At 38.2% G+C, this 72,089-nt stretch overlaps 1 protein-coding gene across 2 annotated transcripts; it reads left to right on the top strand.

The window, feature by feature from the left end:
• The first annotated feature begins 33,827 nt into the window (after nucleotides 1–33,827).
• sec14l1 (SEC14-like lipid binding 1) lies at nucleotides 33,828–55,307 on the top strand. 2 transcript variants are annotated; one of them, XM_083565839.1, is made up of 16 exons: nucleotides 33,828–33,989; nucleotides 39,787–39,936; nucleotides 40,312–40,443; nucleotides 40,836–40,964; nucleotides 41,190–41,394; nucleotides 41,624–41,733; nucleotides 47,945–48,134; nucleotides 48,327–48,415; nucleotides 48,504–48,574; nucleotides 48,653–48,824; nucleotides 50,270–50,404; nucleotides 50,846–50,980; nucleotides 51,215–51,460; nucleotides 51,570–51,715; nucleotides 55,060–55,186; nucleotides 55,221–55,296. In XM_083565839.1, the coding sequence occupies exons 1-15, from the start codon at nucleotides 33,927–33,929 to the stop codon at nucleotides 55,163–55,165; spliced, it is 2,079 nt and encodes a 692-aa protein (XP_083421965.1). In that variant the 5' UTR covers nucleotides 33,828–33,926; the 3' UTR covers nucleotides 55,166–55,186; nucleotides 55,221–55,296. The 2 variants fall into 2 exon arrangements, with proteins under 2 accessions (XP_083421965.1, XP_083421964.1); XM_083565838.1 differs by having other exon boundaries at nucleotides 33,829–33,989; nucleotides 55,060–55,307.
• The last annotated feature ends 16,782 nt before the right edge of the window (nucleotides 55,308–72,089 follow it).

Here is a 72,089-nt window from a genome sequence, read left to right as displayed (position 1 = left end):
GTGAGTGCTATACTGCCTTGATTCAGTAATTTAACACTGTAAAATAGGAAACTATTTACAGTCACTGGTTTAGGGGTTAGAAGAAGACATTGTTCATTTCGTTTTTATTGGGCTAGAATCCTCAAGGGTTCAACTTTTGTGCCCTTAATATAGTATGTCTTTATATGCAGTAGCCCTGGATACAATACATCTTCACATGTCTGTTTCCAAATGGTCATCTATTTCTGTCACTATGGGGTGTGTGTGTGTGTGTGTTTGTGTGTGCGTGCGTGTGTGCGTGCGTGCGTGTATGTATTTATTTATTTTATTTAAAAAAAAAAACATCAAACATAGCGGAGAAGTGAAATACTGTGAATCTAGCACAATATTGCCTATACTGCATGGCTCAAGCTTCAATATGCTTTCGAATCAACCTGTCTGCTGTTGCTGCAGTGACATGAAACACAGTGCTCAGTTACCTGAGACTCCTCCTGTTGAATTTTCACCTTGTAATGCAGAAAGCTTATTTGATCTTATTCACTCACTCACTCTCACTCACACACACACACACACACACACACACACACACACACACACACACACACACACACACACACACCCTTAGGTGTATGAGTTTTAGTAATTACAGTATGATAGGCCTGAAACCCATTAAATTAAGTACAATATTATTTTATAATGATAATTAGCAAAGCGTATGCTTGGACTATGACATATTGAATGTGTGTGTGTGTTTGGATGTGTGTTTGGGTGTGTGTGTGTGTTTGCAAGTCGTTAGGGTTAGGGTTAGGTGCAAGTTCCTAGAATGGAATCAAGTTCCCAGAATAATTTCATGTACCACATACTACTTGTAGCACAATCTGCCTGTGTTTATTGACCACTGAAGCATTTATATGTGTATTAAACATTTGCTCGGGACACATCATCAGCACTACTGTGAAACCATAAAGAGCCTTATAAGTAAAATACCAAAACCCAAAAGGTGCCATACAAACAAAATGTACTTTTTTTTGTAATTATCATTTTAATGGCTTTGCTACATACCTGTTTAGAAATCCGGATAGTGTGAAAATCTTAAGCAGTTGGTAAAATGTGTTTTAGTAAATGTGAAAAATGTGGTGTTATTATGTGGATAACTTTTTTCAACTGACACAGCCATAATACTGTCTAGTACACTACAGTAGGGGTCCCAAGTCAAGTCAAGTTTATTTCTATAGCGGTTTTCACAACAGACATTGTCTCAAAGCAGCTTTACAGAAATCAACAGTCAAGGTGAATGGTGTGCATTTATGCCTGATGAGCAGCCGTGGTGACTGTGGCAAGGAAAAACTCACTTAGATGTTATGAGGAAGAAACCTTGAGAGGAACCAGACTCAAAAGGGGAACCCATCCTCATTTGGGTAACATCAAGAGTTTAATCATAAATCATTCAATAATACAGAACACTGGAGAGTGAGAACTAACATGAGCACTGGAGTGTGTGATTATAAACAATGTTCTTTCTACAGCCTTATACAGTCATTATGGTTATAAAACTAGGAGCTACTTAGCAACTTATAAAATAGCTCAACATTTGTGATCATCACAGATCCAACACCAGCTTCTTCATGCCAGAGCCTTTAAACACTCCAGGAGGTCCAATGTCAAAACTCCACACATGTAGTGGGATCCAATTGGCACTGGTACGTCTCTAGATGGTTCGGGATGTTTGCTTCTTTAAAGTCTACTTTTTTAAAGTCCCAGTCCTTGGCGTATATATTTTGATACCACTGACTTACCACTTCTAATGATAAGTTAATAATTAAGTTCTTATTGAGTATGCCAGGTGTGTTAAAGATAGGAACTTCAGTTGGGAGTCATTTGCAATCCAATGGACAGTCAACTTTCTTGCCCTTTATCAGAGAGCACTTGAATGCCAAATCCACAGACACATCTGCAAAACTCTTACAGGCTACCAGCTATCAGGCTAATTACCTGCCATCTGAGCTACCATGTTCATCTCAACAGTGTCTGAGGATGTGTTTGGCTTGGTCTCTGCTATCTTACAGGCACCACTGACAAACTCTATCTGTGGCAGCCAGTCTAAAGATGACCTAAGTTGTAGGCTTGGTTGGATGAATTCAAGATTAAAAAAAATCTGAGGAGGCAAGAACTAATGACAGCAGGTTCAACAGTAAACCCTCTATGTTCACAGGAAACTGGGGCTTTAAGGATGTATCTGGTAAGTGTTCTTGTATTAGTGAGACTACAGTTGCAGTCTTAACTAGCATTGTTGTGAGACACCAGCTCAGTAACAAGTACAGTATTAGTGAAAAATTATGATGAAAAGCCTGCTTTCTTAATTATGTACAATTAAACCAAGAAACTTTGAGATTTGTCCAACAAATGTTCCTTGGTTCTGGTACAATTGTAATAGAATTTAATATAATTATTTATACATAGCAACTTATAAGAAATAGAATTTAATTAAAGCTCTATAGTATAACAAATTTTCCCCTAACTAACCAGATACAAGTGCTTAAATAATTTAGCAGTCTCTAAAGCTTTAAGTTAAACAATCTTTTAATGCAAGATTAAATAACTAAGATAAAGTTAATGATATTTGGTGACTGTGAACAATGAGTGTATTTTCTCAGGCTCTTAAAAAGGCTGCCTGTCTATTAGGTGAATATTTATGAGAATTAGCTTCCATAGCTACTGTCAATGAAAAGGCTAAATGCTTTGATTGCTCTTTCAGGACCTGTCAGAGTGTGTATTAATATTTTAATAAAAAAAAAAAAAAAAAAAAAAAATTTTTGATTGGTGTGGCTGTCACGTAACGACAAAAACTATAGACCAGCTACAAATGTAATCCAATACATGTGAGAGATTTATTGAATTATTTTTGGCACAAAAGCAAAATAACACCACATTTAGTTTAAAACCTTCTCCTACCGAGACTTTATGGCAAAAATGAGGCAGGGTTTGATGGTTTCATTTTTCTTGCTGATGCTGTGGAGAAATGAAAATGTTAAATATTTGGACAGAATTACAGAAAAACAAAGATGCTCATATTTTTCTTTTATGATCTCATTGTTCTAAAAAAAAAAAAATGTGCAAACAAAACCAAGAAATCATTCCTCACATTTGCATGTTTTGTTTTTTTTCATGTCTTTTTGTGCCCACGAATCATATGCTTCTTTCATACAGAATTTCTGAGGAAAGAATATATTTAGTCTAGAAACTCTTTTGCATGGCTGATACATATAGATAAATGGTTCACAATGATAAACAGCCCATGAACACATGTCCTAATTATGTCTTCCGTGCAAATATACAAGGGTCTTTTATAGGTATTTTTACACAATCACCCACACTCAATCCTCTACAAATTCTCACTCTCAGTTAAGTGCAGTTGCATCCAACATATCCTTCTCACACCTCATTAATACAATGCTTTCTTCCTTTTCTCCTCTGAGAGGGCATACTGTTCCATAGTGAGTTATTTTGTGAATGAATTTGTAGTCTCAAGTTTCATAACAAATAAATTAAAGAACTGTTTTCAGGCAAATCAATTCTCAAGATTTGACAATTTTAAATTTGATTCCCCATGACAGTTAATTCCAGGTTTAGTAGGTGTGCTAGAACAGGGAAATAATCAGCACACAATCTTGAACCCCATAATCCCAAGACTGTAGTGTGTCAAACTAATTTGCAAAATAAAACAGACTCAGTATTACAAAGTAAAAATACAGGTGTATGTTTACAAATTATATATTCCTATTTATTTTACAGAACCATAGGAAAATGCTTTACAGTGGGGGTGCACAAATTTTAAGCAGTACACATTTGGTTTAACAAGGTTCCTGGTAAAAACTGTTTCTCTTTTTTCTGATGTGATGGTTTTTATTTGCTCTTTCATTATTTACAGTAATGTAAAAATAAAAGGACACACTCTTTGAGTTCTATGGTTTCACATAATAGGATATAATAAAAATCCTGGTTCTTATCAGGTCTTAGAATTAGGTAAATACAACCTCAGATTAACACGAGCACATGGTATATACCATTTTTGGCTTGACTTTTGTAGAAATAAATAGTGACAGTGTATACAAAAGTCAAGCCAAAAATGAGGAACCCATGTGTTGAATAACAGCAGAGCTCATGGTCAGCTCAATGACTGCACCCCTAATCCACTGTGCTTAATAGTTGCTATGAGATGTTTGTGCTGATATCCTGCTTTTTCCCAAATGGGGCTATGCATTATGGCTGAAAATTCTCCACTTGTCTGTCTTATCTGTCTGTTTGTCCAAAAGAAATGGTTTCAGAAGTTTTGTTGTTTGTTTAGATGCAACATTGCAAACCTAGGCCTTGTCCTTTTGTCTATTTTAAAGAGAAGAGGCTTATCTTATGGCAACCCTTCTAAACAAAAAACATTTGTTTAGTTTTTTCATAATTGTACCACCATGATATTTTAGCTATAACATGCTAACTGAGGCCTGTATCTTTATCTAAGTGTTCTGACCTTGTGGTGAATTTGCTGGGAGGTGCACTACAGGGTAGAAAATTTAAATAACCTTATAAGCCTTTATTAGATTTAGATTAATGATCAGCAACAATTGCTGTTCTAAAAATAATTTCTAATTTCCTCCTTGGTGTTGTGTTACCACACACCTGAATGCTCAGGGCCAGCAAACTACATAAACTTAGGCTTTTTATATAGAGGTGGTCACACATCCTGATGATAATTAATCAATGTAATTTAATTAGCAGCACATGGCCACCACAATAGTTTTTAATTCCTATGCAGCTAGTAAAGGTGTGCATTTTTTCACATGGCTTTTCCATTTTGGCTTTATATTTCATAAAAAAAATAAATAAATAAATAAATAAATGCATGTTGTAATATGTAATGTGGTGTTCATCTGAGGTTCTAGCTTCCAAATTTCCAAATAGATGATAAGGTCCAGATTATTTTTATTTTATACTTATAAGAAAAAAACCTAATATTTAAAGAGAATGTACTTTCTTTTTTCACATGACTGTTTTTGATTTTAGATTTGCATAACTGACACACGACAAACAGAAATGGCAACCGCAAATGTGGTGGGTTAATGATTGGAAAAATATTAACATTTTGTAGTTGAATAAGACTGGGAAAAAGCCAGGTCATTTTCCCCTTATCCTAACTGTTTGGGTGAATCCGTGCATATAATAGTTTTTAATCCTTTTTTGGCATGAATGGAACCCAATGTGGTTTTCTGTTGTTGAAGCCCAACGTCTCTAGGTTACATATGAAACCCTAGTTCCCTGGGGGAACGAGACGCTGTGTCAGAACGCTTTGGGAACGTGACTGTGTTGTCCATGCTCTGAGTAATGAGTTTAATCAGTCAAAATTGAAGACAAGCTGCCACCGGTGGGGTGATGTCACGACCATGGAGTGCACCTGGAGAGAAAACTGCTTCAGCTTCTGTAACCGTGAAGGAAGTGCTGAAGGGCTGCTGGAGATGTGGCTAGAGACACAGCGTCTCGTTTCCTACATATGTAACCTAGAGACATTCCCTTTCAGGAACTCAAGCTGCATCGGATCACTTTGGAAACAAGAGTCCAATAACACCACACCGACCAGTCCCTGACTAGTGTGAATGGGTAGAGAGGTGCCAGGATTGGCACAGAGGTCACGGTTGTAAAACCTGGTAAAGGTGAGCAGGGTGGACCAGTGTCACAGAGGTCTTGGAGGGACACTCCTGGAGACCAAGCCTTAGAGGCTGCCACACTCCGGGTTGAGTGAGCTTTGAACCCGACTGGAGCGGGGAGACCAGAGGACCCGTAAGAAGACGCGATAGCGTCAATAAACCACCTGCTGAGCATCTGCTTATGAGTAGGAAGGCCTCTCCTCGGAGGGCCGTAGCAAATAAAAAGTTGTTCCGACTTTCTTCATGGACTCGTTTAGTGTACATTACAGTCCAGCGCTTGGACTGGGCATAGACGGTTCAACCTCTCCTAGAATGGAGGAGGGTTGAATGCCTGGAGCCTGACAGGTTGTGGGACGACTGAGGGCAACCTGGGGGACGTAACTTGCTCTAGGGTGCAGGAAGGCACTGGTCATGCCTGGAGTAAACTCCAGGAAAGAGGGGGCCACAGAGAGGGCCTGTAAATCACCTACTCTCCTCAGAGGGCAGATGGCCAGCAAGAAAATGGTCTTGATGGACAAGTGCCTCCACAAAGTCTTGGCCAAAGGCCCGAAGGGGGGGGCTCAGATAAAGCCTCCAACACTACGGCCAGGTCCCAACCAGGCACTCTGGAATGCCTCTGAGAAAACGCGTCAGGAATGGGTCTTTGCCCAGTGAATGCCTGGACACAGGGGCATGATACGCCAAAACAGTGGACGCATAGACTTTAATGGTGGACGGATCCAACCCTTTAACGAACTGCTCCTGCAGAAACCCCAGCACTGAACCAAGCAGTGGACTGGATCCAATCGGTGCTGAGAGCACCATGTAGTCAACAGATGCCATTTCACAGCATAGGACCTCCTCATGGAGGGAGCTCTCTGGATTAGAGAAAGGTCTCTACAACATCGGTGGAAAGACCCCTGCAGGGCTACCAGGAGAAGACGGACTCTGCCCCGACGAATACTTTTCAAAACACCCGGAAGCAGCACAATGGGGAAAAGGTGTCAAGACGCAGCCATTGTTGTGTCACAGCATCCAGTCCCAACGGGGCTGGTGGATATAGGGGAATCCCAAGGGATTGTCCAGATCCAGCTTCTCCAGCAGGTTGGCTTGGTATGCCTGCAGTACCTACATGGTGTGCAAACCTCCAGAGGCCTGACCTGCTAAGGCTTAAGCCTTACCCACCAGCACCAAGGTAGTGCACAGGGGCTTGATGGGTAATGTCGGGGGGAGGTTGCCACACCCAGGGAGAGATAGCGTGTTAGCGTCTCTTCAACCTGTGGCATGACACTATAGCCATAATAACACGTTGGAATAAACCACGGTCTTGGGGCTGAAGGGGCAAAACGAGAAAGGCCGCACCCAGGACCTGGACACCACGTATTGCAAGCCAGACGTGGAGGCTGTGATGCCGGGGGCAAAAAACACTCATCGAACTTGCCCGAGGGGGGGCTTTATGCTCACTGGACGGCCAGGCTATATCGAGCTTCTAAACGGCGCGTGTCACAACCTCCAGGAGCTCCTCACTATTGGGTGTGTAAGCGTGAGCCTTCATTCTTTTAACAAAACAAACAATCATTAAATTTCACACAGAGCACTTCATGAACAAACAGAAGCTGAAGCAGTCTTCTCTCCAGGTGCACTTTATACTCCCTGGTCGTGACGTCACCCCACCGGTGACAGCCTGTCTTCAATTTTGAATAATTAAACTTATCACTCAGAGCATGAACAACGCAGTCACGTTCCCATAGCGTTCCGACGCAGTTCGAGTTCCTAAAAGGGAACTATCCTTTACAGTTGTAAAGAGTGATTATTTGATTTGCTAGATGCTTCCTGACAGCTTATTGCAATGTGGCCATTTTTCTCTGACCTCTCCTATCAAAATGATGTTTCCACACACAGAGTTGTTCTTCACAGGAAGTTTTCTGCACTATTTTGTGTAAAGTCTAAACACCAGTGATTGTAAAAATTTCAGGAGATCAGCAGTGGCTGCAATAGTTAAAGTAAAAAAGATCACACTTTTCCACTATGCTGATGTTTGATGTATCCGGTATGTACATATGTACATGTATTCAAGCATTCCTGTTCAAGTTAATGGTAAAATCCCTTTGTCATTTTTTCACTTATGTTAAAGATGCAAAAATGATATCAGTGTTAACATAACTCTAAATGACAGCTGTGCACAAATCTTGGGGGTGTAATGAGCCAGGGCATTTTTGTTACAGGAAAGGTTTGAATTTTCAACTGATTAAAACATTCAGCATTATAAAATGTACAATAATCAAAACTCAAAAATGAAAATCTTTTACTGATTCAATTATTTCATTCACTCAGCTGCATATGTTGAAACAAGTTATGAGTTTTACAACAGAACAAAGTTAAACAAGTTTAGCATTCAATGCTCTTACTCACATGTTGGCTATTGTGAAGCATAGAGCAATTCTTATCCTACTGTTAGCTTGTTGTGTTGTCAGTTACATTGCTCTCTGCAGCCCTAAGTGGGTTTTGGAATCCTGCGTTCTGCACTACCAGATATGAATTTCCTAAACGGCAAGCTTATTTCTTGAGCCCAGATTGAATCAGCCAGAAAAGGCTACCTGAATGCAGCAGAGAGTTTTCTGTGTGTGCTCACAAATGCCTGAAAATGTGTGTGAGGGCGGCATATTAGCTGAATTTATTGTAAACATATTTGGCAGATTTGGCACACAGTAATGATTCTGGAGGCCAAAATGTTCCCATACAACTAGAATTTTTTTCTAGTTCCTGCTTACTGCTGAGCTAAAGTGTACACTAGGGTACACTGTCCTTTCCAACAACTTCCTTTTATGAGAAAAGATTTTATAACCTTATTTTTTGTAAAGTTTACTCTTCTTCTTCTTTCGGCTGCTTCTGTAAGGGGTTCGCCACAGCGGATAATCCTTCTGCATACTACTCTGTCCTCTACATCTGCCTCTTTCAAAACAACTGCCCGCATGTCTTCCCTCACCATATCCATTAACCTCCTCCTTGGCCTTCCTCTTTTCCTCCTTCCTGATGGCTCCATCCTCAGCATTCTCCTACCGATATACCCTATGTCCCTCCTCTGCAAATGTCCAAACCATCTCAGTCAGGCCTTCCTCACTTTGTCACCTAAACGTCCTACATGCGCTGTCCTTCTAATAAACTTGTTTCTAATCCAGTCCATCCTCATCACTCCATTGAAAATCTCAGCATTTTCAACTCTGCCCCCTCCAGCTCCACCTCCTGTCTTTTAGTCAGTTGTAAAATATACCAAAAGCCGATGATAATGAAAGCGAATACATTTTAATAGTAAGATTATTCTTCCGATTAATTACTTATATTTTGTACTATAAACATTCCAAATACTATTATTTCAGCATGTGCAAAATCTTTCATTTAAGGCTATGAAGATTTTAAATGCTAATTTGAGATAAAAATTTTACTTTTTTTTAAGCAGAAGTGTGTACAGTACTTGTAATGGTTTATTTTATCTCATATCTTATAAGGGATGTTTTATGATAATTATTCTGCTTTGAATATACTCTTTAATATTCAGTGACACCAAATCATATAAAATGAATCAATATGCTGCATCATATCATTACACTTCTAATCATGAATAAACCTTATTATGACTGTTTACTTAATTAATTCTTCTATGTTCCTTGCCGTGGTTACAGTTGTCATGACTCTGGGTTTTAGTGTTAGCCTTTTTTTTTTGCTTTTTGTTTCTTGTGTTTTGCTCTTTAGTTTATTTACGTTATAGGAGGCGGAGCTGAAGGTAGCAGAGCTGAAGATGTTGAGGGTTTTTTTATTAGAGGGACTGCACATGTACAACCCCTGGCAAAAAGTATGGAATCACCCCTCTCAGAAGATGTTCATTCAAATGTTTAATTGTAAAGAAAAAAAAACAAGCACATATATGCCACAAAACAATTTTCACTCAACAATCCAAACTTCTGGCTGTATAAAACACTTAAAAAACAAAACAAAGAAAGATAACTATAGTCAATTACAACTGTTTTTACAGATAAACAGAGGGGAAAAAATATGGAATCACACAAATCTGAGGAAAATTATATGGAATCACCATGAACTTTGCATTTCTAAAACAAACACCTGTATCTGATTACAACTGCTAATTAGTCTGCAGGTAAAAAAGAGTGCTTGCACACATTAGTGACGTGTTGAACCAAGATGATTTACATAACTCATGGCTCCAACACGAGAGATGTCAGTTGAAACAAAGGAGAGGATTATCAAACTTCTCGAAGAAGGTAAATCTTCACGGAATGTTGCAAAAGATGTTGGTTGTTCAGCTGTGTCTAAAATCTTACCCAAGTACAAATCAAATGGAAAGGTTGTAAAAGGGAAGCGTACTGGTAGACCAAGAAAGACATCAAAGCGCCAAGGCAGAAAACTTAAAGCAATATGCCTTGAAAACAGAAAATGCACAACAAAACAAATGAGGAACAAATGGGCAGAAAGTGGAGTCAATGTCTGTGACCGGACTGTAAAAATGGACTGTGGATGACTGGATGAGATTTATATTCAGTGATGAATCACGAATCTGCATTGGGCAGGGTGATGATGCTGGAACTTTTGTTTGGTGCCGTTCCAATGAAATTTATAAAGACAACTGCCTAAAGAAAACATGCAAATTTCCACAATCATTAATGATATGGGGTTGTATGTCAGGTAAAGGTATCGGAGAGATGACAGTCATTACATCTTCTATAAATGCACAAGTTTATGTTGAGATTTTGGACACTTTTCTTATTCCATCAATTGAAAGGATGTTTGGTGATGGTAGCATCATTTTTCAGGATGATAATGCATCGTGCCATAGAGCAAAATCTGTGAAAACATTCCTACAGGAAAGACATATAATGTCAATGGCATGGCCTGCAAATAGTCCGGACCTCAATCCAATTGAAAATCTGTGGTGGAAATGAAAAAAAATGGTCCACGACAAGGCTCCAACCTGCAAGGCTGATCTGGCAACTGCAATAAGACAAAGCTGGAGACAGATTGATGAAGTATACTGTTTGTCATTAGTTAAATCCATGCCTCAGAGAATTCAAGCTGTTATAATAGCCAGAGGTGGTACAACAAAGTACTAGTAGTGTTTTTATTTGGTGATTCCATATAATTTTCCTCAGATTTGTGTGATTCCATATTTTTTTCCTCTGTTTGATCTGTAAAAACAGTTGTAATTAACTATAGTTATCTTTCTTTGTTTTGTTTTTTAAGTGTTTTATACAGCCAGAAGTTTGGATTGTTGAGTGAAAATTGTTTTGTGGCATATATGTGCTTGTTTTTTTTTCTACACAATTAAACATTTGAATGAACATCTTCTGAGAGGGGTGATTCCATACTTTTTTATCAGGGGTTGTAGGATGTTTTTGGGTCAAAGTGAATGAGGCAGAGGAGGTACATGGGGTATATTGGTAGGAGAATGCTGAGGATGGAGGATGGTAGGAGAATGCTGAGGATGGAGGATGGTAGGAGAATGCTGAGGATGGAGCCACCAAGAAGAAGGAAAAGAGGAAGGCCAAGGAGGAGGTTTATGGTGAAGACATGAGGAGAGTTGGTGTAAGAGAAGCAGATGTAGAGGACAGAGTGGTATGGAGATGAATGATCCGCTGTGGTTACCCCCTAATAGGAGTGGCCGTAATAAGAAGTTTATTTACGTTATTCAGTGATACAAGTCTGGAGAGTGTGTTGAGAAGGTGGAGGGAGTATTTTGAGCAGCTGATGAATGAGGAAAACCAGAAAGAGAGAGGGTTGGATGATGTGGAGTTGGTAAAGCAGGATTTAGATAGGATTAGTAATGAGGAAGTGAGAGCAGCGATTAAGAGGATGAAGAGTGGAAAGTCGGTTGGACCAGATGACATACCTGTAGAAGCATGGAGATGTTTAGGAGAGATGGAAGTGGAGTTTTTAACCAGATTGTTCAACAAGATTCTGGAAGGTGGGAGGATGCCTGAGGAATGGAGAAGGAGTGTGCTGGTATCAATCTTTAAGGATAAGGGGGATGTGCAGACCTGCAGTAACTACAGGGGAATAAAGTTGATCAGTCACATCATGAAGTTATAGGAAAGAGTAGTGGAAACCAGGCTGAGAGAAGAGGTGACCATCTGTGAGCAACAGTATGGTTTCATGCCGAGGAAGAGCACCACATATGCCTTATTTGCTTTGAGGATGTTGATGGAGAAGTAGAAAGAAGGACAGAAGGGGTTGCATTGTGTATTTGTGGATTTAGAGAACGCGTACGACAGGGTGCTGAGAGAGGAGCTGTGGTACTGTATGAGGAAGTCAGGTGTGTCAGAGCTGTATGATGCTATTATAGAAGCTAAATCAACAACATGTCAGTTAGATCCAATTCCCACTAAACTACTGAAGGAAGTGTTATATACAGCTGGTGAGCCTCTTCTCAATATTATTAACTCCTCACTATCGTTAGGTCATGTCCCTAAATCCCTCAAGTTAGCAGTTATTAAGCCCCTCATTAAAAAACCTAATCTGGATCCAAACACGCTATCGAATTACAGACCAATTTCAAATCTCCCATTTATGTCTAAGATTTTAGAAAAGATTGTCGCTGCCCAGTTATGTAACTACTTGCAGGAGAACAATTTCTTTGAAGAGTTTCAGTCAGGTTTTAGGCCCCATCATAGCACAGAAACTGCTCTAGTTAAAATCACTAATGACCTGTTTTTAGCTTCAGACCAAGGCTACATCTCCCTATTAGTTTTACTAGATCTTAGTGCTGCGCTCGACACTATAGATCATGATCTTCTCCTCGATCGCTTACAGAATTACATGGGTATTCAGGGACAGGCATTAAGCTGGTTTAAATCCTACCTGTCCAATCGTTACCATTTCGTAGATTTAAATGGAGTGCTATCCAGGATAATGCTAGTAAATTATGGCGTGCCACAAAGGTCAGTTCTAGGACCCCTGCTTTTCACAATATACATGCTTCCGTTAGGAAATATTATTAGAAGGCATGGAATTAGCTTCCATTGTTATGCTGATGATACCCAGCTATATATTTCATCCAAACCAGGCGATACAGCTCAATTAGCTCGCATAACTGAGTGTGTTGAAGAAATAAGAGATTGGATGACCCATAACTTTCTGCTATTAAATTCTGATAAAACGGAGATTTTGCTCATCGGCCCAAAAAATAGTACACAGAAGCTCCAGCATCTCAGCCTGCATTTAGACGGTTGTTCTGTAACTACTAGTTCAACGGTAAAAGACCTGGGAGTTATTTTAGACAGCAACTTATCTTTTAAAAATCACATCAATCAAGTTACAAAAACAGCCTTCTTTCACCTTAGAAATATTTCTAAGCTAAGAAACATGTTATCTATATCTGATGCAGAGAAGCTCGTCCATGCGTTTATGACCTCTAGAATAGACTACTGTAATGCATTACTAGGTGGATGTCCTGCATCATTAATAAACAAGCTTCAGTTAGTTCAGAATGCGGCAGCAAGAGTTCTTACTAGGTCAAGAAAATACGATCATATAACCCCAATCTTATCGTCCCTACATTGGCTTCCTGTTAAGTTTTGAATAGACTACAAACTACTGCTACTCACTTATAAAGCACTAAATGGTTTGGCTCCCATGTATCTCTTCAGTCTTTTAACACGCTACAATCCGTCATGCTCCCTGAGATCTCAAAACTCGGGGCTTCTAGTAGTTCCTAGAATAGCAAATTCCACTAAAGGCAGTAGAGCATTTTCACATTTAGCTCCTAAACTTTGGAATAGTCTTCCTGACAGTGTTCGGGGTTCAGATACACTCTCCAAGTTTAAGTGTAGATTAAAAACATATCTTTTTAGCAAAGCCTACACATAACACACATCACACACATCACATCACAACCTTGTGCTCCAGAATATATGATCACATGCACATTATCAACTGGTGCTGTTAATATCATGAACAGCAGCTACGCTAATTCCTCTCCACTGCTTCTCTTTCTCTCCCCATCCCGAGGCATCCTGAGGTTTGGCCAGCTCCAGTCACGTCCCACCTCGTGAAGATTATGGACCTATGGATGATCATGGAGAAGTAGATGCCGAGTGTTTAAAGGCCCTGGCATGGAGAAGCTGATGCTGGATCTATGATGATCACAAATTGTTCTGTATTGTTGAAAGATTTATGATCAAACTCTTGATGTCACCCATATGAGGATGGGTTCCCCTTTGAGTCTGGTTCCTCTCAAGGTTTCTTCCTCATATCATCTAAGGGAGTTTTTCCTTGCCACTGTCTTGCTTGCTCATCAGGGACAAACGCACACCATTCACCTTCACTGTTGTTTTCTGTAAAGCTGCTTTAAGACAATGTCTGTTGTGAAAATCGCTATACAAATAAACTTGACTTGACTTGACTAGTATGTGAGGGTGGTGCAGGACATGTAAGAGGACAGTGTGACAGCAGTGAAGTGTGCAGTAGGAACGACAGACTGGTTCAGGGTGAGGGTTGGACTACATCAAGGATCGGCCTTCAGCCCTTTCCTGTTTGCAGTAGTGACGGACAGGTTGACGGACGAGGTCAGACAGGAGTCTCCCTGGACTATGATGTTTGCGGATGATATTGTGATTTGTGGTGAGAGTAGTGAGCAGGTTGAGAGGAGCCTGGAGAGGTGGAGATATGCGCTGGAGAGAAGGGGAATGAAAGTCAGTAGGAGTAAGACAGTACATGTGTGTGAAGAGGTGGAGAAGGTGGAGGAGTTCAGGTACCTGGGGTCAAGAGTGCAAAGTAATGGAGAGTGTGTTAGAGAAGTAAAGAAAAGAGTGCAGGTAGGGTGGAGTGGGTGGAGAAGAGTGGCAGGAGTGATTTGTGATAGTAGGGTATCTGCAAGAATGAAAGGGAAAGTTTATAGGACTGTTGTGAGACCTGCGATGTTGTATGGATTAGAGACAGTGGCATTGAGTAGAAGACAGGGGGTGGCGTTGGAGGTAGCAGAGCTAAAGATGTTAAGGTTTTTGTTGGGAGTGATGAGGATGGACAAGATTAGAAATGAGTTTATTAGAGGGACAGCGCATGTAGGATGTTTTGGTGACAAGGTGAGGAAGGCGAGATTGAGATGGTTTGGACATGTGCAGAGGAGGGACATGAATTGTACTGGTAGAAGAATGCTGAGGATATAGCCACCAGGTAGGAGGAAAAGAGGAAGGCCAAGGAGAAGGTTCATGGATGTGGTGAGGGAAGACATGCAGGTAGTTGGTGTGAAAGAGGCAGATGTAGAGGACAGGTTGTTATGGAGACGGATGATCCGCTGTGGCGACCCCTAATGGGAGCAGCCGAAAGAAGAAGAAGGAGGAGTAATACAAGTCTGCACTTGCATCCACCTTCACCTTATTACATGATACAGCCTCACCCCCAGGAATCCCATAATTACATAATTACTACCAATTTGCAATTAAGAAGTTCAACATCAAATAAAAAATTCAAGCAACTTTTACACTTTAAGACTAACACCCACTTAAATAAAACTGGAGAGTGACCAAAAGATGACTCAGTTTGACATATAAAAACTATTTAATGGTGCCATTTAAAAAAATAAATAAATCCTGAGTTACTTCATGTGTAAAGAAGTTATTAGTATATAGTGAACCGTATATATATATATATATATATATATATATATATATATATATATATATATATATATATATATATATATATATATACAGTGAGGAAAATAAGTATTTGAACACCCTGCTATTTTGCAAGTTCTCCCACTTAGAAATCATGGAGGGGTCTGAAATTGTCATCGTAGGTGCATGTCCACTGTGAGAGACATAATCTAAAAAAAAATATCCAGAAATCACAATGTATGATTTTTTAACAATTTATTTGTATGATACAGCTGCAAATAAGTATTTGAACACCTGAGAAAGTCAATGTTAATATTTGGTACAGTAGCCTTTGTTTGCAATTACAGAGGTCAAACGTTTCCTGTAGTTTTTCACCAGGTTTGCACACACTGTAGGAGGGATTTTGGCCCACTCCTCCACACAGATCTTCTCTAGATCAGTCAGGGTTCTGACCTGTCGCTGAGAAACATGGAGTTTGAGCTCCCTCCAAAGATTCTCTATTGGGTTTAGGTCTGGAGACTGGCTAGGCCATGCCCGAACCTTGATATGCTTCTTACAGAGCCACTCCTTGGTTATCCTGGCTGTGTGCTTCAGGTCATTGTCATGTTGGAAGACCCAGCCTCGACCCATCTTCAATGCTCTAACTGAGGGAAGGAGGTTGTTCCCCAAAATCTCGCAATACATGGCCCCGGTCATCCTCTTCTTAATACAGTGCAGTCGCCCTGTCCCATGTGCAGAAAAACACCCCCAAAGCATGATGCTACCACCCCCATGCTTCACAGTAGGGATGGTGTTCTTGGGATGGTACTCATCATTCTTCTTCCTCCAAACACGTTTAGTGGAATTATGACCCAAAAGTTCTATTTTGGTCTCATCTGAGCACATGACTTTCTCCCATGACTCCTCTGGATCATCTAAATGGTCATTGACAAACTTAAAACGTGCCTGGACATGTGCTGGTTTAAGCAGGGGAACCTTCCGTGCCATGCATGATTTCAAACCATGACGTCTTAGTGTATTACCAACAGTAACCTTGGAAACAGTGGTCCCAGCTCTTTTCAGGTCATTGACCAGCTCCTCCCGTGTAGTTCTGGGCTGATTTCTCACCTTCCTTAGGATCATTGAGACCCCACGAGGTGAGATCTTGCATGGAGCCCCAGTCCGAGGGAGATTGATAGTCATGTTTAGCTTCTTCCATTTTCTAATGATTGCTCCAACAGTGGACCTTTTTTCACCAAGCTGCTTGGCAATTTCCCCGTAGCCCTTTCCAGCCTTGTGGAGGTGTACAATTTTGTCTCCAGTGTCTTTGGACAGCTCTTTGGTCTTGGCCATGTTAGTAGTTGGATTCTTACTGATTGTATGGGGTGGACAGGTGTCTTTATGCAGCTAACGACCTCAAACAGGTGCATCTAATTTAGAATAATAAATGTAGTGGAGGTGGACATTTTAAAGGCAGACTAACAGGTCTTTGAGGGTCAGAATTCTAGCTGATAGACAGGTGTTCAAATACTTATTTGCAGCTGTATCATACAAATAAATAGTTTAAAAATCATATATTGTGATTTCTGGATTTTTTTTTTAGATTATGTCTCTCACAGTGGACATGCACCTACGATGACAATTTCAGACCACTCCATGATTTCTAAGTGGGAGAACTTGCAAAATAGCAGGGTGTTCAAATACTTATTTTCCTCACTGTATATATATATATATATATATTTTTTTTTATTTTTTTTTTTTTATTTTTTTTTTTTAAGTCTTCATTATCTTGCATATAAAATGGCTAATTTGCCATTTTATGTATTCAATTACGTTGTATTGCCTTTTTGCTCCTGAAGCCTTATATCCCTGGGGCATATGAGAGCTTTTGTAATGAACGTTAGTTTAGATGATAATTGTAATATGTATGGGGAGTCAGTGAGAGGAAAGTCATACCTATGCCATGCTTACTAAAAGTCATCTGTGGTAGAATAGTGTCTCTTCCTAAAGAAACTAAACATCTTTTCTCTCATTTACAAACCTATTTCTTGCATGCTATCAATCTCCACTAAGTGCCAAACACCAGGATAATATAAAACTAAGCAGCACTTTTAAATCCGCTCTATATAATCCAGATGGCTGCTAGTTATGAAATGTTTGCTTGCAGACAGTAGGTGGTGTGTTTTTATAGTCCAAGATGTGTTTGTTTTTTAAAACCATGACTACATTTGACCTTACATGCTATAAATATGGAATAATGTGTCATTTAACATTGCATTTATTATGTTCTGTTGGATCTTAGCTATTATTAACTATATACTAGACATAAGTATTATATAATATAAATATTTTAATATAGAAACATATGAAATTTGTCAATTAGTATATAATGTTTATGATATGACTTTTAAGAGAGGGAATTACTTTATCAGGAGAAAACTGTTGTTGGCATTATCACTACAGACAGATACAGTACAAATATAGAGGTATTTCTGTTTTAGGATTAATAATGCAAGTTACATTTACCTGTTAACCCTGTGTCTCTTTATGTACATCCTGTCAAAGCATGTCAAATAAATTGGTGGAATACACCCTGGATGGAACTCAGTTCATCATTTGCACAATCACACACATTTAGACACTTAGAGGCAATTTAAAGTAGCCCAGTGGGAGACTCAAGACAAAACCCAAGCTGTCACAGGGAGACGAAATGCACACAGCTTATCAACCTTGCCCAGAAAGCTACCTGTTGCACACAAATGTTGCCTGAGTGCAAAGATTGTAGTTTTCAATTTGTTAGTTGGTCATACACTTTAAAAAAAATTCTGAGAATTTAACCATTTTTTTTTTTACATTTTTACTATTATCTATTATCATTCACTATAAGAAAACATGTAAAATAATTTTTCAAATGCTATAGATATGGTTAATAAGGTAAAAAAAAAATTATTTATTTGATTTCTGTCTTAAAGGTTCTTTCTTGGCATGTTCTCCTTTCTACTATACCTTTTGCATTCTTCACCAAAACATTTCAGAGCAGCCTATCACTGCCTCCAAAGGACAATCCTGTGCTGTCACTACTCACTAGGATCTTTCTATTTGAAAAGATTCTGGAACCCAAACTGTCACTGTTATCAAGTCAACAATCACCCTCACACTCTAATGATTTGTCAACCACAGTATAGAGAGACAGGAAGAGAAAAATCACAAAGCTTCTTTTATTGATTTTCAGTCTGAGACACCTAAGGAAGCTTGCTCTTCCTCCTTAACTCACAAGCAGAGTGTAAAGAGTGATGCTGTGATTAAATGTATCTATGAGTTTAGAGAATTATATGTTAAGCAATGCAACATAAGCATATAACCAATATAATTGTGCTTCTTATGACGGATGCACACTGTGCGATTTTTAATAGTCCTTAGTGATTGTTGCTTGTCATACTCTACAAACATGATCCAAATTCTATAGGGATCTCAGATTATGTAAGATCTCACTTGTCATATGTCAGACTGTACGACAGTCAAAAACTGACACAAGAAAAAGACTCGTCGGAAGTTTCAGCAATCAGTGACACAGTACGTTTAGACCCACATTCTCTCACTAATTGTAGCTAGCAGAAAACAAAACAGTCTGTAACGTTAATTTTGTTCATGACATGCCTTAATAAGAAAAACATCATACAAACACAAGGCACTCCTACTGGTTCTTGGTTACACGGTTTCCACAGGAGTAGTCACACTGCGGGAAAGAATCTGAAATCTTCTGACACTGCTAGAATTTCATGGGAGGATTGCAAAATGATTGCAACCGGTGTACATGTCAAACTAGCTATCAAAGACTACAGATTTTAGCCTCAGATTATAGACATTCTTTAGGATTTACAAAATTGTCTCAGACGACTAAATCAGTGTAAAAATCTCCTGGCTTTAGTCACATGTTGATGAAATTTTAATACAGATATGCAGTATAGTGATTATTGCAGATTTTCTTCCAGGTAAACACTGAAAGACTAGCATGGCAGGGTTAACAGCTCAGCTTGTGCTGGGGATACATTTGCATTTTTTGTGATTCAATATAAAATAAATTAGTACACTTTAAATGCATTGTAAGTTAATAAAAATAGTATGTTATATGCTCCTTGTTGTAATTTAGTTTAGCATATTTCATTTTGTACCAGATTTATTTCTTTTTCATATTTCATAATGATGACAAATAAATATGCATTCATAACTCACATACAAAAGGAAAAATACAGACTTATTTTCACAAAGAATACGTTCTACTCCATTTTTTGGTTTCACAGATAATGTTTATTGTTGTTTAGTTATTTTTTGTTAGATTTCTTTATAATAGTATAATATAATTTTATTCCCCCGCCCATGTCTCTCTGTCTCTCTTCAACATAGAGTCACATTCTATGTTGATTGAATTTTTAGTTTGTCGGATTTTTTCGCACCTAAATTATGTATGTTGCGGAGTGCAGCAATTTATAGCAGTACTGTACATGGAAAAAAATGCACATAATATAGGACAAAAAAGTAGAGCAATATTTTGTACATGCCATTAAGTTGCTTTATATAGATTACATACTGTACACGTAGCTATCAATTCTAGAGGTTATTTGCATGCATTCCCTCATATGAGGAATTTATAAAAATGTTAGCTGCTTTGTGAGTATAGCTTTACAAAACAATTAGAAAATGTTAAATTGTCCCTAGAGCATATAAAAAGAACATGCATCTAACTATCATTTATACACATTGTGTTGGTACTTTTAAGTTGTAAGAAACAACAAATGATTAGAATGTTTTTTATTTTATAAATATCTACGCACAGAGTCCAATTAAAATGGTAAATATATAAATTATGGAAATAGAAGCATTATCTACAATGTGATGTGGTTATATATTTATTTTAGCCTGCTCTTTTTTTAACAGCTTTTGCATCCTGTTCTACTTATGTGCCTTCCACCACTTCTAGAGTCAGATCTACATAATACAGTCTGTTAGTCATATTGTGTTATCAGCCATCTAATCCAGCCATTAAGGTTCCAAGCCACTGTGTGCACTCTTAGTGCCGGTCTCAAGCCCGGATAAATGTAGAGGGTTGCGTTAGGAAGGGCATCCAGCGTAAAACATGTGCCAAATCAAAGTTGCGGATCACAAGTATCACAAGCCACAGGTATTGCTAGCCAACAAAATACTGGGTGGAAATTGGACTGCTGTTGGCCGAAGAAAGAGAAGGAGTGGGAGAATACATCTACAGAGACAACAGGGAAAGGTGAAGTGTAGGAGAGTGGAGGTTAGGGTTGGTACTTTAAATGTTGGTACTATGACACACTGGTAAAAGGAAAGAGGTGGCTATTATGATGGAGCAGAGAAAGGTAGATATGTTGTGTGTTCAGGAGACCAAGTGAAAAGGAATTAAGGCTTTAAACATTGGTGGTGGGTTTCAACTGTTCTATCACAGTGTGAATGGAAAAAGAAATGGTGTATGGTTGAGTCTAAGGGAAAAGTACAATAAGAGTGTAGTGGAGAAGGAGGAAGAGTACAATAAGTGTGTAGTAGAGCTGAAGAGAGTTTCTGATAGGGTAATCAACATGTAGCTGGAAGTTGAAGGGGTGTTGATAAATGTCATCAGTGCATATGCTCCACAAGTGGGTTGTGAGATGGAGAAGAATAACAAATTCTGAAGTGAGTTAAATGAATGGTGGAGAGTGTACCTAGGAAAGAAATTTTGGTAAATCGAGTAGATTTTGAGAGGCATGTTGGTGAAGGGAACAGAGTTGATAAGGAGGTGATGGGTAGGTATGGCCTTAAGGAGAGGAGCGTGAAAGGGCAGATGGTGGTAGATTTTGCTAAAAGGATGGAAATGGCAGTGGGAAATACATATTTTAAGAAGAAGGAGGAGCATAGGGTGACATAAAAGAGTGAAGGAAGTGCAGGAGATGCAACCTGAAGGAGATTGGAGACTGTAAGGTGTTGGCAGGGAAAGGTGTAGCAAGACAGCATCGAATGGTGGTCTGTAGGATGGCTTTGGAGCTGAAGGAGAAGAGAAGGGGAGTGAGGACTGAAAGATGAATAAGATGGTGTACACTGAAGGAGGAAAACTGTAATGTGAGGTTCAGGGAAGAGGTCAGACAGGGGCTCTGTGGTGGTGAAGAGGTGATGGATGATTGGGCAACTACTGCAGAAGTGAAAAGGGAAACTTCTAGGTAAGAACTTGTCTATACTTCTCCATCAACATTCTCAAAGCATAGATTGAATCTGTAGTGTGGACGCATCAAACCATGCAACAGTATGGTTCTCTCAGTCTGGCTTCCACTACTCTTTCCCATAACTGCATAGTTTAACTGATCAACTTTATCCCTTTATCCCTCCTCACCTGCTGCCGCATCTCCTTGTATACCTGCTTACTTTTTTTGCCAATCCCAATTTTGTTTCGCTAAACTCTTTCTCATTATGCTTTCCTGTACTTCCTCATGCCAACACCACATCTCTTTGTCTTCCTTTCTCTTACAAGATGTCACACCAAGGTCAGAAGGAGTTGCATTGTGTGTTTGTGGATCTAGAGAAAGTGTATGACAGGGTGCCAAGAGAAACTTTTCTTAGTAAAAGTTCTTAGTAACTAGCACAACACTGCAGAGAAGTATGCGATGGTGGTTCAGGACATGTATGAGGACAGTGTGACAGCAATGAATTGTGCAGTAGGAATGACAGAATGGTTCAAGGTGGAGGTGGGACTGCATCAAGAGCCCTTTCCTCTTTGCATGGTGATGGACAGGTTGACAGACGAGATCAGACAAAAGTCTCTAAGGACTATGATGTTAATGGACGATATTGTGATTTGTAGTGAGAGTGAGCAGCAGGTTGAGAAGAGGAGTGGGTGGAGAAGGGGTGATTTGTAATAGAAGGGTATCTGCAAGAGTTAAAAGGAAGGTTTATAGGACTGTGATGAAACCTGCTATGTTGTATGGTTTAGAGACAGTGGCAGTGACGAAAAGACAGGAGGTGGAGCTGAAGGTAGCAGAGCTGAAGATTCTGAGATTTTCATTGGGAGTGACGATGATGGACAGGATTAGAAACAAGTTTATTAGAGGGGCAGCTCTTGTAGGACATTTAAAAGACAAGGTGAGGGAGGCCCGATTAAGATGGTTTGAGAAAATGAGAAGATGAGAAAAAGAGGAAGGACAATTGGGAGGTTTACGGATGTGGTAAGGGAGAACATGCAGGTAGTTGGTTTGAAAGAGACAGATGTAGAGGACAGAGTAGATGTTTCATAAAGAACATATTCAACAGATAAATATTCAATGAACTCTGACAAAATCTTGCAGTGAGTTATTGTTGTAATAAAAAACCTAGTGTTACACTGGGGATCTTCATTTCCCTCCAATGTCTTAAAAATGTTCTTGTCTTGGCTCCTGATAAAAGATAAACGGTGAAGAAATTTTTAAATGTTAAGCGAAGGGACAGACACTTCTTTGTGAATGTTCTCAATCTGAGAGAGTCTCAATCAGCCTAACTGCACTGCAGAATAAATGACGATGCACTTCATACATTTACATTTAGATGAAATAAACGAATAAGTAAAGCCCAGAGGACACATAAATCGTTTTTAGAGCTAGAGTGCTCTTGCAGAATCAAATGGAGTTAGACGTGTAAGAGGTTGCTTTTTTTGGCATATCAACTAAAGCGAATGCTGTTTAATATTTATGTATTTATTAATATTAATAAACATGGCTGCATTTCAGATTTAACAACAATAATGATAGAAAAAAAACACTTCCATAAAATTCCACTCTATATTTTGACTTGTGGCTTACAGCAAAGAATGCTGCTGATTTAATAAATTTATTAGAGCATATAAAAGAACAGCGTCAGTATGAAGGTAATGTAGTGTAATGTATAAAGCCATCAATTATCATCCACAGCAAAACACACTATATGGACAAACATTTGTGAACACCTAACTATAAGATTTGTATGTGATGTTTGAAAATTCCATTTAAATATTGGTCCCCATTTTATATTTTAATAACCTCCACTCTATTTGGAAGATGTTCCACTAGATTTCAAAGTATGCTTAAGGAGATGTGTGCTCATTAAGCTGCAAAGGTTTTTGTTCGGAAGTTAGTCAATTTAATGAACAGTACTGTTTACAACAATTGTTCTTTAGGAATACAAAAGTGTTTTTCATGGCAATTATTGCATTTGATCACTATCTACATACAGTATATATTGATGATATTGTTTTAGTTAGTTTGAAAGACATTTGCCTCTGGTTTTTATATTTTACTATACCAGACGAAATATCATGATAATAACATGTAGAGATTCAGCCAATATAAAAAAAAGAAACGTGGCTGGGAAAAAATACATGCTGCATAAATCCTAGTCTGCATAAAATGCAAATGCTATTTCTCCAAAAACTGAGGTTTACTTTTTTTTGGGGAAAAAAAAAATACATACAATCAATTTGACAGGATCTAAATCAGTGTACATTGTGGAGATGCATAACTAATCACAGTTGCGGTCACAGCCTCTACAGCCATACAAACTCCTCTTAGGCCTGGGCATCCCCAAAACTGTTCAGTTTGCTGACACCAAACAGTAGAAATAAGAAGTTTACAGCAGAAAAGCAGAACATAATTATTTATTATTATTTATTAAAATCAGTGAGCAGTATACACACTTGCTTTTTGCCCCTTTTGTTAATAACAAACTTGGAGCAAACAATTAAACCAAAGCTTTTTTTTTTTTTTTTTTTTGGCAAGATTTTACACTGATGTTAGCCCCAAGTGCACTCATGTATAAAATGAATAAATTTCCTTCTTGTTTTTAGTTTTACACTAATTGTATTGTCTTACAGTCTCTTGACTTGGTGTTACATTGTATATTGAATACTTTCATGAGTCCTGCTAACTGCAGTAAAATTATTTAAAGCTTTACTGAAAATTGAAAACAGATACACTAAAAATTGTCTTGTACCATGCTGGGAGGCAAGTAAGTAGATTTCTTATAATTCTTGCCATGCTACACATTCTTTTAAAATGAGGATGCTGTAAGGTAGTTGTTGTTGCAAACAGAATGTGATTTTCCACCCCCTTAGGAGAGAATTACTATGCTTCATTATCTCTATTATCAGCTTCTGCTATATTTAGCCATACTACTTCTATCAGGAATTCAGATGATTCACATGTTTGGAAGAATTATTATGTAGGCAGAAAAATTAGGATTGTAGCACAAAGTTAAAAATTAAATAGTCGTATAATAATCTATTATATAATCAATATCTAATCAATGTAGCGATTACTTCATTAAAATTAGTTAATAACAATCAGTGTTATATCCCAACTGGAGGGATTATGGTCAAGAGTAAAAATTAGAGACAATAAAATACTGAGGCTGATATGGATATGTGCATGTGCAGTTTGGATACTGGAAGGGGTTTGAGAGTGGCTCTAGAATGTAATACAAACATAAAATATGGCATTTGATTTAAATGGCACTCTGGATGTATGCCATATTATACTGCCTCCTATCAGAGCATAAGCATTGTGTCTCATGTCAAAGGGCCCTTTACACAATAGCTTCCAAGAACTTCTCCCAGAACACAACACAGCATACAAATATGGCTGCCAGAGACTTTACATCCCAGACTCTGGATTTTCCACATCTGTTCCACTTATCACTCTTATCTGTAAGTAATTGCTCACAGTAGACCTGAACGATACATATTTTATGTATCCATCCCTTCTTCTCACAGGAAGTTTCTGTTTTCGGGGCCGAAGATTACCAATATCGGGTCCTGTGGATGTGGCCCTGGTCCCTTTGAGACTTCAGAGCATCCGCATCTTAAACTATATTAATGATTGATTGATTTGAGTTTAATCATAGCACTTAGCCTTCCGGCATCAAGATGTCATTCTCGCTTACATGAAGAAACTGGGGTTACGGCTAAACGGCAAAAAGAGTGTGCTTTTTCTATTAGAGAGAACTACTTACTTAGGCGTCATGCGGAATTCGACCCCTATGCATGCGCAGCTGTCTCTTGCCCACATCACATCTATCCTTACTGCCGTTAAGAAGGGTCCGAGAAGGACAGTCACTCACTGTCAAGCAGTTACAGAGCCTGCTGGGGTTAAAACCTCTTAGCCTTTCAGCGTCCCCGCCAGCGCTACCGATATCCCATTGTTCTCAGTTGTTTATGTTTGGCAATAGATTAAATAAAAAGGGACAAGAGTAACCCTAACTATACATCATTCTAAAGGTCTAAGCTTCAAGCAGCAATTTAAGATCACTGTTTTTCAATGAAAAACTATGGTGGCCGAGAAGTGCAAAACACATTAACAAATCTGAAAACAAAATAACAAATGCAAAAACAAAATAACAAATCCAAAAACAAAATAACAAATCCAAAAGCAAAATAACATCCAAAAGCAAAATAACAAATCCGAAAACAAAATTACTAATGCAAAAACGTATAAAATCTTATAACTTTGTTTCTTGTACATGTGTAAAGTTCTCCGTTTACTTTAAACTATTTTTTTATTTTGATTAGTGCACCTTTAAATATAAGAAAATAACAGAAGTAAACATTGGCAAGCAAGGAGAAAATGGAATTAATTCAAAGCTACTTTGAGGAAGGACATTCATATGCAGTGATGTTGGAGATGCTGGCAGTAGATCATGACATAAAGTTTAGTTTGCACACTTTTACACATACGTTCTAACTTTCTCCTGCCACAGACTGTTGTACTTCAGATGCTTTATGGTCAAAGGTTCCCCAACTAAGAAATTTCACTGTGAAGGAATTTGAACTATCTTTGGACTTGTAATGAACTATAAGGAAGACGACTTTCTTGTAAATAATATACTTCTAATGGGAAAATTTTATATACACAAATCAAAATACTTGAAAGTGAAACCATTTTATAATGCGTTTATTTATTTTACAAAAGCCCTTAAAGTGATTAAAAAGAAAAATGCAATGATTTTTTTTGTCCTTTACAGAAAAATATGATTTACAGAATAAGCCATAGCCTTGTTTATTTTTATCCTTTTTTATTACATTTTTATTATTATTATTATTATAATTATTATTATTATTGTTATAAATGTTATGAATTTTTTTCCCTCTTTCCCCTAAATATATGTGTGTATATTTGTATTTTCATGCACCTGTTCTGTGTATTGTAATGTAAATTGTACTTGTTTTTGCCACGTTGTTTGTATATGGCTAATTGCTTAAAAAAATAATAATAATTATAATAATAAAAAAAAAGGCTGTTGTACTTCCTGTATATCTTGAATGACGGGTGTCTTGTCCAATGATCAGTAAGTGTTCCATTCACAAACTATACCTACCTTTTGTCTGAATTGTCGTGTTTTTGGATTTGTTCTTTTGTTTTAGGATTTGTTAATTTGTTTTTGCATTTGTTATTTTGCTTCCAGATTTGTTATTTTGTTTTTGGATTTGTTAGTGTTTTGTAATTTGTTCATTTGGGTTTTTTTTTATTTGTTAATGTGTTTTGCACTTATAAAGAAAATGTATCTGCTGAATGTGTGTAAGCAGTACAAACAAACAACATGCATAAAAAAATGCAGTACTTACACATTTCTTGTAATAAAGAGTCACAAACACATCCACTGCTGCAAATCCTGGTTTATTTGGAAAGATATCGCTCCACTAAACAACATGCTGTAAAGTATTTTTGCCCCAACCAAACAATAGTGTTGTAATTTAGATGGTTATTCTTTTGTTTACATCACAGTACACGGTTGGTGTATTGTTTGTGAATATTTCTGAATAACTTTTTCATAAAAAACAACATCTTGGTGGTGAAAAAATAAAAATGCCTGGTAAAATATAATGTTACAAAACAAATAAGACCACACACATAAACTATACAAATAAATAAAAAATACAGTAAAAGTGGCGGAATCTCGGGCTTTAATCTACACTCAATAAGCAGGTGTCGAAGTTTTTATAATGCACCACCTATCATATAAAACCTTTTATTTCCAGCCACTAGCATTATGGAAACCAAATGATTGATAGAAAATGTAGCCAATGAGTGCAGGGTTCTAATTATATATGGGAGGATTTTTTTCCCCATGTGGATGAGTCTTTATTACACTTTGCAAACTCTTAATGTTCAAAGCAGCACACGTACACAGTGATTAACCAGGAAATGGATGTAGCTCTCGGTTCTGCTCAAACATCTATTTTTAGCTCGTGCTAAATGGGCTTTGTTAACAAAAAAAAACTGTAGTTCATCAAATATAACATTCTATAACTTATTATCTTTTTAAGCAATATCAACTTTGAATAATGGACAGTAGAGCTCAATGTGTCTACTTTTCAAAGATATTTAATATTTTAAATTGTGTATGTAGCCCACTTTTATCAGGAACTGTTAACATTTAAATTTAGGTAGAACATTTTTAGCTTTGAGTCCTAAAAGCTGTGCCGAAGGCTAACAGGTAAATGCTTGCAGCGTCCAACGTGGCTCCACCTGGCCTCCTGCACATGAGACCCCTTCAGTGGTGGTTCGGGACCCCCAAATTCTCTTGAAGGGGCAATCCGCTTCGTACAAATCAAGGTCACGAGGCGAGCCCTATGTGCCTTAGATGTCTGGAGAGATCCCAGGTTCCTGTCGTTCCTGGTCGTCGTGTAAGCCTCACGGGTTGAGTAGTGGTTATGAATGGCCACTCCGTCCAAAGTCTTTGGGGAGGGCCCTATCTGCTGTGGCACATAAACTGCCTAGAGATGCTGGCCGTGCTTCTAGCTCTGAAGCATTTCCTGCTGGACCTCAGAGGTCATCATGTGTTGGTCTGTTTGGACAACACCTTGGTGGTCACTTATATCAACCACCAGGGGTGGTCTGCACTCATGCTTCTTGTATAAGCTAGCATGTCGAATCCTCCTGTCAGCCCAGGGGAAGCTCCTCTCCTTGAAGGCAGCGTATATCCCGGGTAAGATGCAGTCAGCGGGGTTCCAGCGGTATCTCCCTCGTTGCTTCCAAATGGCTGCTCGCCAGGCGAAGCCCAAAGACAGAGCTTTGCCACCCGGACCCCTCCGGAGGGGCCCAAGGGTCCTTAGCGGCCCAAGCCCAAGGAGCCAGTGAACCTAAGGGTCATCCTCTTCAGCAAACAGGCTGCGGCATGCAGGCCCTGACAACCAGAGAGCCTCAACCTTAGTACGGCGGTGTACACCTGATTACATGGTGTCTGTCCCTCCTCAGCTCCACCAGGAGGTCAGGCTGTTAACCCAGCCACAGGATGTGCTTCAGGGCACAGCCACCTCCAGCGGGTGTCTCCCGCCACCTCCGCCTGGCGTCGATGCAGATGAAGGAGACCCGCCACCTTTCAGAAGGCGCCAACGGCTGTAGGGCACTGCTCCAGCCACTCTGGATGCCAGCTTGACTGGCAGCCTGGCTGCCAGACGTGTCTGGGTCCTGCGCACGGTAGAGAAGGGGTTCTCGATTTAGTTTGGATCCTCTCCTCCCCAGCAGGCCTTGGTCCTGGAAATGGAAATAAGCACTCTCCTGAGGAAGGGGGCCATAGAAGGCGGCCTCAATGACCTGGTCCCCTGGAGTTCCACTCCAGGACAATTGCAACACTGCGGGCTGGTCCACTCCGCTGTCCTTCGTCAGGTTCTACGACCCCGACCTTAGAGCCACTCTCGGCTCCTCTGTCCTGCACTCTGGTTGTGCTCTCACACACTAGGCAAGGACTGATCAGTGTGGCATGATTGGACACTTATTCCCAAAGTATTGTGACGCAGCTCGAGTTTCTGAAAGGGAACATCTCTAGGTTACGTATGTAACCATATTTCCCTGAGGGAAATAAGCCACACTCCCTGCATTCCTGCCGCACTTCCCTTCTTATTTTCAGAAGCATTTTGTAGCTTCCTGGTCGTGACGTCACCCTGCCGTTGACATTGAACTTTGCCATTGGCCTGATTTCACACGTGATTCAGAGCGTGAGCAATGCTGAAACATCCCCAAAGCGTCGTAACGCAGCATCTCGTTCCCTCAGGGAAATACGGTTACATACGTAACCTAGGGATGTTCCTTTTCCGAAGGCCACTTATGTCCGCTCCCCAACCCGTGCGGGACGCATCCATCGTAAGCATTACATGATGACGCAACCTACCGTCCTGTTTGGGAACTATGAAGTATTGGCTGTAGAACCTGGACTCTTTGTCAAGGACTTCTGACGGGTTGAGCCATAAATGCCTCTCAGTGAAGGCTGACTCTGAGAGCCAGGTCCACCAAACGCCAGAGCTCTTGCACCTGGCTGCCCGGGATGTCCTTTACACCCAGCTCTCACAACAGGTCGGCATGGTATGCCGTAATACATACCATGCTGTAGTGGCTTGGTGGGTAATGTCAGGACCTTTGCGAGGACACGATGCCCGGGGAGAGATAGCTGGCTAGCATCTCTTCTACCCGAGGTATCGCTCCACAACCGTGATCATTCAGCCAACACAGAAGCATTCTCAAAGCGTTGCGACGCAGCTCGAGTTCCTGGAAGGGAACTGCCTTGAAAACATTTGATTTAACAGTGCAAACACCTGTAGTGTAAAGTACAATAATGTAATGTAATTAGGTACATTAGAATCAGGGCAAGTCTCGCAAGTGTTCAATAAAACTTGCATTTTTACATCATTTGATTGGATGGTCAGAGAGTGCACTAGTCAGAGCTACTGTAGCAAAACACATTTGTATCAATGTGCACAAGCTTAAATATATTTGTGTAGACTTAAAAACTTTTTTTATTTTCATTCCTCAATGGCTGATAGTGAAGAAGAAATTTGGTGGCAATTAAATGAATAAGGCTATTTTCAAGACAGATGACTTTCAAGAATTTTGTTCAGAAATCTATAATCCGTGTCATTCATTCATTCATTCATTCATTCATTCATTCATTCATTCATTCATTCATTCATTCATTTATTAATTCATTCATCTTTACTAACAGCTTCATCCTGCTCAGGGTAATTGTGGATCCACAGCCTATCCTAGGATCATGAGTCTGTTTTCTGTCACAGTAGTATAAAAAACATCAGAATAAAATAATTAATTTGTTTCACTAAATTCCATGAACTAAATAAAAAAAATTAAAATAAAAAGTTAAAGTGTGAAAAGGTGAATCACTGTATTTCAGAGTAAACATACCAATACAACACAACTAAACACGAAAAAGAATAATACATGCACTCTTGTGAATACGCATGTAAATGCATAACACAATTCAAATGAATTAACATAAAAAAAAGTCATAACTGTATGTTAGAATAAGTGTATTAAAGGAACACTTCATATTTTTAATCTGCTTTTGATCTGCTTTTTCAGATAGTATATTCTGCATATAGGTTCTATAGAAAGTAATACCTGCAATGTTCACACCTAGTATTAATATGAACATAAGACAGAACAATAAAAGAAGGGGGAAGGATTTTTTTATATACCGTAATTTCCGGACTATAAATCGAACCCTTATATAAGCCGCAACCACTGAATTTGACAAAGATTTTTATTTGCAACATAAATAAGCCGCACCTGTCTACACTGAAACTAATGAACTTTACACAGGCTTTAACGAAAGACACTAAATGCAATATGTTGCACTTCTATTAGGAGCATACCGGTATTTTAGCATTATAGCATTCCACTGCAAGACTGAGGATTATGTCCTTTTTATTTTCTGTTGCTCATTTCTAAGTTTCTTTGACTAACCCATAACCCTGTTGCCAAGAAAAATAAAAAAGCACGAGTTTTGGAAACCTGTCTGTGCTTATATGATTTCTGTTGCAACTGAAGTTTTAGTGAGCTTTCCCTTGACCCAGACTCAACAAGTTACAACGGCTTGTATCTAAACTGTAGCCTACCAAGTAAGTCATTGTTCACTGTCTTCCTCCTTCCTTTCACAACTTGATACCTTGGTACCTTGACCTACGAGTGCATTAATGTATGAGTTTTCCGAGGTACGAGCGGTCACTCTGTCTATTTTTTTAACTTTGTTACGCAAGCAAAAAATTGAGGTACGAGTTTGAGACGCCGCTGCTAGATGGCGAAGCGAAGCCAGAAAGTGAAGACTGTGACGAAAATTAAGATAAGCAAAGAAGTAAAAGTGAAAATTTTAAGGTTTAGGGATACGTAGTGTACAGGAGTGATAGTAAAAAACGAGTTTTCCCTCCGCCTCCGCTTATTGCCTCTACCCCCCCTCCACACACACACACACACACACACACACACACACACCCCACAGGCGTTTTCGTTAGCTCAAGTCCTCTCACCTCCAAAGAAAATACACTTAATTAAAACCTTATTATATCTTTACATACTCTTTTTATTATGTTTTTATACAAGATTTGTTATTTAAAAATGTATTTTCCAATTTAATAACATGAAACATAAAAATGGGGTGTCATTTTGAGGGTTGGAATGCCATTTTAGGTATTTTCAATATGGAAAACTGATTTGATGTGCAAGCAAACTGAGATACGAGCTTGTCCACGGAACGAATAAACTCGTAGGTCAAAGTACCACTGTATTTCTCTGGGGAGTTTATCTTTTGTCATCGTCGTGCGCCACCGGTGGAAGTTTTTTCTACCGAAGCCGTGCAGCTCAGAACACAGGTGAAGTGCGTTTTTTTTATTTCCGTTCGGAAATTTCATTGGTCTTATGTTATGTCGCTCAGTTTTTTGGCCTAAAGTTTGTGAAACCGGGAAAAACCCAGCAAATATCCATATATTAGCTGCTTCGTTGTTTAAGCCGTTCAAAACGTGGGAAAAAAGTAGCGGCTTATAGTCTGAAAAATACGGTAAATGCACTCTGACAGTGTTATTAGAATTTAGCATCTTTGAGAATAAGGCTTTTATGAATACTTTTCTCAAGTTATTTGATGGCTCTTTTCAGAATGAAAACAAAAATAAACAATGATAAATGGTTTTGGTACAAAAATTTGTGCACACTAGAGTCTCATAAAACCTCCTTACAGTTGTAATAACAGTATTATCCGACCATTCTTTGTCACTTAAAAGACATTTAAATATGATTCCTTCTAGGTTTCTTTTTTTTTCCTTTTTTTTATCACCTTTGGTTTGCTTGTTAATACATATAAACTTAATTCCGTGTTTGGCTTACCTTGTAAGAGGTAACAGGTTGGAGAGATTTTTAAAACTGTTACATTCGACATATACAATGCCTATCAAAGGCTTTGGGAACACACACAGTCTTTCATTATTTTTGAGACACATGCATGTTTCTTTTTGTGTACATCCAAACTATTTAAAAGGCAATGGAACACTAGAAATGGATAATGAATGACTGCAAGAATGTTGTTTGGACAGATGAGTCCAAATTTGACTTTTTTGGCTCTAACAGATGAACTTATGTAAGATGGAGAACAGAAGGGAAGATGTTAGCAGACTGCTTCTGGAGGTGAAGGCTTAATGTATTGGAATTGTTTTGTACATACTTTAACGGCATGCAGTTTAATGACTGTGGCTAATCGAAACTTTACCATACAAGACCTAAAGCATAAATCCAAGATCTGTAAGCTTTTTTTTTAGAGAGCATATAGTAGAGTGTTATCTATCGTGGAATAGCTAGCCAAGTCACCACACCTAAATCCTATTTAACTGCTCTGGGTCAACTGGATTGCAAGGTCAAAATGAAATATCCAACTAGCAAAGCACATCTCTGGCAGATTTTACCATTACAGCCTTTAAGATTTTAAAGCTCTTAGTCATGCTTAGGGAGGATTTTTCATTTTTTATATTTTTGTATTTTTATATATTTGTTCATGCCATTAAATTACATAGTTTGTTGTATATAATCAAACATGCATTGTTGTCATGGCTAGAATGACCAAATGGCCTTAACATGTAGAGCATTACACACTATTAACAAAGCATTTACAAAATTTTTTTTTTTGTTCTCTAAGTACTGATTTATAATTTATAACGGCACTTCAATTTTGATATTTGGAAAATGTATATTCACCATGTAACCCAATTTAAATTTATTTTTTAAATATATAGAGTTATATTGAGAATAACTCGTATATCTTGCAAATAAGAAAGAGAAAATATATGATCTATTATCTATATTATCTATTATCTATTATATTTGTAGAGGGATTTTTATTATAGGTGTGTGCAAGTAAAATAAAACCAAAACTCAACATTATTTAATAATTGTTGCACAGACATTAGAAATATTTTTATAGACATCTTAAAGTGTAATTTCTACATTAAATTATAAAAATTTTAATGTTTTTAATGTTTTTTTTCTGTCTCGATTAATTAATGCCTATTAGCATCTAAATTAAGTATTAATGCATTCAAAAATAACATTTATGTATTAAATAGTATTGTTTGTAGCAAAATCAAAGTAAAAAAAAAGGAAAGTTTCAAGAAAATTGTAAAATCACAAGTGCTTTTAGCCTACTTAATAATAATTAATTGACTGTAATTGTAACATAATGTTTATCGTAATGTATAATGACATTTAAGGTTTGTTTTCAGTGCATTGCTTTTGACATAGCAAGTCACATGACATGGCTCAGCTGACTTACACAACACCTGCAGTTCAGCTGAGAGGACTATACTCCTGACTGTGATCACTCTGTTGGTGTCTCAGTAGAGTTAACCAGTGGAGCAATGGTGCAGAAATATCAGTCACCTGTGCGGGTTTACAAATACCCCTTTGAACTCTTAATGGCGGTAAGTGTGTTTTTTCACAGTTATCTATGTGTTTATATGTGTGCTGGAAAATGTCTCCCAGAGATATACCTCTAAATAAGTGTGTGTGTGTGTGTGTGTGTGTGTGTGTGTGTGTGTGTGTGTGTGTGTGTGTGTGTGTGTGTGTGTGTATAAATCATGTTGATCTTTTACAGTTTTTATTTTACTCACTCTTGGATAATAAGTTTTTAATTAATGTTTGAACATTTGTTTCTGGAAAAAAAAAATATATATAAAAACTCTATCCCAGTGGCGTTTTTTTCTGTAGACATAAAGTTTGTTGCTTCTTTTATATGGCTTTTTATGGTCTTTTATTGACCAAGTAAACTGTATCCAGTTACTGGACCGGTTCCAATCGGAGTGAATATTTAACCTCAGCACCTCTAACATCTGCCATGTGTGGAGTGGATGAACTCTGCTCAGCAGAGATCCTGGTGAAAAGCATATGGAACCATTTTATTTATTTATTTATTAAACTCAGTATTTATAGACCATTTCAAATACAGTGGCTTGGTAGGCCCTTGGAAATTGAGAAATTGAATGACTAGGCATGTGCCTAAAATGATGGCATGTGTAAAATTACTAAACATTCCATGTGCATGATTATACTATCATTAGCTGTTAGGCGGTTTATTTAGACTGTTTCTACTATTGAGATAAAGTCGTATTTGGAAGAGAATAAGAGTCCTTATTAAAATAAATGCTAAGACAGCACTGCGTGTCTATGTTTCTTGGAAAATACGATTACATTTCTGTTTACAGTTCAAAGGGGGTTTAATAAAATTCAGAAACCATGGTAGGAAAAATTTTATTTTCAATCCAGTGCCTTAAGTAACCTTCATAACTATTTGAAAAAAAGGCAATATTTATAACCAAAAAAGTAGATTTTCACAACTACCTTATAATACCTATGTAGACAACAAACATTAAATAACAACATGTTTCTTAAATGTTTCATGTATGTATGTTTACACCAAGCTAACTTAACAATAAGATGTTTACGACCAACTTGTCTTTTATATAAATAAAATTGCAGTTTTGTCTTAAAAATATAGCATTCGCCCACATAGTCCATAAAGTCCCAAAGTTACTTTTACATAAAAAATTAACACATTGCAGAATTTAATTTGATTCTTCTAAAATTTTCACTAACGTATTGCATATACATTTGAACATGAGCAGGCTCAGTAAAGCTTTTTGCTTTGGCTATATATTTGTGTAAATATACCAAGAATGAGTGCTGGGTAATACAATTATTTCAATTAAAAAAAAATATTTGGTAATAAGTAGTTCCTGATGACAATTATACCCTAAGGCAATTGAAATTCAACAAACAATCCTTCGTTTTATTATTCTGTTTAACTTAAATTAAAATAGTTAATAAATGCAGCGTGATCATGTACAGTGCATGGTTTGGATAAAGTCAGCATTTTTTTCTTTTTTTCCGACCTCAACCCTATGTCAAGGGTTTGAAATAACTTTTATGATTTATGCCCACTTTAGTTAATTGACAAAATTATACTTACCATATTTTTCGGACTTTAAAACGATATTTTTTTCCCACGTTTTTTCCCTGCGGCTTAAACAACAAAGTGGCTTATTTATGATTTTTTCCTCGGTTTTTCCCGGTTTTACAAACTTCAAGCCAAAAATCTGAGCCCCATAACATTAAACCAAAAAAATTCTGAACGGAAACGGAAAAACGTACCTCACCTGTGTTCTGAGCTGCACGGCTTCGGAAGAAAAAAAGTTTTTTTAAATGCACGACAATGCCAAAAGATAAACTCCCAAGAGAAATAGTTGTGCAAGGAAGAAGAAAGACAGTGAACAATGACTTTCTTGGTAGGCTACTGTTTAGATACAAGCCGTTGTAACGCGTTGAGTCTGGGTCAAGGGAGAGCTCGCTAACTCCAGTTGCAACAGTTTTTCAAATTCAGTGCGTATATGGGTGCGCTTTATAGTCCGGAAATTACGGTAGTCCAGTATAATAGAGTCAGATTAAAGAGTCAGTCTGAAGGCCAGAAAACTCGCCAACAACTTAAATGTTAGCACTTTTTACCTAAAAAGTACATTCTGCATGCACAAACAAATATATTTCTTTTCAGAAGCATTTTTATTTTTTTCCCAAATTACATATACCAGAGTGTGGTATTAATGCTGTTGCTGTTTCCTTAACAACCAGGTAGCACATTTAACAGCTGCATCACTGAAATCCCTATTATCATCTGCCTGTTGTTTCTTCATCTTCACCATTCAAAATTCATCAAATTCTTGCATTTTCCATCATGACGAGTCTGACAATGGGGCCAAATATACTTTCAGCACTGATGTGTGCTTTAAAAAAAAGCAAATACAATAGTTTTCCTTTCATCTCTGTGTAGGAACTAGGATATTTTTCTTAGAAAACTCTCATCAAACATCAAATATCTAGCATGCAATTGAAGATTTAAAGATCACAATCACTTTTTGTCAGTTGCTAAATTTATAGCTATGAATTTATTGCTCTACTTTGCCCCCATCATAATAACTTTAATTATAGAATGCATTTAGAATCTTTCCAATCAGTTATAAAGAAACATCATCTAAACACGCTCTAAATAAAAATGTTTTAATCTTTATTTGGCTAGTTCAAGCTTGTGGGCTGTATATTTGCCCTGTCTAGGTGCTTGTCAGTATATGGCTAACATTGGCTAGCATGAGACTGAACTGAAAGTGAACTAGCTATCGAAATATCAGCGATTGTGTACGTCACTCTGGATAAGGGCGTCTGTTATATAGGTTTGTGATATTGGATATTGGATATTGGTGGTTGCTAAAATTAGGCGGGCTGCTGTATATGACATGCTCCATCTTTGGCTTTTTTTCAAAAGAAAATGTTTTGACATATATAATCAATAATTTAATGAGCACTTCAAAAACTGAGCTGATGTGAATTAATATTACATTAATTTTGACATTATTTGGCAGACTTATCAAAGCGACTTACATTTATTACATTAATGCAACTGAGCATTTGAGGGTTAAAGGTCTTTCTTAAGGGCCTAGCAGTTACAGCATATTTGTGCTGGAAGTTTACGTTTACATTTACTTTGACTGCATTCAGGATACACCCTTGTCCAGAGCAACGTACAAAACTGCTTTGAGTCTCTATGAATAAATAGATCTACAATATTATGCTAGATTACAAACTCAAGAGAAATCAGCCTACAAAATTTTTAAATAACAACCTTCTAATCAAACGCTCAACATCTTACTCACCAATCTAAGATTTCCCACTGTCGATCCCTATATGACACAGTTGCATAGAGCTAAATTATATAACATTAATTTACACTACAGTACAAATGAGCAGTTTCTGGGAAATATACTATATAGCAATACAAACAATAATCTACACTTTTCAGAAAGTCAGAGGATCTTTTGAACACCAGCTGGCTACACTGATAAGAACATGTCCATTTGATTGTTCTCTTCACACCACACTGCACAGCAGGCTGTTTCACATCATATCTCAAACAACTGTCTTCTTTTTTAGTGTACTGTGTGTATTTACTGCCACTTAGTATAGTTATGAAATCAGCTTTGTTATTATATTTGCTTTTATTTATCTATTTCATTCAAAATATGAACAATTATATATATTTTTTTTTAATTACGCAGACTGTTGTGACAGCATAGCAGTGTTAGGACAGTATATCTTTAAGAAACAGCTGTGTTTTGAAGACAAGTCTTGACAAGCAGTAGTGTTATGTATTGACAGCAGCTGAATTGATGAATATGCCTGTTAGGTGACCACTTAAAAATATGCTGCTGATGTTTTTTGGCTGGATTGTATAAATATATATTGGCTGTTCAGATTTACAGAAGATGTTAAATTAGGGTAGCACACTGCACTGTCACTACACCTTACATCAAATGCAGACCTAATGCTGAGTCCTTCTCTTAAGGGGGCACAGGTTTTCAAATCACTCCTTATAAATTATCTTCACAGAGTGCCTGAGTCTGAATGAGTCAGCTAAGTTCTGTGTCTAGGTAAATGTATATGTTTACAATTTTAAACTAATCCACACATCCATTCCCCCCCCCCCCCCCCAAACAGTTGATTTTTTTTAATACAAATATTTTTTATCCTGCAGTTCCTAAAGCACTGAGATAGCTAATTATGATTTTGCTGGTCACCTTTCTTCTTATGTATATAGGAAATCAGATTGTAATAGCACAGACTTGAAAACAATTAATCCTTCACTAGTAGATCGTGATAATGTAATAGTATTAAAAATGATGGCACTATTTAGTTCTTGACGCATATTTAAATGAAAATTCATATGCCACTCAATTTCACATTTTCTTTTCTCATAGGGTGCAGTAGTATTAAAAAGATAAAATCAATTGAATTGAGTGCCAATAAATATTCTGATTGGACAGAAGGTGTTTATTCATTTAATTCATTTTCATGGCTATAAATAGAATGCCACACAGTAATGCTGCTGTCAGGATTATGGACAGGGACTATGTTTTCCACAAGCAACCGAACTGTCACATGTGTAGTTGAATTTAATTACATTTGTTGGCACTTGCATCTGCTTTCAGCCTTATTCTCATTTGTATAGTAATTATTTATATATTTATCGTGATACCAATAGTGTTTAATATTTTTTTTATTTTTTTTTTACATTACCACTACATTTAGGGTACAAATGTAAAGAAAAGTACAATAAAGGGATTTAGTAATGCATAAAAATTATCTTAGCAAATATCTGAGTTATAAGAACAATAAAGCATCTTTGGTACATGCGGCATCACTATTTCAGGATGATTGTGCCGTCACATCATACCACAAAAAAATGAGTCATCGATTTTGTTTCAAAATATATTTTATTATACAGGGATGTCCTGTATAAAATTGGTTTTACTTCTTGAGTAAAGAGCAGGAATTAAATAAATAATAAAAAAAGCATTTAACAATAACATTTCTTTGATTTATTGAAAATCCTCTGTCTTTACCTGAACATTTCATAATATTGCTAGTTAATACACATAATATACTAATACAAATAAGCTATGGTTATGTGATTGTTTCAATATAGGCAGTTCTATAAGAAACATACATACAGGTGGGAAATATGGACTGGAATAGTTAACCAGTCATGGAAAATGTTTTAAAATATCTCATTGATGACCTGTAGTCTGATCAGCCATAGTGTTAGTCCAGTTTAGTCTTGGAAAAGTGTGCCCAGTTGCTTGAGAATCTCATTAGCTGTAGTTCTGTGCTCAACTGCTGTCATCCTGGCCCTTTATTCTTGCAATGTGAACACAGAAACAACTATAGCATATTGTTAAGTAAAAAAGAGTCCATTAGGATCAAATCAGATAGAAAAAAACAGTATTGTATAGGCCTAATATATCTGCAGGTTGCCTACAGTGGAGTGCTGTTTAATGAAAGACTTGGGATAAAAATTTTAAGAGAGAAAGCATGTGTAGTTGCCCTATTCATATAAGATTTAAAGTCAGCTATATAAAATAATACAATGTAGAATGGGGGCTGTTTATTATAGGTTCAAGGATTTGTTACCCTCATTATATGAATTAATATGAAACAAATAAATAAGTGTATAATCAAAGATCTTTGTGTAAAGTTGGGCATTCTAGGATTGGCTAGGCAATTTCATCTGCTTGGTGTCTTTATATGAATTGTAATAACAAATCCATAGCACATGAAACCAGGTTATGGGCAATATTTCATTATCTTCATGTCTTGTGCTTGCATGCTTTTTAACAGGCCTATGAGAGACGATTCCCAACTTGCCCCCTCATCCCCATTTTTGTACACAGTGACATCATCAGTGAAAGCCAGAGTGAGGATGGTGCAACTCACGTAATCAAGCGTAGGTGTGCTCTTGATGTGGAGGCCCCTCGATTGTTGAAAAGGGTAATTTTCACAAATTACAGCACAATAAGCTGTGTATGAAGTTAATGTATTTACTTGAGGCAGACTAACATTGTAGATTTTTTATTAGAACTTATTTGTACAATAAAATAACACTTTATGTACCTTATTTCCAACCCTGAAATTTTCCATTTCACTGATTTTAAGAAATAAAATACATTTTAAACAATGATTTACACAAAAATGTTCCATTCTGTACTAATTTTGTAATTTGCTCTTTTTTTTTCCTGTATCATTTTGTCTGTTTTTGTACTTTTTTTATTGACTTACACACAGAGCTGTGCTAAATAAAAATTAAATCAGCACAGTTACCTGTCTATAAAGAACCTTAATACTTTCAATCTTCAATACCTACAGATAGCTGGGGTGGACTACCTGTACTTTGTGCAGAAAAACACACTTGACCGGCGCCAGAGGACCCTGCATATTGAGACTTCCAATGAGTCCTTTTCCACCAGGGTGATCATCAAAGAGCACTGCAGCTACAGGGTCAGGAATGTAAACTACACTTGTTAAATAACTATACATCAATTCTTAGGCCTAGAAACAGTTAAAGGACATTTTGATAATTTGAAATTGACCTTTATTTATTCACATATGACTCAGATAGGCTAGTTGTGATAACTTATCTCAGGTTTCAGAGTATGTATTAACCTAAATGATCTTCCTGTGGGTGCTTTGTAATAGTCAGCTTTATTTTGCAGTTCGCTTACTTTGGACACATGATATGTCACTGCACTGTATAAATCACATTCAGATCTGCAGAGACCGGTCCTGTACTCTTAAGAGCAACCCAGCACCATGAAAAATATTATTTTGCAAAATGTGTGGTTGAGGGTAAAGTTTATATAAACTGTGCATGCCCAATAATCTCTCCATAGGTGCACCCAGAAAATGAAGACTGGACATGTTTTGAGCAGTCAGCCAGCATGGATATAAAGTCTTTCTTTGGATTTGAGAGTACAGCAGAGAAGATTGCAATGAGGCAGTATGCTTCCAGTATTAAAAAGGTGTGTGTGTGTGTGTGTGTGTGTGTGTGCGTGTGTGTGTGTGTGTGTGTGTGTGTAGGCATAGTATTGATTAACCACATAAATAGTATTTTAATTGCATGTCCACACAGGAATGAGCATAAAAATGTGTTTCTGTTATTAGGTGAGTTTTTTTTGCATTCGGGTTTCTTTTTGCAGAAAAAAAAATGCCTAGAAATCCCTTTCGTATATCAACTCTTTCTGCAGGGAAAGGAGATTATTGAATATTACCTTAGAGAGATGGAGACAGAGGGTATAACTCATGTACTTCGTTGGAGACCTCCTTCCACCATCACAGCATCACCTGAGCTAAAAGTCAACCCAACCACCATTCCCACATCTGACATATACAAAGAAGACAGTGAAAGAGTCCACAGAAACCTTGAAGAGAGCTTGCCTGCTTTGGCTGAAGGTAACTATTTGTGCATTAAATATTTTAATTTGGACCCTGGATAAAGACCAGCATGTTTTTCTTTTCTTTCTTTTCATTTTTTACATTTTGTTTACTTTATTTTGATGATGGGCATCACAATTATAAAAATACAAATACAATAATAATAATAATAATTCACATTTGGAAAATACAATAGTTGATAATATCTTTATAATAGATTTTTGGCTTTGCGTTGTGACTATTACAGATAAGTTAGATGCAGATTACATCAGAAACTATATAGGAGAGCTGAGCCCTCTGAATGAGAGTTGCTTCATCCGCCTACGGCAGTGGCTGAAGGACACACACAAGGGAAAGGTAGGGACAGATGGCTTGTAAACTAACAAGTTTATGCTGAGTGCACACCGCACAATAAGACATGTGCAGAACTGATTCTCATTAATAAGAAATACCAAGAAAATTGTATATATTATAGATTTATCTGTCTAACCCAGCCATTATGGTTGCACAAGCCAGTGCACTCTTAGTGCTGGTCCCAAGCACAGATAAATGGGGAGGGTTGCATTAGGAAGGGAATAAAGCATATAACATGGGCCAAATCAAATATGCGGATCACAAACCAGAATCACATACTGTATCGGTTGAGGCCCAGGTTACCAATGACCGTCACAGGTATTGTTAGCCAACAGGATACCATTGGAAATTGGCAAAAGGAGGAGAAGGAGAAGAGAAGACGTCTACAGAGACATCAGGAAAAAGAAGAAGAGTGGGAGAGTGGAGTTTGGGGGGGGCACTGGATGGTGGTCTGTAGGATGGCATTGGAGGTAATGAATGGAAAGTGTGTTTAGATAATAGGAAAATGAAAGAGAGAAGGTTGATGTGGGGATGGTAAAGCAGGAAGTGGATAGGATTAGTAAGGATGAAATGAGCAGTTATTAGGAGGATGAAAACTGGAAAATTCGACCAAATGACATACCAGTAGAAGCATGGAGATGTTAGAGAGATGGCAGTGGAGTTTTTAACAAGATTGTTTAAAAGACTTTTGGAAGGTAAGAGGATGCCTGAGGAATGGAGAGGGAGTGTGCTGGTACTAATTGTTAAGAAAAAGGGAGATGTGCAGACTTGCAGTAACTACAGGGAAAAAAAATTGATAAGCCACACCCTGAAGTTATGGGAAAGAGTAGTGGATGCCAGGCTGAGAAAAGAGGTGACCATCTGTGAGCAACAGTATGGCTTCATGCCGAGGAATGCACAGATGCAATATTTGCTTTGAGAATGTTGATTGAGAAGTATAAAGATGGGCAGAAGGAGTTGCATTGTGTATTTGTGGATCTTAAGAAAGCAAATGACAGGGTGCCAAGAGAGGAGGTGTGGTATTGTACAAGGAAGTCCAGTGTGGCAGAGAAGTATGTGAGGTTGGTGCAAGACATGTATGAGGACAGTGTTACAGCAGTGAATTGTGCAGTAGGAACGACAGACTGGTTCAAGGTGGAGCTGGGTCTGCATCAAGGATCGGCTCTGAGCCCTTTCCTGTTTGCAGTAGTGATGGACAGGTTGATGGACAAGGTCAGACAGGAGTCTTCATGGACAATGATGTTTGCGATGATATTGTGATTTGTGGTGAGAGTAGGGAGCAGGTGTAGAGAACCTGGAGTGAAGGAGGTATGTGCTGGAGAGAGGGGGAATGAAATTCAGAAGGAGTAAGACAAAGTAAATGTGTGTGAATGAGAGGAAGAGCAGTGGAGTGGTGCAGTTGCAGGGAGAAGAGGTGGCGAAGGTGGATGAGTTTAAGTACCTGTGGTCAATAGGGCAAAGTAATAGAGAGTGTGTTAGAGAAGTGAAGAATAGAGTGCAGGCAGGGTGAAGTGGGTGGAGAAGAGTGGTGGGAGTGATTTGTTAAAAAAAAGGGGTTTGCAAGAGTGAAAGGGAAAGTTAATAGAACTGTGGTGAGACCTGCTATGTTGTATGGTTTAGAATAAGGAAGTGGAGCTGGAGGTAGCAACGTTAAATGCTGAGATTTTCATTGAAAGTAATGAGGATGGACAGGACTAGAAACAAGTTCATCTGCAGAGGATGGAGAAGAATGCTGGGCACCATGGAGGAGGAAAAGAGGAAGGCAAAGGAGGAGGTTCATAAATGTAGAAGGGAAGACATGCAGGTAGTTTATTTGAAAGACGCAAATGTAGAGGACAGAGTAGTATGGAGACAGATGATTCGCTGTGGCAACCCCTAATGAGAGCAGCTGAAAGTAGAAGACTAAAGATTTATATATCTACTTGTACAAATACTGTACTGTACTGTACTTTATAGATAGCTAGCTAGCTATCTAGCTATCTAGCTAGATAGATAGATAGATAGATAGATAGATAGATAGATAGATAGATAGATAGATAGATAGATAGATAGATAGATAGATAGATCGATCATTTGAATATGAGAGAAGAGTAAAAGAAGAAGGATTAATAAGCAAGTTGATTGTTGAAGAGAGACTGCATTTGTAATGTAGGTGTGAGTATTAGGATGAATAGGAAAAAGGATCAGAATGAACGGGTAGGATATTGGGAATAGTGAGCCAAGGAATGTGTAAGGGGGCTGCTGAAATGAACAGGGGGGCAGACTAGTGTGAATGGCTCGGGAATACAATTGGTGAAAGTAATAAATAGGCAAGGAAATAGGATGGGTGTAGGGAATAAGAGCTGTGAGGGTTACGTTTAGATGGTTTGGGAAAATTAAGGAGGAATTGGGTAAATAGGCAAGCAGATGAATGGACAGAATATTAAAAAGAGAAGTGTGATAGAATAAGTGGGCGAGTAGAGAGAAGCTGACTAGGAAAAATGGTGTACTGGGATGCATTGAGAAGAAGGAGATGTCGAGAGGAGGGAGAGGAGGAGGGATCACTTTATCTACCCAATAATAGTCTCTTCTACTAATCTCAAGCTCTCCATCACACACCGAATCCCTCTTCATTTATTTTAATCCTCTCCAATTATTCATCCTAAATGAAGAATTGTGATGAATAAGAGAGGGAGTTGGTTAAATGAGGGAAAGGGATAGGGATCAATAGTTTAGTAGGGACTGAAACCCAGCCATTAGGGGGGCACAAGCCAGTGTACTCTTAGTGCCGGTCCCAAGCCCGGGTAAATGGGGAGGGTTGCGTTAGGAAGGGCATCCAGCGTAAAACATGTGCCAAATCAAATATGCGGATCACAAATGAGAATTTCATACCGGATCGGTCGAGGCCCGGGTTAACAACGACCGCCACAGGTATCGTTAGCCGACAGGGTACCGGTGGAAATTGGGCTACTGTTGGCCGAAGGAGGAGAGGGAGAGGAGGAAGGCGTCTACAGAGACGGCAGGAAAAGGAGCAGTGTAGGAGAGTAGAGGTTCGGGTTGGTACTTTAAATGTTGGTACTATGACGGGTAAAGGGAGAGAGATAGCTGATATGATGGAGAGGAGAAAGGTAGATGTGTTGTGTGTTCAGGAGACCAAGTGGAAAGGGAGTAAGGCCAGGAACATTGGAGGTGGGTTTAAACTGTTTTATCATGGTGTGGATGGGAAGAGAAATGGTGTAGGGGTGATTCTGAAGGAAGAGTACAGTAAGAGTGTAGTGGAGGTGAAGAGAGTTTCTGATAGGGTGATGATCGTGAAGGTGGAAGTTGAAGGGATGATGATAAATGTCATCAGTGCCTATGCTCCACAAGTTGGCTGTGAGATGGAGGAGAAGGAAAGATTCTGGAGTGAATTAGATGAAGTGGTAGATGGTGTACCTAGGAAAGAACGATTGGTGATTGGGGCAGACTTTAATGGGCATGTAGGTGAAGGGAACAGAGGTGATGAGGAGGTGATGGGTAGGTATGGTTTTAAGGAGAGGAATGTGGAAGGGCAGATGGTGGTAGATTTTGCTAAAAGGATGGAAATGGCAGTGGTGAACACGTATTTTAAGAAGAAGGAGGATCATAGGGTGACATATAAGAGTGGAGGAAGGTGCACACAGGTGGATTATCTTCTGTGTAGGAGATGCAACCTGAAGGAGATTGGAGACTGTAAGGTGTTGGCGGGGGACAGTGTAGCTAGACAGCATCGAATGGTGGTCTGTAGGATGGTTTTGGAGGCGAAGAAGAAGAGGAGGAAAGTAAGGTTTGAAAGAAGAATAAGATGGTGGAAACTGAAGGAGGAAGAGTGTAGTGTGAGGTTCAGGGAAGAGGTCAGACAGGGGCTTGGTGGTGGTGGTGAAGAGGTGCCGGATGATTGGGCAACTACTGCAGGAGTGATGAGGGAGGCAGCTAGAAAAGTACTTGGTGTGACATCTGGAAATAGAAAGCAAGACAAGGAGACGTGGTGGTGGAATGAGGAAGTGCAGGAGAGCATTAGGGGAAAGAGATTGGCAAAACAGAAGTGGGATCGACAGAGTGATGAGAAAAGTAGGCAGGAGTACAAGGAGATGCGGCAGCAGGTTAAAAGGGATGTGGCGAAAGCCAAGGAAAAGGCATATGAGGAACTGTATAAGAGGTTGGACACTAAGGAAGGAGAAAAGGATTTATACCGATTGGCCAAGCAGAGGGACCGAGCTGGGAAGGATGTACTGCAAGTTAGAGCAATAAAGGATGGAGAGGGAAATGTGTTGACTAGTGAGGAGAGTGTGTTGAGAAGATGGAGGGAGTATTTTGAGCAGCTGATGAATGAGGAAAATCAGAGAGAGAGAAGGTTGGAGGATGTGGAGTTGGTGAAGCAGGATGTAGATAGGATTAGTAAGGAGGAAGTGAGAGCAGCGATTAAGAGGATGAAGAATGGAAAGTCGGTTGGACCAGATGACATACCGGTAGAAGCGTGGAGATGTTTAGGAGAGATGGCAGTGGAGTTTTTAACCAGATTGTTTAACAGGATTCTGGAAGGGGAGAGGATGCCTGAGGAATGGAGAAGGAGTGTGCTGGTACCGATCTTTAAGCATAAGGGAGATGTGCAAACCTGCAGTAACTACAGGGGAATTAAGTTGATCAGTCACACCATGAAGTTATGGGAAAGAGTAGTGGAAGCCAGGCTGAGAGAGGAGGTGACCATCTGTGAGCAACAGTATGGTTTCATGCCGAGGAAGAGCACCACAGATGCCTTATTTGCTTTGAGGATGTTGATGGAGAAGTATAGAGAAGGACAGAAGGAGCTGCATTGTGTATTTGTGGATTTAGAGAAAGCGTACGACAGGGTGCCGAGAGAGGAGTTGTGGTATTGTATGAGGAAGTCAGGTGTGTCAGAGAAGTATTTGAGGGTGGTGCAGGACATGTATGAGGACAGTGTGACGGCAGTAAAGTGTGCAGTAGGTACGACAGACTGGTTCAGGGTGAAGGTTGGACTACATCAAGGATCGGCCCTGAGCCCTTTCCTGTTTGCAGTGGTGATGGACAGGTTGACGGACGAGGTCAGACAGGAGTCTCCCTGGACTATGATGTTTGCAGATGATATTGTGATTTGTGGTGAGAGTAGAGAGCAGGTTGAGAAGAGCCTGGAGAGGTGGAGATATGCGCTTGAGAGAAGGGGAATGAAAGTCAGTAGGAGTAAGACAGAGTACATGTGTGTGAATGAGAGGGAGGGCAGTGGAGTGATGCGGTTGCAGGGTGAAGAGGTGAAGAAGGTGGAGGAGTTCAGGTACCTGGGGTCAACAGTGCAAAGTAATGGAGAGTGTGTTAGGGAAGTAAAGAAAAGAGTGCAGGCAGGGTGGAGTGGGTGGAGAAGAGTGACAGGAGTGATTTGTGATAGAAGAGTATCTGCAAGAATGAAAGGGAAAGTTTATAGGACTGTGGTGAGACCTGCGATGTTGTATGGATTAGAGACAGTGGCATTGAGTAAAAGACAGGAGGTGGAGCTGGAGGTAGCAGAGCTGAAGATGTTGAGGTTTTCGTTGGGAGTGACGAGGATGGACAAGATTAGAAATGAGTTTATTAGAGGGACAGCACATGTAGGATGTTGTGGTGACAAGGTGAGGGAGGCGAGATTGAGATGGTTTGGACATGTGCAGAGAAGGGACATGAATTATATTGGTAGAAAAATGCTGAAGATGGAGCCACCAGGTAGGAGGAAAAGAGGAAGGCCAAGGAGGAGGTTCATGGATGTGGTGAGGGAAGACATGCAGGTAGTTGGTGTAAAAGAGGCAGATATAGAGGACAGGGTGGTATGGAGACGGATGATCCGCTGTGGCGACCCCTAATGGGAGCAGCCGAAAGAAAAAGAAGAAGAGTTTAGTAGGGACTGAGTGGGATGAGTATGGAAGTGATTGGGATGAAAGGAATGGAGACTGTAAAAAAGGTATGATGGCTGCATATGTTAGAAAACAAATCCGTGAGAGGCTCCTGAATGTATTCCTTCAAAGAAGGAGCCTCTCTGCTAGACTATTTATAAGCCAGAGAAGAGTAGTTGCAGATGGAAGCAGGTCAGTAGTGCAATTGCTTTTGAGTTTTTTCAATATGTTTTTTGAATTTTTCTATAGTGAAAATCTGTTTTCTAATCGGGAGTTAATTGTTGTATTAAATGTGTATTTAACATTATACAAAATTTACCCATATCCATCTGTCACAGCTTCCCAAAGACCAGCATGTGTTGAGGTTTCTGCGCTCACGGGAGTTCAACGTAGAAAAAGCTCGAGAGGCATTGTGCCATACACTCACCTGGAGAAAACAACACCAAGTGGACTTCCTGTTGGACTCATGGATATGTCCACAGTTGTTGCATGACCACTATACAGGGGGATGGCACTATCATGACAAAGGCAAGAAGAATCAAGACATTTTGTATGACATATATCATATAAACAATTTTCTAAATTACTTGTGAACATTATTTATTAAACTTAAAGCTAATTTAATAAAGAAAAATTGTTTCTAAAGATATACATAATAATCCAACAAATCGATTGTGCAAAACGAACAGTAAAAAGTGATTCTGGTTCTACATTATGTAGATGGCCTCCCTCTCTACATCTTACGGCTAGGACAAATGGACACCAAGGGTCTTGTCCGGGCTTTAGGGGAAGAATCTCTTCTTCGACATGTAAACAGTAAATATACATACATATTTTGTAGATAAATAAAGTGCAGCCTAATTAACATATCTGCTTCTCTCCTTATTTCTTTATCAGGTGTTATCCATCAATGAGGAAGGTCTCAAGCGCTGCGAGGAGAGCACAATCACCTTTGGTAAACCAATTAGGTAGGACTAACACATGACTCTAAGCAATATATCTATTTAAATACACTATGCCCTAAATGCACTGACATTTATGTGTAGTTGCTGGACCTGTCTGGTGGATCTTGAAGGGTTGAATATGAGGCATCTGTGGAGGCCAGGAATTAAAGCTTTACTGAGGATTATAGAAGTGGTGGAAGCCAACTACCCTGAGACACTAGGACGGTTGCTCATACTGAGAGCTCCCCGAGTATTTCCTGTGCTCTGGACACTGGTAAAAACAGATATGCATGCTGTGTACATAGGCCAGAAGTTATTTATGAAATTGCAGTTAACTGAAACATTTTTACTGAAATACACTGCATAAACTATGTAGTAGGGTTTCAAATGTCTAACTCTGCTAACAAATCTTATATCAAGGTCTTAAATTTTAAATACAACTATTCTGAATCATGTTTAGTTAAAAAAAACTAGTATCTCCAAGAGTACTAATTCACAAATGAGTATATGTTATATCTGAAGTAAATTTCTGATTAAAGTACTGATCTAATACAGTAGTAATGCATGTACTGTAGCACTGCTGCTTCCCAGCTCCAGGGATCCCACTGTGGATTTCCTCTGGGTTCTCTGGTTTCCTCTAACAGAATGCTTATAAGGAAATATGATCCAATTGTGGGTAATTTCCCCCACTTCTCACCCACTGTTCATGAGAAATGTAGAATAAACTAGAATAAAGTGATTACTGAAGATGAACGAGTGAAAGAAACTCAAAAAGTAATTCTAAATGGTTAAAAAAACCATGTAAGAAAAAAGAATTACATAAATAAATAATGTGTGTGTGTGTGTGTGTGTGTGTGTGTGTGTGTGTGTGTGTGTGTGTGTGTGTGTGTGTGTGTGTGTGTGTAAACTTGTTTACTTGGCAACAAATATTTTGCATTGTTATATTATTTTTTTTATTATTTACAGCTTTAGCCACTGTTAGTATATGACAGGTCCATCAACAAAAGATTTACTCACATGTATCCAAAACAAAGGCAGCTAGATTACTAGATCTCGTTTTGCCATTTGTGTCCTACACGATCTGTATCGGAAACACTTTTTGTACTGTGCATGTCCGCAAATGCGTCTACTTCATAAAATATGTATATTTATATGAAGAGAATCCTTAGTAAAAAACTATTTCCAGTATGGATCAGGTAGTGTCAACCAGAGCAGTATTACCGGAACTGCGAAATGATTCACTTGAAATAATTTTGTTAGTAGACACATTTGCACACGTGTGCAGTACAAATAGTGTTTCCAGTAAGGATTGATTATCCAAAATGTGAATAACTATGCAAAGGTTTGTTGTGGCACATTTTAATTTGGCTTAACAAAATCCTACTTATGCCTAGCAGGGACAAATGCAAGCAAGTTTACAAAAAGCATGCTTGCTCTTTTGGATGTGCAGATGGCATGGGTCAACCATATTAGCCTTTCCCCCTAATAAACTTAGCCTTAAAATAACCATGTTTTCAAATGGTTGACATACTGTCTACGTATAGACATTTCTTTTTCTTGTTTGTACCATCAGTAAATGTCATCACAAATTGATCCACCAGCAGTAAAATGTCATGAGTTAATTCAGGTTTGTAAGGTGTTATTGCAATCTCTGCAGCCATGGCTAATTAAATGTCATGTTTGTGCTCTTTTTTATTGACCTCATACTCCATCCTCTAGATTAGCCCATTCATTGATGAGAACACTCGCAAGAAATTCCTCATCTACGCTGGGAATGACTATCAGGATTCAGGAGGCTTGGTGGATTACATAGACAGAGAGTTCATACCTGACTTTCTTGGAGGAGATTGTCCCGTAAGTAAAATGGCCAAGCACTGGTTGAAATGGTGGTGGCGGCAGTAATTCAATTATTATGGAAGTATTACCATTTTATCTGAAATGAGGAAATCACAAATAAATGTTTTACCTCAAATGTGATCTTTATATCCAATATCCAATGTACATGCAGTACTTCTGTGATGAGTGAATAATGAGATACAGTATCAATACATTATCAATGAGATACAATATGAGCTTATGGTTATAAATTATTTGAGCCCCTCATTAAGCATGACCAATTTCAGCCTTGGCAACATACATTTTCATAAATTGTGTATCATTATAAGTATTTGTTCTGAATGGAAATGCACAAAAAGACTAAATGAAGCACTAGGAACTGGATTTTTAGTAATGAAAGAACCAGGGGAGCTTATTTGTCCTTTTTTGTCCTGTTTTTTGTCTTTGATTCATGTGTAGTGTGAAGTTCCAGATGGAGGCGTGGTTCCCAAATCTTTGTACCGCACAGCAGAGGAGCTGGAGAATGAGGAGATCAAACTCTGGACCGAAACAATCTACAAAACTGCAAGTGTGTTCAAAGGAGCTCCACATGAGGTATTTTAGAGCTCTTGCATTTCATCTAAGATTTAGATAGCGCCACAAAGTATTTAAAATGTTTTGGGTGATGGTGCCCTCTGCTGGTGCTTAGAAATTAAACTATAGCAACAACCTTAAATAAGTGAGTGGAAGTTTTCTAAACTGGTTTGAGATTCAGTTTAATTGCTAGACAGAAAAGGGATTTTCTTTTTTTTAAATATATATTCACTCCTTATTTTTTTCTGTTGTCAGGTGCTGATTAAAATCACAGAGGCAACCTCAGTGATCACATGGGACTTTGATGTGTGTAAAGGTGACGCTACCTTTAACATCTATCACTCCAAAAAAGCCCCACAGACTCAGAAACGAGATACTCTGGGTAATCAGAATGCCCCTGGAGCCAACAATGTGCAAGTGATTGAGAAATCCTGGGTGCTAGGGAAGGACTACAGTTTGGTGGAAACTGCTCTAACTTGTAGAGAGGGCGAGAGCATACAAGTAACCACAGATGTGTCATATACTCAAAAAATTTTGCAAACAATTGAAATAACTATTAATAACATTGCTAAGTTAATATCCCTGTTCCCCTGTTTCTCTCTTCTTGTAGGGCTCTCATATAACACGTTGGCCTGGCTTCTACATACTGCAGTGGTGCTACCACAGCTCAGCATCTAGCTTATCCTCCCTTCAAGTCTCCACACAGAAGTGTAGGGTGATGTACTACACCGAAGTACTGCACTCTCATGACTTCAGGTTTGCTACACATTTCCACAGATTTAACACATGCAGTTCATATATGAATAGTTCAGTGCCTGTCAAAAGTTTGGAAAGATCTCAAATGTAATTATTCTGAGACATGTGCATGTTTCTTTTGTTTCTATACAATAAAGTAGGTAAAATACAAAAATTAGACAGTAATTGACTGAATGTCAAGTCAAGTCAAGTTTATTTCTATAGCACTTTTCACAACAGACTTATCTCAAAGCAGCTTTACAGAAATTAACACTAAGGTGAATGGTGTGCATTTATCCCTGATGAGCAAGCCATGGCGACTGTGGCAAAGAAAAACCTTTGCGATCATCACAGATCCAACACCAGCTTCTCCATGCCATAGCCTTTAAACACTCAACGAGGTCCAATGTCAAAATTCCACATGAAGTGGGATCCAATTGGCACTGGTACGTCTCTAGATGGTTTGGGATATTTGCAGGGTCGGCATCTACTTCTTTAAAGGTCCACAATCTTCATAAGGTGGGATGTGACTGGGGCTAGAGCAGGGGTGGGCAATTAATTTTTACAAGGGGCCACATGAGAAAGTTAAATTGTGTCAGAGGGCCACACCAACGATAATATTTTAGGGATGCACCGAAATGAAAATTCTTGGCCGAAACCAAAAACCAAGGCCAAAACTGAACCAACGAAAGAAAAGATTGTCAATTATAAGAACCATTGTATTTGTGGCTATGAGTGTGTACAAACCTCACTAAAATCAATGCATTGCAATTAAAAAAATAAATAAATTACAAAAGTGTTGTATTTATTATTATAAATGATTGTTATTTATTTGTTACCATTCATAATATTTACAGACAGACAGCGGCCAATTATTATTAGCAGCGGTCTGTTAAAGGAAAATAATTGATCGCCGAACGTTTGGAAGCCCATTCAAGTGAATGGAACGATCTAATCTACAGCATTAAGAAGAGCCGTGTAATAAATAATATTATATTATAATCATTATTATTTTCGGGATCCACGGGGAATGTTTTAAAGATCAACCCGTCGATCCACTGGAGACCACTGATCTAAGGCAATGAAATCCATAATTTTTTGTGTTATGTCTTTTGCCTTGGCACCATCAATGGAAAACTTTCCTGCCTTTTCAAAAACGTCCTCTACAGACGGAGTGCGCATGCTCGGATTGACTTTACTTTTCTGCGCCGCGTTCTTCTCATATTTAGAATGGCAATCGGGATGTTCGGATTTCAGGTGATAAATTAAACCCGACTTGGAGAAACTATTTACAGATACACCCCCTCTTGAAATTTCAGCATTGCATGTTTTGCAAATCGCTTTCCGCACACCGCAGACATTTTGGCTCTTATCCAGATAATCGTGTGCTGCTGCGCTTTTTTATTGCGTCTTTAGGTCTTTTAGGTATTTCAGCCGAAAATATTCGGTGGCCGAATTTTCAGTGCATCCCTGTAATTTATGATTAGCCTCACGCGGGACGTACAAAGGGCCATATGTGGCCCGCGGGCCGTAGTTTGCCCAGGTCTGGGCTAGAGCAACCTCAGGATGCCTTGGGATGGGTAGAGAAAGATAAGCAGTGGAGAGGAATTAGCGTAGCTGCTGTTCATGATATTAACAGCACAAATTGATAATGTGCATGTGATCTGGAGCACAAGGATATGATGTGATGTTTGTTATGTGTAGGCTTTGCTAAAAAGACAAGTTTTTAATCTGCTTAGCAATATTTCTAAGGTGGAAGAAGGCTGTTTTTGTGACATGGTTAAAATGATTTTTAAAAGACAAGTTGCGGTCTAAAATAACGCCCAGGTCTTTTATCGTTGAACAAGTAGTTACAGTAGTTGTTCTCTTGTAAGTAGGAACATAACTGGGCAGTGACAATCTTTTCTAAAATCTTAGACATAAATGGGAGATTTCAAATGGGTCTGTAATTTTAAAGCATGTTTAGATCCAAATAAGGTTTCTTAATGAGGGGCTTAATAACTGCTAACTTGAGAGGTTTAGGGACATGACTTAAAGATAGTGAGGAGTTAATAATATTCAGAAGAGGCTAGCTGTATGTAACACTTCCTTCAGTAGTTTAGTTGGAATGGGATCTAACTGGCATGTTGTTGATTTAGCTTTGGTAATAACATCATGCAGCTCTTCCTGTCCTATACATGTAAAGCAGTGTAGTTGTGGAGTTTTAGATAGGGTCAGAAGATGCTGTCAGAGGTTGGACCGCCACAATTGTTTTTCTAATACTATACATTTTTTCAGTAAACTAATTCATAAGGTCCTTAGTACTAAACTGGGGTGGAATATATTTTTTCAGATACCTGATTTGTTGTTAATTTTGCTACTGTACTGAAAAGGAACCTGGGATTGTTTTGGTTGTTTGCTATGAGTTTGCTCAGGTGTTCAGCTCTAGCAGCTGTCCAGATTACGGACCGTTCTCTCGAGGGCATGCGTATGACTATTATACCAAGGTGCAGGTGTTTTTTCTCTAAACCTTTTTAACCGGATGGGGGCAAAAGTGTCTAATGTGCTAGTGAGGATAGTGTCTTTGTTGTTAGTCTTTTCCTCAAGATTACTGTACAAGGTCTGTACACGGTGGCCAGAGCGAGAGACAGTAGGGGTTTCCTATGTATGTCTAAAAGTAAAATTTCAAGAATGAGCACTTCAAGTTATCTAAACCTGAATGTCATTCATATGCGATAAAATTATGTGTGGACTGTGACTAATTGGAACAAACTTCATCGTACAACAAGACAATGACCTGAAGCATCGATCTATAAGCCTTATTTAGAGGTCCCGAAAATACATATTGAAGTAGCAAAGAACAAGTTTTACAAGGGCCATAGCAACGTATTACAGCTAAATCTTTGGAGAAACTAACTGTCCAGATGGCAACCATGTTTGAAGATGTTATTCATAGGGAGGGTTTTTTAAATGAAAATAAAGTTTCACATCTGCACATTTATACTGTATATTTGTTTGGTCTAATAAAATGTATATACCATTAAACTTAACTACATTACACTAGTTTGTTGCATATAAACAAAGGGACCATTCATGTGTCCCTGAAAAATTATAAAAGACTGTGTTTCCAAACTTTTGAAGGCATTGTAGCTTAATGTTGAGGACTGGGAACTACCAGGGGTCCCTGAAGTGGTGAAGCCTTTTTGAAAAATTTGATAATCTTTACTTTAAAATATTTGTAATTAAATATGTTTGTTTTATTTTATTAAAAATAATATTTATGCTGTTTTATATCATGGTCTTTAAATACTTGATTTTTATTGGATGTAAGACATTAATTCACACCGTTTTTTTATATTTTTTATATTTTTGTTATCATATTTTAGGGGTTCTATGACAAGTTTGGAGTCCAGTCATAGTGGTTTCTCTCAGCTGAGCACCAACACCATATCATCTGGCCAGTCACATTCCAGCTCAGTTGCTTCACGCTAGAACATAAGCAGCATAAGCACTGCAATTGTTTCAAAACAAATACTGTTTAAAATGTTGCACAGACATTTGTGATGTTACTGAAGTTGATGATGAGAATCTGTTCTCATGTCATATTATATAATAAAAATAATTTTCAAAAAATGACGTTCTTACTAAGACAGTAATTAAGTATTTGTTAAAAGACACTTCATACATTTATTTACTAAGTACAGTAATTACAAAATAAATAAAAACATTTATATAGGAAGGGTAATGTTTTTTACTTAGCTTAAACTGAATAGCTTAGAACTTGAGCTTAAATATGTAGTGTAATTTTATATAGGTTTTCTTATAAGTATATACTTACACAGTTATTCTAATAATAATTTAGAGAATTTGGCCTTTTGGTTATAAAATATTTGTACCCCAGTGAGACAGGCAGTCTTAAATGACTATATCGGTTGTGCATGAGACATCAGGAAGTGTGATTCTTCTTAGCTTCCACAAGATGGCAATGTGATAAGCCTTGGAATAAATGTGTACTTGAGAATGGCTTCGATCGAAATGATGTGCAACGTTTCCATAATGGCAAACCTGCAGAGATGGCAAATGTACACACATCCTTCACTCAGGTAGAAGTACAGATACTTACAGTATGTTTTAAAAGACTTTGGTAAAAGCTGAAGTACTGAATACACTATTTTATTCAAGAAGTGGGCTCTGACATGTACATAATTAAAAAGTAACAATTACTACTACCTGTTTTAGTGTCACGCTGGTAACTGGACCTAACATCATAATTACATAATAAGACAAAATAATAAAAAAATATAATTTTCCAATGTATGTATCCAGGCTGAACAACCACTATATAGAACAAAAGCAGAGAAAAGATAAGGATCATGTTTACATCGCCATTTACATAGCAATACTTTTTGTTGCCTTCTGCCTTGCTTGTTGTTAACTTCGTAGGCTAGCCTATATCTGTGGTGCACAAAGAGAAGAAAAAATATTGATCATGTCACCAAATAGATTAAAACTAAAGTAACTTGTCTGGTTTAAAAATGTAAGAAGTAAAGAGTACATATATTTGTGTAAAAAATGTAATGAGTAAAAGTCCAAAATTAAATAGTGAAGTCAAGTACTGATATCAGAGAAATCTTAAGTATAGTAACAAAGTATTTGTGCTTTGTTACTACTCACTTTTGCAAACCTGAAGAGCACCTGAACAGTAAGCAATCTTCCAATAGCATTTTGTGGATTGTGCACTTTTTCCTGTAAACTGCCGTGTATGTTAAATGAGAATTGATCCTCAAGTTCCACAGGGTACACTTATTCAATATGTTAGAATATTTTAAAATGTCTTGAATATTAAGCCTAAGCTTGATTACATAGCTTTGACTGCCCTTACGTTTCAAAGATGATAGCAATTTCCAATTTATTTATTTTTTTGTAATTCAAAACATAAATCACGCCCAAATAATTATGAGTAAACTGATTAGATCTAAAGTAGTTAGTCAATTAGTGTACTCTTACAAAAATCTAAATATGAGCGCTGACCTAAAACCACTAAGGAATGTTAATCTTTTGCCTTGGTATTCTTTTGCCTTGTTAGATTTTTTTTGGTAAGCAACTGCAGTTTGATTAATCTCAGTGTTCATGGAGATGTTTCTGAACTTGAAGGAATAATATAATCATATTGCTATACTGTATATATTCCTCTACTGTCCTATATTATTTATAAGTATTCTCCAAAGTTATTGTTTGATCTTCGTTATGAGGGTCCAGTATTCTCAGAAATCTCAGTCCAGCATACACAAAATAGAAACCATCCAATATTTTCACACTAAGCTTTGCACACTCAGCACTAGATTCCAGCTTCCCTTTCAGAAACTTAAACTGCATCAAACAATGCATTGTCCATGCTCTGAATTACGTGTGTAATCAGTCCAATCGAAAGCGCCATGTCAACCAGGAAGCTATAAAAAGCACATGGAGTGAAGCCGGCGCTAGCTTCTGTTTGTTCATGAAGCTGTCTATGTGTGTATGTCTTATGGTAATGGTAAGTGGTAATGTCTGAAAAAATATAGGAAATGAAAGCAAGCAGAAAGACTAAACACACCTAACACTATAATATGGGGGCGGAGGGGGCCACACACAGCCTGTGTGTGGCTTGCTTGGGAGCGGAGCATGCTAGGTTGGTTCTCAAGGGAACCGACTGAGCAGATTGTGCTCACATGTCGATGCGAGTGGGCACTCTTTAAAGCGGGTTCTCAAGGTTCGGGCCCTGCTCTTGCTGAGGTGGAGCAGCGTGCTAGTTCCTGAGGGTTGCAGATAGACCTGGCAGAGGGTCTGGAGGTCGGCTTGTCCCTTACTCCTTCCTCACCTGCCTGGTCCAGCAATCGTTTGCAACCTTTGGAAGCACGCCTCTAGGTGGTTTCTTCCACTTGCGATGATGGTTTTCAGCTCCGCTTCTCTTCCTTCGAAGAGGGGGGCTACGGTCTTCAAGCCCGTTTGCTACGAGGAGCTATTGAAGGTTGTGACCCGTCACGTGGCTAGGCTGGATATAGATTGGCTGGCCGATGAGCAGAAGGTTCGCCTGTCAAGCAAACTTGACGAGATTGATTTTGGCTCAATCAGAGCACCTAGTGATCCGGCATCGAGATGTCATTCTCGCTCACATTAAGGAATTGTGGTAACGGCTGAACGGCAAAAAAAATTTGCTTTCTCCACTACAGAGAACCACTTATTTAGGCGTTGTGTAGGATTCGACCCTTATGCGTGCGCAGTTGTTTCCTGCCCGCATTGCATCCATCCTTACGTCTGTCAAAATGGTCAAAGAAGGCCAGTCACTCACTGTCATTCGGGTCCAGAGACTGCAGGGGCTAATAGAAGCAGCATCCAACGTAGTTCCACTTGGCCTCCTGCACATAAGACCCCTTCAGTGGTGGCTCAGGACCCAAGAGTTCTCTCGGAGGGGCAATCCACTTCATACAATCAAGGTCACGCGGCGAGCAATACGTGCCTTAAATGTGTGGAAAGATCCTGGGTTCCTGTCTCATGGCAGCAAGCTGGGAGTTCCTGGTCAGGTAATTCAGGTAATGTACAATGCCTCCTGTACAAGCTGCATTGACAGATCCCCCTGTGTATGTCCTCAGCCATCAAAACAAGGGAGCAGACACCCTCTTTATCGCACTGTTCCCTGTCGTTCTTCATTACACACCCAGCCACTTTAGGGCTGACTGCCATGGCACAGGCATGGCTGAGGCTGCGTTTGTTCACCCTTCTCCCTGTCGTGCTGCTCCTGGGTGTTCTGTGGAGAGTTAGTCAGGACGTAATCCGTCTCCTCCTGGTGGTCACATGGTGGCCGGCTAGACCATGGTTCACGGACCTTCTTGGACAGCTTAACTGGGAGATCTTAGGAGCGAGAGGAAAAGGGGGCTAGGCTCCTAGCCTCCAGTCTCTCCACCGAGGTGGTAGAGACCATTCTTCATTCCAGAGCTCTCTTCACGAAGAGGTCATACACCATGAAATGGAGCCTGTTCACAGCATGGTGTGTTCTGCACCAACTGGATCCTGCCTGATTGGCAGTTTGCCAAAGGGTTAGCTCCCTCCACCCTAAAAGTCTACGTGTTCACCATTGCGGTGTATAATGCCCTCCTTGCAGGGCAGTCTCTAGGTAGAAACCTATTGGTGATGCATTTTCTCTGGCATGACCTAGAGTGCCTGTGTGGGACTTAGCTGTTGTTTTGGAGGCCCTATTTGAGCCTCTCTTCGAGCTGTTGGCCGAGGTCCCTTGAAGGTTCCTCACAGACAAGACTGTGTTCCCCCTAGCCATTTCTTCTCTAAAGAGATTGGGGATCTTCAGGCCCTCTTGGTGTAACCTCCTGGACTTTACTTCAGGCATGGCCAGTCCTCACTTTTACCTCAGAACGAGATATTTTCCCAAGGTACTCTCGGTCGTCCCACGACCGGGTATGCTCCAGGTATTCTTTACTCCTCCTTTTCAGGCCCCAGACCAGGAAAAGCTGAACTAACTTTCCCCGGTGTGAGCACTGGCCATATACATCCACAGAACGAGTGTGTGGAAAAAGTGGGAGTGACTGTTAGTCTGCTATAGCTGTCCGAGAAGAGGTCTCCTTGGAAACCAGTAGATGCTCAGCAGATGGATTGTGGGTGCTGTTTTATCCTCCTTTGAGTCCTCTGGTCACCCCGTTCCTTTTGGGGTCAGAGCGCACTTGACCCTGAGTGTGGCAGTCTCTAAGGCTTGGTCCTCTAGAGTTTCTCTCCAAGACATTCGGCTGGTCCAGCACCTTTGGTTTTATAACACTGCAGCGCTTTTTTTCTCTTTTCAGAAGCTAGCCCCCACTTCACTGCATGTGGTTTTTATAGCTTCCTGGTCATGATGTCACCACGCCGATGATGCTGTGCTTTTCATTGGACTTATTACACATGTGATTTAGAGTGTGGACAACACGGAAGCTTTCCCAAAGCATTGTTGACGCAGTGTCTCATTCCCTCAGGGAAACATGGTTACATACATAACCTGCAGACGATCCTTTTCATTTGCTTCACTACATGTGTACCTAGTGAATTGGTTCTGGGGCAACAATCTCTCTCTCTGTATGTCAACAAAGCAAAGAAGACAATTGTCAATCTTTGGAATTTTAGATTCTTGTGTATTCCTTTCTCTTAGGAGCTCACCTGGTCTGAAATCACTAAACGACTGGTAAGGAAATCATGTCAGCGGGTGCACTTCTGAGAAACTCTGGCATGCCAAGCCGAATCCTCAGAAGGATTCGAAAGGACTAAAAAACAGTTTTAACCCACAATAACACCCATTCACTCCCTCTTCCCATCACTGCAGACATTACCCTCTGACCTACATATACACACACAATGCAAATATCAACATTTTCTACAGCAGGGGTCACCAACATGAGGCCTTTTCTAAAAATCACCATAGATGCAGCTCACTGGTAAGTGGTGCTATTTTTTTTCTCCTGAGGGCACTAAGGAGAGCACCATGTACTCAGGTATACAATGCCTGCCGCCCCCCAGCGGGACCCCTCTGTGGTCCTGATTGGTCATGACTTTTTTGTCAAAGCCCCTCATTGAAAATGATAGTTCTCAGATCTGCCACTTCCCTGGGCTTCAACTTGGAGCACTGACTAAAAATATGTGCTTGTATTTAGAGTGGACAGGGAGGAAACGCTGGAAAGCCACCGACTGCGTCTTTGCCTCCTGGAATCTGTCTACAACAGCATTCACAGCATCGCCGAACAGGCCAGTTGTTAATACATAAGCATCCAGGAGAAAGGTCCTGTCTCTATCACTGAGATCGGAATGGGTGAGCCACGAGTACTACTCTGTAGCCACCAGGGCTGCCATAGACAGGCCAATAGCCCTAGCGGTCTCCTTGGTGGCCCAAAGAGACAGGTCTGTGTCAGTCCAGTTTGAGCAACTTCTGAAGGTAGTTACTCGAGCAGTTTTAAAGCTAAACATTGCTTGGTCAGCTGAACAGCAGGAAGTGCATCCTCAGAATAAATTAGATAAGCGCTTCTTGCGACCTAGGTCACTGCATCTATTCTGGTGCCTGCCTTTCTTTCCTGATCTGCACACAAAGGTGTCCAGGTTATGGAACAATCCTTATTCAGCCCACCTTCTTAGCCCCAATGTTATCCTCTACTCCAACATAGTCGTACTGAAGATTATGGGACGATTCCCTGAGTTGAAAGAGACACTTGCAAGCTATCTCTCCCCTGGTGCTGCTACGCACAAACTATGCATATACCCCCCATGATAAAGTGGGGGCAAGGAAAGACACACAGCCTCAAAGATTGTTTGCATTCCATTTCCTCGTTTTACTTTCTTACCAGCACTTACCTGTCCGAAGGAAAACACAGACACACAGAGAGTGCTTCCTGAACATCAGAAGCTAGTGCCGTCTCCACTTCATGTAAGTTTATAGCTTCCTGGTCATGATGTCACCCTGCCGGTGACGTCATGCCCTTCCATTAGACAGATTGCACACGTGGTTCAGAGCGTAGTCATGCACAGGCATTCCCAAAGTGTTGTTGATGCAGCTCGAGATCCCTCAGGGAGCCAGTTCAACTCCCTGTACCTAAACCTACTCAGATTTCCAAGTTCACCTGGAGGCATATCAAAATTCAGTTTTCTTATTGTTGCTTTGTGCATGTGTAGGTGGTGTAGGTGTCTTTTATTCTGTGTTGTTCCACTACTTATTTATATTCAGGAGCCACAGGGAGGCTTTGCAGATTGATTTACATACTGTGTATACAAGTGTAATTACCATAAATTCATCAACTGCCTGCAGCTAAAACTGGATGCATGAACTGTCCATCTTGGTATCATAATTTCTCCTGAATTCTCAGGGTCTACTTGGAATGCTGTATGAGAGAACCTTACAGACATATTGTTGTGCCTTCTGGGTGTTCCGTAAAAGGTCTTGCTTGTCACTACATGCTTCCTGTCACCAAAAGTTTCAGACAGCCTACTGTAAATTGAACAGCAAGATCCACTCAGGGTCAACATTAGCCAGAAATAACAGTATCTGTCAGGTATAACTAAATGATATCCCTATATAAAAGAGTTGCATAATTAACAGTGCTCAATTATACAGTACCTTAGAGGAACAAGGAAGAAAGGCATGGAACTTGAGGAAGATTGGCCAGATTAGTGCCCTGGACCTAACACAAGGTGCTTGGAGCCATTCCTATTGATTACTGCATGGATTATAAAACTGTGCTGAAAGGGCAATGATGTCAAATCAGGATTCTGTCTGCATCACTTGTACTCTGTGGCATACTGTAAAGCACTCTCATTGCCATAGTACAAGACTTTTACACAGGGATAGACAATGTACTAAAGAGAAAGCATGGTTAGAATCAAAGCCATACTCAATTAAAAGAGGAAGTCTCTAAATGTTAATGCTTTTTTCCTTAGCTATTTTTATTTGAAAACCTAGTACAATCTCTATAAGTTTCCAAGTCGCATTATTTTCAAATTAGATTCAAGATGCATATAGCATTTCAGTTAAATGTTATAAACCGATGTTGATTTGAAGCCATTTTGAGAATAACAGTTGAAAAGGTTGGAAAAGATTATTCAATTATTGAGATTAAAATTTTCCTGTTTTTTTTTTGGTTCAGGCTATTTTACACTAATGTGTAAATAAAGTTGCAAAAGCAAGTTGTAAGTGTAAAGTTGTAATGCCTAAGTCTCTAACTCTATGTTAATAAATCAATTATATATTCTGTAAATACTACTACTACTACTACTACTAATAATAATAATCATCATCATCATCATCATTATCATCATTATTACCTTTTGGCAACAGTGGGAAATAAAAAAATAAAAAAATAAAATAAAATAAAATAAATAAATAAATAAATAAATAAATAAATAAATAAAGTATGATAAGTGTAAATCTTAATTGCATAGATTCTGAAACCACAGGAAAGAGTACAACCTTTTGATACTTACAGTTTTAATGAGGTCACATTTTGTTTCATGGGCCCACTTGGGACAAAAGGAGAATTATGAATTAAATAATATGTAGTGACAGTGTGTGTACAAACAAATATATAGATGACCCTACAGGGATTGGCAGTTTATTGTGGACAATAAAGTTCAATCCTCCAAAATCTATACTGGGCTGAATGACAATGTAATATGGTTCCTCAAAAATTCATCAGCCATTATCTTCTCTAAGTCTTTAGATTTTGCAGCAATTAGGGTGATTTACTGGCTGTGAATTTGCTACTAGCCATCTGCTGACTACTCAAATACTACTTTTAGCAAAACTTTTTTTTTGAGAATCAGTGCCAATATAATATCACTGTTGTTTTCCTGTCTGGCTGCCTTTACTTGGCAACAAGTACTTGGCTTTTTTTTTTTACAGACTGTAGGATAACCAGCCAGGAACATCACCTTGCTTTAAATGTTGAAAGTGCAACCCATTTATCTTCCTGTCTTACACAATGTCAAACCAGTTTTAATGAGAGCCACTATAAATTATACCATTACCAGTAAGGTGCAGCTATACCTTGTTTCTGGGTCATTTAAAATATCAGAATGCTGTCCTATGTCATTCATTTTCATCTATTGTACATAGGGCAAAAATCTTAATTACCCTTCGAGATCCATCTCTGCCAGCACAGGGCTGCAGAATAATGGAGAAGGTGGAGTTCAGAACATCCATCTTATTTTAGTGTTCTTGCCAACTCTGTCTAACTAAGCCCATATCTTTTTTTTTTTAATTGTCATACACTACCACAAATGTGGAAAAAAAAAAACACACAACATAAGTTAAGAAAAACGGGCTCAGAGCTTTTAGGCTTAAAGGGATCCTGTGGGACTGGTTGTCTGCCCACAGGTTGCTTTTGATGGCAATTCATAGTGTTTAGAGGTGGAAGAAAGGAAGTAAATATGGCTAAAGTTTGTTGAAAGATGAGTCTATGACCTCTCCTACAGCTGAATCTCACAGTTTATTTTTTCCTGCTTATTGTCTGAAATACCTGCATCTACCAGTATCACTTGTAATGTCCAGTAGTTATTATGTATATCTAAATAATATATAGTCTTACTTTATAATTATATAATTATATAGTCTTACTTTATAATTATATAATTAATTCAATAGAAGTAGTTAGAGATTCTTGTTGTTTCTTTGCATCTTGTACTTCATCTTTGTCTTGCATCTTTTTGAAAGTTTTTAAATTTTTTGATGTCAAGTTACAAAATTCCAGCGAAGGTTCCATATGGGAATGCAATGTTTGTGCTTCTGGGAACTATTGTCTACTAAATGTATTATTTGTTTATTGGAAAGAGCCTGGGAGCTTTCATTTTTAAGGTTGTGAGGTCATGCAAACCAAACCACATAATATGAACACATAAAATTCAATCATTATGTAGTACATGGTTAATGGTTAAAACCATTAAAACGCCAAGGCAAACACTATTAGTGAAACTGATGATTAAGTTATTTAATTAATCTTCCACTTATTTGCTGATTAACCAAATTTTACTTAATTAAATGACAATTCCAAGTGAAATTATATTTTATCTTTATCTTTATGGTGTTTATACTTGGTACAAAGTTGTTCATAAAAAAAGAAAAAAAAATACCAAAATTAAAATTCTGGTTGTGATTAATTAGGAAATCATTCTGAGAAACAGGATTGTTGATCCTTTGCTCAAGATGGGACACCATAGAAGGTTGGAAGAAACCAGAGATCCTGAAGGACATGCACATGGACACTAGGAGAAGATATGCTGATGTTGTATTATTTATTTAAGGATTAAGTATCGCTTAATCTACATGTATTGTGTATTAATTTAAACATTATAATATTTATAAAGAAATGAAAAAATACAGCTGCTCTGTTGTGCTGTGTGAGGCATTTTGTTGGCATGATTTGGAGCCAGTTGTCCCTTTGCAGGCAAGGGTCATTGCAAATCAATGCAAAGTTCTTCTGATTGATTACTTTTATCCTATGATGGAACATTTCTCTCCTGAATGAGGGCCATTGTGATCTTCCCGAATGAAAATGTCCCCACACAAAGAATATGTGGTCCCACTGAATGGTTTGATGAGTATAGAATTAAATTATGTAAATCATATTCCATGGAGTTTACACTCCCCATATTTCACTCCAATTAACCACCTATGGGAGATTACAAACCAATCTGTACTATACCATTAATTAAGGGAATAGTTTTTAGAGGAATAAAATCTAGTACAGTTTCAGAAATTTTTGTTAGATTTTACAGGCACCTGGCAATGATCAAATCTGACCTCAGGCTGTAGTTTTTTTATGGCTAAGGTATGTGGACAACTGACAATCACACCCATATATGCTTTTTGAACACCCAGCGTTCGTCCTTCTTTTGCTTTAATATTAAATTGTACTTTTAGAAGGTTTTTTTCCTGGGGCATGGCAAAAGGAATGGGATCATTCAGCCACAGCATCTTAAGTGAGGTCCAGAAGTGATTCTGGGTGAGAAGGCCTGGTGCATGATCAGCACACCAATTCATTCCCAAAATCTTTTAAAGCGGTTGAATGGGGTACTCTGTGCAGACCACTTGAATTTATTCACACCAACCTTGTTAAATGTTGTCCTTATGGACATTGTGCATAATGCATTGCTATGCAGTAACTTGTTAAGGTCTATTAAATCCATTAAAGGGAAATCACAATATTAAGGCATACAAAGCCATGCTATGCAATTGTGTTTGCACATTTGTGGCAAGAGCCACATACAGTATGTGCGTGATGGCTAGGTGTCCACATACCTTTGGTCATTAAGTATAAGTTCTGAGAAAAACCTTCTTCAAACATTCATCTAGATCCAGCCCTGGTTGTACTTGGCAAATTGGTCAGTGACTGTTGATATAAAAAAGGGAACATAATTGGCAACTCTGTAGAGTATTCTGGTTTTGTTTTGGGAAATCATGTTGTTTTTCAGCAAATTCACTTGTTTTTTGTTTTTTATTTTTTATACCTAACAGAGCTGAACGACTAATGGCAAATGATTTGCCCATCAGAGGAGAGATTCTGCATGATATTGATGACTGACTTATAGATAAACAGCAATCTGGCTTGTATTGATGGTTTCTACAAGACACATTCTATTGTGATTAATGCAATAATAAATATTAATCACATATTTGGGCAGGTCAACATTTCCCAAAATTAATAGTCAACTTTCTTGGGTGCTGGGGTTTTATTTTCTATAAACAAGTTGTTAATGGACAGAAGAAGGGAAAAGAACATTTAAATTGAGGTCAATGATAAGATCACTGCTTGGAAATGTCCCACAAAAAACATTTCCACTGAAATTGCCATTGATTGAAAAAATCTTGAGCAAAAGTGCTGCATCTATAGTTATAATTAACCTGAGTAAAAGTAGTATTAATAAAATATCTCAAGTACAATGAGTCATCTGACACAACTAATCTCAAAATATTCTATGCTCTTTTGACTATTTATGCTATCTATTATCAACAGAATTTAAATTAATTTTTTGCTTAGCTAACCTGTGGTTTTAGTAGTCTGCCAGGTTTGTTACCTGTTTTTTTTTTTTAATCATATAAACCTGATGTTACTAATAAACTGTGTGCATCCGTCTCCAATATTAGGCATTGCTGCTAAACATTTAAATCTGCTTTATTTTTTTAAATGGATATTTTAAAATAAATGGTTTAATGCATTAAATCAAAAGTAAAGTACAATAAAAAAATAAAGTTAACATAAAAACGACCTTGATACTATAATTAAAATAATACGCAACAGTAAACCATGCACCCAAGTACATAAATAAGAGTACATGTAGTTCTTTACTTTTAAAACAATACAGAGCTAAGCAAGAAAAAGCTTTACTACCAGGCCATCTTAGCAGCCAATGCTTGGAAAAACAGGGACCACTTAAATGTTGCCAATGTTAGCAGTGACAGTAAAGGATAGTGCTTGTTACTGGAGGTGAGGCGAATGAGTTGAGAGGTGCTAAAATGAGGGTTGAGAAAGGTGTTAAAATGAGCTTAATTCTGCTCACTATTCTCTCCAGGTTACTATTGATGGCGATGAACAGTGGATGCTGCTGACAGTCAATCCAGTGCTTGTTCTTATTCAAGGAGTCTGTTGCACACAGCTGTTTTTCCAACTTAGATTTGAAGGAAGGGGAAGTCAAATGTCCTCATTACACCAGGTTTGCTATTGCCTTCCTCTCTCAACAGTTTCATCAGCTGTTGCTGTCTTTCACTTTTAAAATCTTTCTCTATATAAATGCCAGACCTTATTCTGCATACCCAGATTGCACACAGGCACTGCTGTGATGCATTAAATGATCGCACTGACAACTGTGAATGTGTGTTAATGTACTGTATATGTGCATGATGCTCTGTGAGTTCTCTCATTTGAATCCAGGTTTTAGATCCACCATGATCCTGACCAGGACAAAAGAATGAAATTCTTAAATGGCAAGAGATAACTGCAATAGCAATTTCTCCTATTTTTCTTGTCATTCAATTAAAATTCAATCTAACCACTCTTAATGGAAGCCCTGGGATTTTTCTAGGCTGTCCTATTTGGCCTAGGGAAAACTCAAGTACTCTCTGAGTTCATTAATGTTTAATGGCTTTTTTTACACAATGTTTGGTGTTTAAATTAGATTTTTTATGCCAGTCACTTTGCTAGGAAGACCTCTGCTAATAGCTTAGGGCCCAAGAGAAGCACAACAAGCAGAAGCATATTTGTATTGACAAAGGACCAGGAAATAAAGAGGATTACAAACGCAGTGTTTTCTACTTAGAGTCATATGAAAGTGGTGGGGGTGGTGAAATGACACATTTTTACATGATGGAACCTAAAGAGTGCATTCATGCAATGAATAGACAGATCCTGGAGCACATGTAATAACCTCATGCATGAAGTAACATTAATTAATATCGTACATATGGTTAGCGTAGGTGGCTTTAGACAATCTAGCTTAACTGGAACAAATATATCAGGAGCAGTTGCCATCAGTGTTATTATATTTTGGGCTTTGCAGTATACATTGCCTCATCTGTAACAATCCAATTATCAGGCATGCGAAACAAAGTTCTTGTTAAGTTCTTATTGTTGCCTTTTAAACCAGACTATTAACTAGAGCTGGATTATGAATCTTGATGCTTACTGTAGCTTTAAAAAATGGGTTGCTTTAAACATGGATGCAAAAGGAAGTATTTAGAATAAAACATGTCTAACACTGTGTATGTACAAAATACTGTTTTAGACATATCCAGAGCATGGTCGATGAAATAAGAACACTGCACCTGCAATCCAATCCTATGAGCAATGCATAACTGTGCATATGTGCAATAATCCATTACTTGCTATTTATCATAAGTGCCATATTTGCCTTAGGTGAAGTGTTTGTATCTGTTGTGAATGTGCGGAATTTATTTGTCTTGTATGTTGTTCTTTTGTTGTTTTATTCTGTTGTGTCTGTATTTAATGTCTATTTCTTACTGAACTATTTTTTGCATGTGTTTTGTAAGGGAGGGGAATTTTTTTTTTTCAGAATTGTGCTTAAGCAGGAAACTATCTGACCTATTTCAAATATAAAAATACTATTTATTTTAAGACTATTTTAGCATTTTTATAGGACAAACTGTGAAAAAATATAAACTTGTTTTTCATTATCTTATATTGTCAAACTTTGGTATTCTAATTGAAACATCATGTCATTAGTACATTGGTACATCATTCCAATTAAAATTAGTACATCATGTTGTCATATAAGTTGAAACATCTCTTAAGATGGTCAGATCTCTTCATCATCTCTTCCAGACCCAGAGAACTGCCATGCAACAAAACAATACATTTTCTAATCCGAGCAGAGGATCTCCCTAATCTGAGAGAAAGCCATTTGTTTAGCTGCCCTCTCACCCATCTTTGAGCATCCCTCTTTCCATCCTGGGGATGTGGGTGGGTCATGGAAAGATGACTTAAATGTTCCTGGAATTCAAACTACTATACTTTCATACTTTATTAATTACATTTTAGGAATGTATAAATTTTACCTTTACATGTTTGATATATTTTTAAAGGTCTCAGTGCGATTGGAAATAGGATCTTAGACCCATATCTATAGAACAGACCAAAAATAAAGATCTCACATATTTAGGCAAAATTCTGTTTTACTGTTGTAAGAGTTGTCCTGGAGAAGAACTTTATCAGGTGTTGGTTTTTACCTTAGGTATTTGGTTTTAACGAAGGGTTTGCAAAGCTTTTATTACTTTAAATTTTCCAAATGATTATGATGTTTGGGGTATTTAAGGAGATTTGGGGAAACACATTTTGGGAAGCATTCTGTAGTCAGAACTTCCCACACAGTCTCTGTGTGTCTCTATTGCGAAGTACAGTGACTCTTTAACAATTCTTTTGTAAACTGCATTGCTATACTATTAGGTTTTATGCTGATCATGTTGTGCAATTTTCTTCTTCTTCATAATTTGTTATAAATTTGACATTTGTTTATTGATTATTGCCTGGCAAATAAATGTAAAATTCTTGATTTCCTGAAATAATTGAATGTATATCTAGTTGATTATGTAGTCTGGTGTTACCACACATTTATTAACAGGATAGTATATACAAAAGGCTCATGAATGGATAGAGCATAGAGCACAATGTCTGAGACCTTTTAATTTCTGACTACCACTGACTTAGCAAGTGGCTAAATTAATTATTCTTTATGCATGAGCAAGCATTGAGCGGCCTACTCAAAGAATATTAGTTTATGGTTATATCCACTGACTAGATTCGGGCTAGCCAATTTGCCTTAGCAGGAATAGTTAGCCAAGCACAAGGCTCTAAGTGACTCCGGTTCCATAATGAATGATTAATTGAAATGATGGAATGCTTAGAAAAATCTATTTAAATAAAAGAAGAAATACAACCAATAAGGTTATCAGCTTGAATGAGATATATTCAAGATAAAATGTTATTTATTTATATTGGAATCAGATTAGGGGTTAAAAAGTTAGATTAATGTAACAAATTGCTATGCATTTTAGTAAACTTGTACAGCAGTGGGAGAAAGACTAACACACAGCATACCTTCACCCATGCCAGTTGATTCCGTCATTGGGTTATTGGGTGGGTTACCCTACACATCATTCAGTAGACTGAGAGAGCTTCTGATTTCTTAAATTGATTGTAATCTGGTTATCTGAGCTGATTTTTAAGACTTCTATGAATAACAAAACAACCCCAATTTTAAAAAGTTTGGGACACTGAAAGGTATACACAGGTTTTAGAGCAACATATACATTCATCAAGATGACAGCTTTTTCAGGCAAGGCTTTTCATATTTCAGCAAGACAATGCTAAACCAAATACTGCATCAATGACAAGAGCATTGCATTTTAGTAGAAGAATCTGGGTGCTGGCCTGTTTGCAAACCAAACCTTTCAACAATTTAAAATATTTGGCGCATTATGAATTGAAAAATAAGACAAAAAATCACCAGTACTATTGAGCAGCAAGAATCCTGTATCAGAGACAAATTGAACAACATTCCTCTCTTAAAACTCCAGCAACTATTTAAATATCTGTAAATATCTGTATCTGTGGCTTTCTCTCTTTCTTTATTAACTATCCATTATGTTGATTTTAATGTCATCATCATTTTTTCTTTTAACTTTAAAAACATTGATTGGCTAAGAGTTATTTAAAGTCTTCTTACTTGACTCCTCAAAGGCATGGACTCTCTTTTGCATATTTAAAAGACTACAAGATATCATAAACTCAATACATTTGTTTAGGCATGGGTTGTTACTGTTTATACAGATTATTAACTGAAATACAAATTTGTAATTATTTTCTATTGCCAACAATGTTCTATACTGGCTTTAAACATCTGACATTGTGTTTTTAATTAACATAAACAACACTGCTTGAATGTAACGTGGTTGTTGTATTCATTTAGACCACAGCAATTGAATTTCCAATTTGATTGTCCTCTATAATGTAACCAAATGTAACTATAAATAAATAAATTATATGATGTGTCATTCCTAAATGAATAAAAATATGAATCAATGAAATATTGTTGCGATATACTGGGGGAAACACTATACTGGGGGAAGCTGCTGTTATTGGAAAACAATCAGTGGATGTGATGCACAAGCAGACGTTTATTACCACCCCTAAGTTGAATAAAAAGGAACAATGAACGTAAAAAAAAAAATACATAACAAAAGCAAAAGAAAAAACTACAAATTGTTTTTTTTCCTTAGGCAACAGACTTCTTGCCCACTTCTTACACTTGTTAGACAAACTTTTAGATATTAAACTGAGTCTGACTGTAATGGATTTGGGCATTACTGATATTAAGGATTTTCTCTCAGTTTCCTACCATGAATAAATAATAAAGAATAATTCCCCTTGCCTTGTTAAACAGGACTTTTTCTTGAAATGTGGTTACATTGCTTCCTTCTTGATTTCCCAATGCATTCCAATGCAAAACTCAAGACAGGTATATTTAAAATAAAGTCTAATGTGTCTTTTATCTCACATGTGTGCCTAAACCTTCGTCCATGCTTCTGACAGGTTGGACTGATTTAATGAAAGTCTCAAAGCCTGAAAGCAATATTTTTATCAAACACCAGGGAAATCTATATTTCAGATTGCTCATGGGTCAGTAGCAGCTCCACTGCACAAGAAAAAAGGAATCCAAGGCCTAGAGCCATTACCATTACTGGGTATTTGCTATCTTTTACCTAATTATGGCCCAGCAAGTCTTTGGATTTGGCATAATAATGTAAGTTGATACTCACTGTTTTTTCCCTACACTGTGTGAAGCATCTGTGTAGCCTGTATATAAAATCTGCTATGCATTAAGACTGCACATTGTTACATGCAAGGGAGTAGCCCCAATTACATTGTAAAATACACTACTGTTATATAATGTAATCTGAGCTATACCACATTCGATAGGAATGTTATAGTATATTTGGGATGAAGACATTTACACCTTGCCACACAATATAAAACTGTGAGGGATTGTATTTGGGATTCATATAATGTCTTACTAAAAAAAAAAAAAAAACTGTTCAGTAATAAGAGAGCAGAGAAGAAACTACTTTCTCAGCCAGCAGCACCTGCAAAAAGAAATTATCCATTAAGCCAGTGCATAAATGGATTCCAGCTTCTGCCATAATCGGTGCTGTTTGTCTGGACCGAACAAAGAAACTTCATTATTCTTTTGGTTGTTGGTACTTGAAATATGTTGGATTTCTTAATAATGTCCTTATAGGCTGTACAGCACAGTGCAAATGCAATTCCATAATAAATGCTTTTGGAGCCTTATGAATTCATAGCTCATTCATTAGATCAGGAGCTGAATCCCTTTTCCAGCACAAGCTATTATT

Source organism: Silurus aristotelis, assembly GCF_946808225.1.
Source record: "Silurus aristotelis genome assembly, chromosome: 17".
In the NCBI taxonomy this organism is placed as follows: Eukaryota; Metazoa; Chordata; class Actinopteri; order Siluriformes; family Siluridae; genus Silurus; species Silurus aristotelis.
This window is presented reverse-complemented; position numbering and strand designations above follow the sequence as displayed.

Bases quoted from the DNA above. Each gene is read 5' to 3' on its own strand.
- sec14l1 (XM_083565838.1), top strand. From the start codon at position 33,927: ATGGTGCAGAAATATCAGTCACCTGTGCGGGTTTACAAATACCCCTTT. The intron at 40,444-40,835 runs GTCAGGAATGTA...ATCTCTCCATAG, and splicing joins AAGAGCACTGCAGCTACAGG to GTGCACCCAGAAAATGAAGA. The intron at 51,716-55,059 runs GTTTGCTACACA...ATCATATTTTAG, and splicing joins CTGCACTCTCATGACTTCAG to GGGTTCTATGACAAGTTTGG.